Genomic DNA, 72,089 nt, shown 5'->3' on the forward strand with positions numbered 1-72,089 from the left:
ATGGATATGACTCCAGATGATCTGTCTGAGGTTTGCGGCACAAAGACCATTTGGCAGGGTAGTGGGGTGTTGACTGATAAGATTTTTGAGTCCACATTGGCGGTCGACCGGGATTTTAGTGAGCAGCTTGATGCATACTTGTGGTTAGTGCTTGGAGGTACACTGTTTGTAGACAAGAGTGGTAACCGTACGCATCCTTCCTTCCTCCACGAGCTATGTCACACGGATGTCCCTATTAACGAGTATGCTTGGGGAACAGCTGCACTAGCCTACTTGTATCGGCAACTGGGCACGGCATCACGGAAAGGTGCTGATTCGATTGCTGGTTGTCTCACGCTTCTGCAAGCGTGGATTTACGAGTACTTTCCGTGCTTTCGGCCACAGCAGGGTACCTTGACCCGGGACCTTCAAATGCCTCGTGCGTCTGCTCCGAGACAAATCACCCTTGCGTTGAACCACGTAGCAATAGGAAATAAATCTTGAATTGTAACCATCCAATGCCGCTCCCCGACAGCCCCACCATCCCATCGAATACGCTCCACGTTCATCCAAAGTCGCCCAAGCCCATAAATCCGTTCGTACAAATCAGGATGACCAGCGACCTCGTTCGCTATTGTTTCCCGAGCGTCAAACCACTTATTTTGATCGCCAAAGAAGAAGTCGGCGACACAACGAAAGCCACAGTTCCCATCACCAATCACATCCTTCCAAGACGAAATGTACGGCAACATTGGGGCTGGAAGCAAGTTCAAATACCTGCATTGACTAATGTCACTTGGATCTACAACACAAAATTAAAAGATAAATTATTAGTAAAGCTACAAGTATTAAGTTTACATATTTTTATATTAAATATAGAATTTTCGAAAATACCTGGTTCTGGGTCACCACCACGTTGAGTGTGTTGACGGTTCACATGCTCGAAATAGCTATGATCACGCCTGGTGTTATTTCTTTTAGTTGGATATGTTTTCATGCGCGACGAGTGCACGGCTAGCTATCGGTGGGTGTTGCAGAGATTAAGGGAGTTGATTGGGTTTGATAAAGAGCCATCTGTATTTATTTTAGACCGTGATCTTGGGCTATGTGCGGCTTTGAGAGAAGTCTTTCCAGGGACGTCACATTTACTCTGTCTATGGCACATCCGGAAATTCCAGGCGGATCCTCCGTGGAACTTCCGGAAATTTTGGGCGGAAGTTCCATTTTTTTTTTTTTTTTTTTTTTTTTTTTTTGGCCCGTTAATAAAATTGTTAATTTTATTTTTTTTTTCGGATTTTGTTTTTTTTTTTTGTTATTTTGAAGTGTTATGGTGATTATTGTTGATATTATTATTGTTGTTGTTGTTATTATTGTGCTTATTATATTTTGTAATGTAATTATTTTAAAAAAATATGATAATTTTTATTATTTTGTTGATATTAGGTTTTTATTATTAATGTTAAGGTTATTGTTGTTGTTGTTAATTATTGTTTTTTTTTTTTTTTTGGATTTTGTTATTTTTATTATTAATGTTAAGGTTATTATTGTTATTATTATTATTATTGTTATTATTTTTAAAAATATGATTAGTATTATTATTAAACTAATTTGATATTAGGGTTTTTATGGTTATTGTTGTTGTTTAATTTTTTGTTGTTGTTGTTATTAGTAGTACTATTATTAATATTTTGAATTATGATTAGTATTATAGTTGTTGATATTAGTGTTATTATTATTGTTATTATGGTTATTGTTGTTGTTGTTAATTTGTATTTGTTGTTGTTGTTGTTGTTAGTTATTGTTGTTAGTTATTGTTGTTTTTAGTTATTGTTTTTAGTTATTGTTGTTGTTAAGGTTATATTTGTTGTTGTTAATTTGTATTTGTTGTTGTTGTTGTTGTTGTTATTATTATTGTTGTTATTGTTATTATGGTTATTATGGTTATTGTTATTGTTATTACTAAAATCGGATTATTTTTTAATTTTATGTAGATCGAGGGTTCTGGTGCTCGACATGCAATATCACGACGTCTGAATGCATCTGTTAGGAGACAGACATCTCGATCTTCACCGGTTCAGCCGGAGCAGCAGCAATACGGGTCTACTAGTGGTTGGTCGAGAGACCAACAGTCTGGTAATAGTCGGCCCTTGTACTCTGCAAGTGGAGCACCCATATCTGACGATGAAGACGAATGTTCGGCTAGTCATGCTGGTGACCGAGATGAAGAACAGGACCCTCAGGATTTCCATATGGTATATAGGGGTCAGTTTGGGAGATTTGTTGGTAGTGGGTCGAGTCAGCCTACTTCCAGCTCTGCAGAGGCATGGTTAGTGCAGGAACCGATGCCGGGTGGGCCTGAGGATGGGTCAGTTATCCCTAGTTTTGGCGGTCACGTGGCACGGTATATCTGGATGGAGCAGGAGCGTAGTGTTTTACGCTGTTTGAGTAGGACAAAGTTATGTTCTGACTTGTTCACTTGGCGAGGCCGTCAATCTGCGGAGGACATTGCGGCGATTGATGCTAGTTGGTTGTCTCACTTGCCCGGCCTGATGTTTAAGAGACTTGATTGGCCGTTGATTTCTGCTTTTGTTGAGAGGTGGCAGCCATATACGAACACCTTTCACATGCCATTTGGGGAGATTACGATCTTGCTGCACGACGTGTACAACATACTTGGGTTACGGGTTGCAGGCAATATGGTGTCCACTACTCCTAGCACGGACGTGTTACGGGACGCGTGCTCGGTCACCATGGATATGACTCCAGATGATCTGTCTGAGGTTTGCGGCACAAAGACCATTTGGCAGGGTAGTGGGGTGTTGACTGATAAGATTTTTGAGTCCACATTGGCGGTCGACCGGGATTTTAGTGAGCAGCTTGATGCATACTTGTGGTTAGTGCTTGGAGGTACACTGTTTGTAGACAAGAGTGGTAACCGTACGCATCCTTCCTTCCTCCACGAGCTATGTCACACGGATGTCCCTATTAACGAGTATGCTTGGGGAACAGCTGCACTAGCCTACTTGTATCGGCAACTGGGCACGGCATCACGGAAAGGTGCTGATTCGATTGCTGGTTGTCTCACGCTTCTGCAAGCGTGGATTTACGAGTACTTTCCGTGCTTTCGGCCACAGCAGGGTACCTTGACCCGGGACCTTCAAATGCCTCGTGCGTCTGCTCCGAGACAAATCACCCTTGCGTTGAACCACGTAGCAATAGGAAATAAATCTTGAATTGTAACCATCCAATGCCGCTCCCCGACAGCCCCACCATCCCATCGAATACGCTCCACGTTCATCCAAAGTCGCCCAAGCCCATAAATCCGTTCGTACAAATCAGGATGACCAGCGACCTCGTTCGCTATTGTTTCCCGAGCGTCAAACCACTTATTTTGATCGCCAAAGAAGAAGTCGGCGACACAACGAAAGCCACAGTTCCCATCACCAATCACATCCTTCCAAGACGAAATGTACGGCAACATTGGGGCTGGAAGCAAGTTCAAATACCTGCATTGACTAATGTCACTTGGATCTACAACACAAAATTAAAAGATAAATTATTAGTAAAGCTACAAGTATTAAGTTTACATATTTTTATATTAAATATAGAATTTTCGAAAATACCTGGTTCTGGGTCACCACCACGTTGAGTGTGTTGACGGTTCACATGCTCGAAATAGCTATGATCACGCCTGGTGTTATTTCTTTTCGGTCGACCACGAGTGTTAAGGTTGATATGTGGTTCTTCAAGGTGTGAATGATCTGGATGTAGCTCCTCTTCAATGATTCGCGTTACATTTCGACGTACGGCCGGGTCACTTTCCATGACTTCGTCGATTAGGGACCGAAAATGTGCAGCCTCCTCGGTCGAATCATTTACCACTTCAGGAATGTTAACACCATCACCAATAACCAGTATCTTCCAGAAAGAATGAATTTGGCTGCTATACAATCCTGTCTGTGCAACTATCGAATCATGTATCTGGCAAGCACATGGAAGACCATGGGTCAGACGCATAGCACATCCACACCGTTCATGGACCTGGTAACTCAAATCTCGCATCCTTTTCGTCTCGTCATCCAGAACTTTCAAGCAATGTTGAGACACTTTGCCATTTATACGTGACAGTGGCAACTGTCTGTACATCTGACCAATTTTAGACCTTGATGCCTCCAAGTCATTACGAATTTGTATGATGCGATTACCGATATGACAATGGACTCGGGCCCATACGGTATCCAAAGCACCTGCCAATGATTCTAATTAGTAAATTCAAATACAATTACAATTAATACAATTACAATTAAGTAACAACGAGAACAACTAATAAAATAATACAACTAACCTGTGGATGATTCTAACCAAGTTTTCACTGCTGAATGTTGGCTCTCAACTCTGCAGTTGGTGGTGTTACCAAAATGAAGAACCTGGTTCGTCCAAAATTTCACAAATTTCTCCTTATGACAAAGCCAAGTTCTCTCAACATACTGAATCACTTCTGGATATTTTCCCCACCTCACTTGCATGGCAGTTAGAGCACGATCATACTCCGCCTGTGTTGTTGCATTCACGATTTTGAACCATCTCCCAGCTCTAAAACTGACACCAACCTTCTTGTTTCCAAACATCTTCGTCACCTTAGCCTCCACATCTCTGTTGATGTGCCATAGACAGAGTAAATGTGACGTCCCTGGAAAGACTTCTCTCAAAGCCGCACATAGCCCAAGATCACGGTCTAAAATAAATACAGATGGCTCTTTATCAAACCCAATCAACTCCCTTAATCTCTGCAACACCCACCGATAGCTAGCCGTGCACTCGTCGCGCATGAAAACATATCCAACTAAAAAATTCTGGTTTGTCGGTGTCACGCCTACTATCTCAAAGAAAGGCATGTTATATTGATTGGTCTTGTAAGTAGAATCCATACCTATGACATGTGGGTATGTGCGGAGTATGTTGACCATGATCGGGTGCACCATAAATGCATGTTGCAAAACGTTGTGATCATCGTTCGTGAACCAGTAAATGTATTTACTCTCTCTCGCCAGATGAAGAAATTGCTGAACAACTCCTCTTCCTTCGGACATCTCCATCCTGAAGTCATTTCGGCAATTGTAAATATGTCGGATGTTTGGATGATCATCAAGAAATTGCTCGGCAATAGTGGACATGATGTTACGGGGAGCAACCTTGGACTTTGTCATGTCCCGCACAACCTGTTTTGCACCCGGACTCAATCCGCTCACTTTACGGTGACCCTCTGGGTACACAATCATTGGGTGGTTATGTGTCCCGGTGTGATCATTTTTCGCAATGATCTTCCAATTTTCGGTGCTGACATCATAATATATCTTGATGTAGAATGGACAACCATTAGCTTTGGTTTTGGTGTCCTTCCGTATCGCGTTCTCCAAATCTCTCGGCTTGCTCCTTCGTGACCGATCACATCGCAAATACCGATACGGCCGACCATCTCTGGTTTTGTTATAAGACGATTTCACCAATATAAATCCCAAATTTATGGAAACACCATCAGCCCATGTAACAGCATCGTCAAATGTAGGAAATAACGTATCGGTGACAAAATTCCCACTATAATTCACACCGTCACCGCCTTCCTCAGATTCCATATCCTATACAAATTAAATAAAACATGCTTTATGTCAAAATAATAATAATAAAAACAATAATAATAATAATTATAATTAAAATAATAAAAAAATACTAATAATAATAATAATAATAATAGTAATAATAATAATAATAACAATACTAATAACAATACTAATAATAATAACAACAAATACAAAACAATAACAATATTAATGATAATAAAAAATTATAACAACAACTACAAAACAATTTATAAGACCATAACATTAATTAATAAATAAATAATAATAATAATAACAATAATAATAATAATAATATTAATATTAAAATTATATTTCTACTAATTAATAATAACAATATCAACAACAACAACAACAATAAAAATAACAGCAACAACAACAATAATAATATCAACTACAACAACAACAATAATATCAACATATTACTAATAATAACAATAATAATAACAATAATAATAATAATAATAATAATAATAATGAAACAAAAAATAAACATATTACTAATAATCATATTAATACAACAAAATAACATTACTTATCAAATACTAAATCACAACAATAATCACAAGATCACGAACAAAAAATACATAAAAAAAAAACTTAATAAACGTACTTAACATTTAAAAAAAAAAAAAAATTAATAGGGACATCCGCCTAAAATTTCCGGATGTCCCTTGGTACATCCGCCTAAAATTTCCGGATGTACCATGGAACATCCGGATTTTTTAGGCGGATCCTACTTCCGCTTGAAATTCCCGGATGTTCCATGGTACATCCGGAAATTTTAGGCGGATGTACCTAGGACATCCGGAAATTTTAGGCGGATGTCCTAATTACCGAAAATAAAAAAAAAAAAACTTACAGAATGATCCGACGCATTCTCCGGCGTACGTATGTTCCACTCGCCGTCCATGACCCAAGACCCGTCGGAAAATTTAACGATTTTTGAAAATAGAAAATTTAGGTGGTCGTGGGGACCGATTTGGTTGCAAGGTCGTGGGGACCGATTTTGGGAAGCTCGGGACAGTAATGTCGTGAAGTAAGGGGACCATTTCATGTATGGTGTCCAAATGGGGAACAAGGTTCTTTTTATAACCCAAATTGCATAAAGGGCATAGTGGTCCATTCAAGTAAAAAAGGGAGCGTTACCTGGTAATTTGGGAGCGACAAATAGCAGTTCAGATAAGAAAAGTGGAACAAGTATTTAAAAATGGAGGAAAGAGCATGTTGCTTTCAACTTACTTCCCCTTATTTTTTTTTTTCAGGAGAAAATTAAAAAATTAAGTTCAATTAATAACCAAACTAATAGTAATAATTTTGAAGGATTAGTTCTTATGAATGTCAATCATGACTCATGAGTATCGTCTTCTAAAACTTTACCCGATTTAATTGAATTCTAAAACCACAAAATCAAAGATAATTATGACGTAATATCGGATGAGACAGTATGTAAACCTTTTACAACAACTTTTTGGTGCATCAGGCCACACCATGCAGTAGGGGTTACCCGAGTTTTTTCGCTAGGGGTTATCTGAGTTTTTCAGTCAGGGGTTACTTGAATTACTCGATCAAGGACTTAGGGGTTACTTAAGTTACTCGGACAGGGTTACTTGAGGGTTTCGGACAGGGGTTACTCAAGGGGTTCACTCGGTTAAATTAAGGGTTACTCAGTCAGGGGTTACTCGAGGATCTAAGTCAGGGGTTACTCGAGTTTCTCGGTCAGGCCGCATACAAAAAATTGTGACTCGAGTAACCCTGACCGAGAAACTCAAGTAACCCCTGATTGAAAAACTTGGGTAACCCCTGATGGAGAAACTCAAGTAACCCCGAAAACTCGAGTAACCCCTGACCGAGAAACTCAAGTAACCTCGAAAAACTTAAGTAACCCCGAAAACTCAAGTAACCCCTGAGTGAGAAACTAAAGTAACCCCTGCGCCACACGGTACAACAAGCCGCATATAAAAATTTGTGAACCTCGCTCTCATCAATAACAAAATACCTTACTCATTTCACATACTTCAACAAATTAATTGTTAATATATAATAAATTTTATTTTTCAGCTTCTTTTGATAATTAAAATCAAATATGACCTACTTGTTTTGTTTTGTTTTGTTTTTCTTTGGTTTTTTTGGTTTTTTTTATTTATTTTTATTGATTTTTATTTTTTTTTTATTTTTTTTTACATGAGCATATTATATGGTAGGGAAGGCTAGTTGTATTACCAATTACTAATTAACTGTATATATTAGCTTTTGTATTATACTAGTCAATTCAACCTTACATTTAAAGTGGCGCGGTAACAAAATTAATAAATTATTGTTAACTGTTCAATGAATAAACAACATTTTTTAACACTATATTTTGTTTACCATCCATGGTGCAAATTACTCCGAGCGTTTTCTATGGAGATAATGCTAAAAATGGAACTATATTTCTTATATGAATTGGTTTTCAAACTAATTCCCCACATACCGTACGTCCACATAAGTGTTGAGCTTTATTTTTGTTTTCTGCAGTCCAAAATCACTAATGGTGACAGAGGCTTTAGTTAATATAAAGCTCCTAACACCAATAGAGGTTCTAGATTAGGAGTACGGTAATGGTGTTACTGATTATATTTTGGAAATAAAGTTGGAGTTTTAGGTTAAATATAGTAACTCATGACTTGATAAAATTGATCTCATATGTTAAACCACTAATATCGTGAGTGGTTTATTAGTATAACCTTTTAACACACACTAGTAAAGTTTTATTAATAGTACTCGACTAATGTTAGTGGTCTTATATTACCTAAAACCTCTATCATCACCACTAGCAATATAATTAAAACCCCTAATGATATTAAGCTTTGAATCCTCCACCAATGCCACGAGCCTATGACATGGACAATATATAGGGAATTTGCTTTGAAACAAGGAATAATTTTCAGTTTTAGTATTATCTATGAAAATCGCTTATATTATTCAATTGCAGGTAAAAACCTTATATATATATATATATATATATATATATATATATATATATATATATATATATATATATATATATATATATATATATATATATATATATATATATATATATATATATATAATCTGAATGTATGCAATAATATACTATACAATAATTCATTTATACTAGAATCATATGATGCTTATAATAGAATTCAAAACTAGCAAACTACACTCTAGAATTCATCATATTTGGCAAAATCATGACTGTTATCGGGAGTTCTCACATCGATGAATATCCTTTTACACATCGCCATTTGATATGGTTCTTTAAAATAAAGTCTTTCGCTTTATGGTAGCTTTGAAATTGCCCAAATTTTAATACAGCTAATTATTTTATCACTCTAAACTAGTGCATCAACATACATAGTGATAGACTCATTCGTAAATTTTGGTGTAAAGAGAACCAATAACTCATCAACATATAGATTTGTAGACTCATTTGTACATTTTGGCATAAAGAGAGCCGATGTAGAAATAATTCAGTTCCATATATTGTTCATCATCGTATAGAGTTATAGGCTTATGCTCATTCGTAAATTTTGGTGTAAAGAGAACCGATAGCCATCAACATATAGAGCTATAGTCTTATAGACGCATTCGTAAAGGTGCAAAGAGAACCTTGTTCATGTAAGATCAAACTCTATTTGTTTGACATTTCTCAAGCTATAAGTGTAGAGAAACTTTGAAAGACCTTGCACCTATTCTTCCGACGGCAGCGAACCATCGCACCACCTCTAACAAAACCCAAAACCACCGCAAAAACCACCCAACAACGCCGTGTTAACACCCACAAACACCGCCGCAAAAGCTAGAGTTTACGAGGAGAGAGAAAATCGATGGGGAAACAAAAGGGTGAAAGTGCTAGAACCAAAGCTCGTGCTTCTAGCAGCAGGTAAAACCCATCAATTTCTTTGTTCATTTTTTCTGATTTCTCCATAATTATTCTGAATTGGGTATATTTACTCCTAATTTGTTGATGGGTTTCTTTAATTTGGTGAATTGTAATCGAATTTTGTTGTTTTTGTTGAAAAATTATCAGTCTTGCTGCTTCGTTGGTGCCTACGGGTTCTGCCCCAATTGGGTTTGGAGGTTATGTGGGGAGTTCTCGGGTTGATTCTGTACATGGGGATGAATCCACTTCTTTCGCGGTATAATTTTTGAGTTTTTTTGGTAGTTTGTGATGATGTTATAGTTGTTTTTGATTTCATGTTATGATTATTGAATTTTTGTGGGTGTTAGTAGAATGCCTAAAATTATAGTGGGAGAGAGTTTGTGTTTGAATATGTTAATTTTGACTTAATGTAGTTGTGGTTTGTGGTATTGAGATTTTTGTGGTGTTTGAATGTAGGGTATTGATGGTGAAATGGTACAATACTTGAAAAGACTAGCTCGAAAAGATCCCGTCACAAAGGTAATTACGATCGAATTCAAATTGGATCTTGATAACTAAAATTGACTTATTACTGCTGTCATCTGAGAGCTAACATTGAAACCTACTAATGTTGCAAATTAGTCTGATTAGAGATTTGATCATGCTGATTCCCTGAGCAATTGTGAACTTTGCCAATTATAGAGTTTGGTTTAATTGTTTGGAATTTGGGCAATATGATGATTGCTTACTGTGTCAACTTATGGGGTGTAAATTTTTATGTGATGGCATGTTCAATATCGTCGACTGCAATAGTTCTTTGGATTTTCTGTTAGATTTGGAACATATGCACTTGTTTGATCCAAGTTATTGTCTACGCCTAATGACGTTATGATATCTTTTTGCAGTATTTCTTTCCCACTGCTGTGAAATAAACTGACTAACATGCAGAAGCCATAACCTAGTGCTTGCTTTATCGTGAAAACATTCATTGCTTGGTCTTGCATATCATGCTATTAAATTTAAATTAATGAATAGATTGAACACTGGTCCTCTTTGTTTTTTTTTTACTGTCCTTGACAAGTTATTATTTTTTTATTTTATTTTATTTTTATTTTTCTTTCCAAATATATTAAGCGTATGGTGATGTATAGAAATGCAGTGATCACTTTTAGGCATAATGAATTCAAAATTATAGATTTACCTGAGGTTTTCTGTTGTGCCTTTGTTAGTGCATGTTTTACATAATGCATTATGTTTATCCTTTGTATCACATGCTTAAATGGTCTTCTATGCTTTGATTGCTTTCCTAATATTATAGCTTTGTCCTAAATGGATCTATCATCCTCAGTGTTCCTATTTTTATAGGAAGCCTGGAAAATATGTGTGGTTCTCACACATACCTTCTAATTTCAAATGACGTTGCAGACCTTCATTTAAGAACTATTCCTTTTACTCTTTGATCATGGATAAGTTGCTATCTCTTAATTCCTGTTAGTTCCTTCATTCTGATTGTTTCTGCTACGAAAGAATAACCACCAGAAAATAGCTATCATGGACCTCTGCCAGTTCGTATAGTGGAGTACTTGATTCTTAAACATATATGAAAATATTTTCTGCGTTGCTCTCTTTGAAGATATCCTGTCTTTATTAACAGCTGAGACAAATTTCTTGTCATTACCCAATTATGCTTGTGTTGAAAACTACTTGATTAAAGTTTTGGGTCTTGATTTAGACTTCTATCTTCTAATTTGCCTTTGTTTATGCAGCTGAAAGCATTAAATTCTTTATCAGCCCTACTGAAGAACAAGTCTGGGAAGGATGTATTACCGATAATTCCACAATGGGTATTTGTTCTCCATTCATTTGCTTTTCTGTGTCTTAGTACTTCGCTTAGAGTCACTTCTTGAACCTGAATATCTTCCACCAGTTTAGCTTGTTCATTGTTTATCAATTTATTCCTTAATTAAGTCTATGTTGCTTACACACGTCTGTTTTTGTTTAACTAAGTTATAGTTTTGGGGAGGTATGGGCTGTGGGAGGTGGATTATATCAGCTTTGGCTCTTGTCACTTGGTTTGGCCAAAGTAGTCATTGAAATTTGGTTTTTGTTTAAATGATGAAGGTCAACCTTATGACAGTGGTGAGTTGAAGGCAATTTAGCTTTGTGATATAAAGCTGGTATATATACAATTTTGGCTTAGTTTTATTTGTAATTTTCCTGAAAGTTTGATGCCAGTCAATTTTTCTTCTTCCTGACCTGTACTTTGTTATCCAGGGTTTTGAATACAGGAGGCTTTTGATGGACTACAACAGAGAAGTTCGACGGGCAACTCATGACACAATGACGAGCCTTGTTGCTGCTGCTGGGTCAGTCCTTGTTTCTTTCAGACATGACTTGTGTATTGTTCTTTGGTTTCAACTTTTTTAGTCATTTCGAAAGAGAAGAAGGGGGGGGGGTTATGAAGGGGAACACACAGGGGAGGGCTAATAAAGAAGCACCTGCTTCAAGTTATATGATTGAAATTGCTTTATTGGTTTTTTCTATTCTTATGGAAGGAGAATGAATTGTTACCCAATGCCTGATTGTCGATGTCTAGGCATAAGAGGTTGATAAGAGGATTTAGGTAATTAGGTGACAATAACAATTTACTCCCTTTCTGCAGAAGGGATTTAGCTGTGCATCTTAAGTCTTTGATGGGACCATGGTGGTTTGCTCAGTTCGATTCTGTTTCTGAAGTTTCTCAAGCCGCTAAGCGATCACTACAGGTTTGAAGTGAATTTTTTACTAGTAGGATTCATGATTGGACTAATGACTTGCTTCTTGAGTGTCATACTTGATGATATAATGGATTTTGTTGATTGACTCCTACGTTATATTATTGTGAAATTAGCTAGCAAAAACTTTTTCTGGAAATTAACATTGTCGAGGAGACACAATAATCTTGATGCATTGATCTCCATGAATAAATTGAAACTAAGTTTGAAACCCTGGTATGTTTACTACTTTACTTATAAATATTCATTGTTCAAAGAAGTGAGCTTAACTTGGGCTTAATTGAGCTGAGCTTGACTACATACTTAAATCCGCTTGGTATGGCCATTTCCAGCTGACTTTTACTGTTGTTACATTGAGTATTTCACCATTTATTTTATGATTATTGTTGCTTCTGTTTCAAAAGGATAATGTTAAACAGCTATTCATGTTCTATGCATTGTATATATGTATTCCTTATCTTTTGCATGTATGTACGTAAGGCTCATACCAAACTTTATTTTTAGTTTTATCTAATCTTAAATATATCTACAATTTAGGTTTTATGCGTGTTACCTGGTAAGCATGACTATAATTCAGTTGGACACAGGCTAAAACCTGATCATTTTGTTATGGAAACAGGCTGCCTTTCCAACCCAGGAGAAAAGACTAGAGGCACTGATATTTTGCGCTTCTGAGGTATTTGAGTATTTGGAAGAAAATTTAAAGCTTACACAGCAGGGTATGGCTGATCTTGCTGCCGCTTCAGATGAGTTAGCAGATATGCACCAAAGGGTATGTGCTTCCCAGTTGATACTAATACTTCATAACTGTATGGACTTACGTTGTTATGAGTTTGTTTTGGATGGAAACTATTTGTTGGATGAAAAAGACAGTAGCTTAAGATGTTATATAGAATGATTGTATATGCTCTATGGCTCTATGCATTACATACATCACAGCCTTCAATTCAGTAATTGTCTGTATTGCCTGCATATTCTTCTTCGTTGTCTTTTCTTTGTATTTTTACATCATTAATAATATTGTCCATCTGCCTGGTTTCCTTGCTTCCATTGACTATCAGGTTATATCGTCATCATTACTAGCTCTTGCTACACTACTAGATGTATTGATTGGCGTTCAATCAGAGAAACCTGCTATTGAAGACTCAAACATTCAATCAACAAAGTTTTCAAAAGCTCGAGATATGGCTATTTCTTCTGCCAAGACTTTGTTCGTGTCTCATCATTATTTTCTAGACTTTCTTAAATCTGAGAGCCCTGCTGTTCGCTCTGCTACATATGCAGTACTCAGAAGTTTCGTCAAGAATATATGTGAAGTTTTTAGTGAAGAAGATGTTAAAGGTCTTGCTACTGCAATACTTGGTGCCTTCCAAGAAAAGGACCCATCTTGTCATACAGCATTGTGGGAAACGTTTTTGCTATTTACCAGAAGATTTCCTGGGAGTTGGTCATATGTTAACTTTCAAAAAATCTTTTCAAATCGCTTTTGGCAGTTCCTGAAAAATGGCTGCTTTGGATCACAGCAGGTGTCATATCCTGCTTTGGTACTTCTCCTAGATGCTTTGCCAGCTGAGGTAACTGGGGGTCATAAGTACTTTGTTGACTTCTTCCAAGACCTATGGGCAGGAAGGAATGCATCTCACCCTAGTAATGCTGATCGCTTGGCATTTTTTGTGGCCCTTAAAGAATGTCTCCTTTGGGTCTTGCATAATTGTGGAAGGTATGTATTTTTATATGATATAAAACAAATGTGTAGGAGATTTTAGCTTTTAGTTTGTCATTATTGGAATTCTGCATTTTTGGAGAGGTATAATCTATGAAGCGCAGAAGTGTGTAGCTACCACGTTTTTGGAGTACTGTTAAACTTTCAGAAAAGGAACTTTTGTATTCACAAGGCACTTGGGTTGCATCTGAGAGGTTTTGTGCTCCTGAATCGATTTAGGATATGGTCTCCTTTGGTTGGTGGTTAGGATGGTTGGAAGAAACAATGAAAAACTGTAGGGCTTGTGGAATTGAATGTATTTGGTGTCATAAAATGATTTGAAATATAAAATTGATCCAGCAGTTTTGACGTTTTGTACCTCTGGTTCTATCCAATTCATACAAATTTAAGAAGATTACAAGTGAGGATGACCAAATAAAGGATATATAGGCTATTGTTGGAGGGAGGGAGAAAAAGTGGGGGAATGGGAAACATATATGGGTGCAGGGTGCCTGGCAACAGGCACTGCTACCTCACTATCATTCTACCCAGGCTCATGACTGTAACATGATGAAGAAAACAAAGGCGTTGGGCATTTATTCATTGAGGTTTCTTTGTTTCGTGAGTTCCCAGGAGCCTACCTTTCCTTTTTCCTTCCCTTGAAATGAGCAATTCTAGATAATTTCATTCCAAAAATTAGATTATTCGTTAACTGTATTGTGTTTTCTGCTTATAATTTGCTCGTATATCTTGGAGATGAGTGTTGCAACATCAGAGAGGGTTCTGTGAAAGTATCTTATGGCAAGTGTTTGCAATTTTATATAAGTGGACAGTTTTATTCTTGCTCTGCTTAGGACTCATGGGAGAGAGATTGGGGAGAGGGATTGTGTGGGTGAAAGAATGTTTTCTGCCACCTTCTGACCTTCTGATGCAGCTCACATATAAGATGCTAGATAGATCTGTTGGCTGGGCTGACATTCATATTATACTTCTGGTCGTTTAAAACCTGGTGCCTTCATGTGGCTCCACAAGGCTAAGTTTAGGAAACTAGAAGGATGTTAGTTATATGTTACTTTTAAATATTAGCTGTTATATGACTTATATCATTATCTAATACGGAGTAATTGGCATGAAGGTTCCTTGGATATGCAATTCTTGTCCAAATTCTTTTAGCGTCTTATATTTTCTTTTCTATTCCTGCCAGATATTGTAGTGGAGACGATGCAATATACAATTTCCGTATGTCTCTTGTTGATAATGTACTTGTGAAGTTATTGTGGCACGATTTCTTGGTCTACTCTGAGGCAAGGCATGAAGATGTCAGCACTTCCAGTACTGATGGAGATGCTTTTTCAGAGACCTCAAGATTGTTAGACAAAAGTCAACTGGAGGTTAAACAAGGGCAGTTGCATGATCTGGGGTGCTGCATAATTGATATCCTTTCTGCTATCTACTCTTTGGAATGCAAACTGCTCAATCCATTTTGTGAAGCATTTCAGGGCTGCTGCTTTGAGACATTTCAGCAAACAGAGCATGTAAAGGAAGCTTCTGGGAACATAGGAAGAGCCAGAAAATTTTTGGTGTTGGTGGAGAAATATGCAGTTTTAAGAAATGAAAGTTGGCCCTTGGATTATCTGGTTGGGCCTATGCTGGAAAGGTCTCTTCCATTAATTATGTCACATGTAAGTTCCAAGTTGGCTTCTATTTCATGACTCTTTGTGTTGGATACTTGGATTTGTTACAATTATGTTTTGTTGTGGGTGTGGACTTTGGAGGGGCCAAACAAAAAAGCTTGCTATGGCGCTATGTTTTTATGGCAATGTCACGATGCATATGGTTATAGTTTAGAGTGCTTATTCCTTTGAGGCCACTGGTTAGTTGTGGGATAAAATAAACTTATTTTACATCATTCTGAGCGAGCAGGAATGGCCTTTTGCAAGATATGTAGTTGTAGTTGCAGAAATCCAAAAAAGAAAATGATTAAAAGTGTGATCTTTGCTTGTGTGGGAGGACAGCATGACCTACTTTGTACTCTACATTTGCTACTAAGCTATTACAAATATATTTTGTTTAATTAAACTAAAAAAAATGAAGTGCAACTTTGCGCCTCATCTTTCATCAGTGATAATGAATTTGAGACCCTGATGCGAAAGTCCTAATTGTTCTCTTGGCCAAATTCATTTGCCTTTTCCAATTGCGGTAGAAGTTCAAAAGGCTTATGTAATGAAATCGTGTTTTTGGGATAGTGGAGCAAAGGCTGTTCAGGTTAGTTGTAGGAATTTTCTCTAAAAGGTCTGATGCAATGAGCGCTAGACTTTTTTTTTTAATCAACTGAGAACACTTGACTATAACTGGCATCAAAGGGGTATGCATAGAATAGTTTCTATAGTTGATGTGGCATATTGTAGGGATTGGCCTGCTAGGCCTGAAAGGATCTGATGCAGGCAAGTCAATTGTTTGAATTATATTGGGTGCCGATACTTAGAATCTTCAGACAGTTGTAGAAAACTAGAAATTAAGAGGACTGCAAAAGAATTGTTTCAATATCTGATGCTGCATAGTAAATTTCTTTTCCATCTGATGCTGCATAGTAAATTTCTTTTTCCCCCCCTTGGCAACAAGTCTGCTTATTTTTTGTTCAAGTGATGACTTTATTTCACTGTGCAGCTGTGCCCCACCCAGACCCAGACCCACACACACACACACAAAAAAAAATATAGTAATGAGTAATTCTACTCATAACTTCTGGTCAATATATTCTAGATGATGGCTGAATAATTGTCACTCTGTTCTAGAGATGAAGATTGGACATTAGTTGTTTCACATTGCAAGTTATTTTATTGTAGATTGCATGCATTGATCCAGAAATTTGTCAACTCTTGATTTTGTGGTTTTATATAATTATATCTTGTCAGTCTGTACTTTTATGAAACAACTACTTTGCACTGTAATAGACTAATGAGTAATGTCATATTCATTGACCCTTTGGTGGGAGCCTTTTAGAGAAATTTGTGCATTGTATTCAATGGTTTAGTAGCTTTTTCTCATGATTTGTTTTTGTGCTTTGGAAATCAGGAATCTATTGAGGTGGTTAAATTTCTATCAGTTGTGGTTTCAATCTTTGGGCCAAGGAAAATAGTATTGAGACTTGTTCCAAGTGAAGGAATTGTTGGTGGCAGTGCCACTGGTCAGGATGATAGAGAAGCAAGCATGTTTTTGAAAGTTTTTGAGGAGATATTTGTCTCTTGGTGTTTCAGTGGAAGTGAGAGTGCCATGGATGCTCGCTTGGACCTTTTGCTTGCATTGCTGGATAATAAATGTTTTAAACAGCAGTGGAACATTATTATCACATATGCTACCAACATGTACCATTCTGCAACGTCTCACATTGGAAGGTTATCAATTCTTATTCAAAAGGCTAGGAATCTGACAAAAAGGCTGTCAAAACTTGGTGATGATCAAATTTCTCAAATCGCAAATTGGCAACATGAACTGCTGGATTCAATTGCTGTTACTATGATGCAGAATGCTCCAACCTCTACAGATTCTGATTTGCAGTTTATACGGTATGGCCCATCTCCACTTTTTTCCTCTATACACTGGTCGGTGACCAACAGTTTTTTCTCTCCCTAGTTTGGTTTTATCAAGCTATTGTTAATTTAAGAGGATAGCATTCTGTACACTGCCTTTTTTTTTAATTAACTATCTATTGAATTTGGCAAATATTCTTGATACATTACAATAATATAAACCAGTATTGTGTGTTAATACTTAATTGTTCTGGTGCTTGTTTTATGCTGTCTTTGACTACCTTTTTTTTTCTTTTCTTTTTTTGGGTATATCTCAGGGCTGTACTTGGTGGTACATCAGAGGAGAACGATTCTTCTTTTCTGTCTAAGAATGCCGTCGTTCAGATATACACCGAAGCATTTGGAAAGCTTCTAGCTTATGCTATGGAGTCTCCTTTTGCTTGCGTAAAGGAATTTGTCTCTTTAACTTGCTCTCAAATGAAGTCCACTACACCAGAGATTCAAAATTCTGCAGACGTGGTTAGGATGGCTTACACTTCTCTAGAAGTTCTCAGAAGTACCCTTTTTAGCTTGAAATCATATTGCGAGGAAAGTGAGTTGCTTGTTGGTATTGGAGGCATTATCTTTGTAATTGAGTGGGAATACGATGTGTCAAGAGCATCAGACACTAAGCACAATGGTGCTTCAGTGAAAAGTATCATGCCCAGGCAAGAGTTTGGTAAAGTGATGCATGCTTTCCGTACAAGTATGAGTAAACAATTTTGGAGAAGCCTTGTGTCACAAAGTCGGATGACACTAGGAAATCTTCTTATAAAGTTTATTAGGTCTGCCATTTTCGAGCAGGATGTATTTGATGCTGGCGTGATCACATCTCTATGCTGCAAATGGATGATTGAAGTTAGCAAGCATCTTTGTCTGAACCAATTAGAGGAGCAGAAGTTAGTAGAGCTGCTTCTTAACGTTGATAAATCATGGCCTTTGTGGATCACTCCAGATAACAGTAATAATGAGAGAAAGCATGGCTTTAAAGTCGAGGGTGTTATAACTGATATACAGGTAAGTGGAATCTCCATATTCCTTAAGTTCTGAATATTATGAGCTAATGTGTTTTATTTACTATATTTCTAGTATTATTTTCAAGTTAATGCATGTGTATTAAGTATTGACCAATGTCCTTAGATCTGTAGTTTGTTATTATTCATAATATGAAGAAGTGCAGACCATATTATTTATCTCTTATAGTATCTTAAAATTTTGGTGCCTTGGAGGGGTCTGGTAATACACATACTAAATTGAGAAGTAGGTTGGTTATGGAATAGGTTTATGCTACAGGGATTAACTTATTAGGTGTAAGCTCAGCATGTCGTTTTCCTGGGCTATTCCTGTAGCACAAATTCAAGGAACCAATTGTTACAATGTTGTTATTAGACTTGTAAGGCTTTCTTTGGTTTGCAATAAGTTGACATGCAAACTTTTGTTCCATGGAATTAGAAATAAACAATGTTTGGTTAATTTACTCCGATGAAATTGAAGCTCCATCTCCTTTTTTATGTTAAATAAATAAAAAATAAAAAGTGTGTATGTGTTTTTATTGTGTGGTGGGGTAGGAGGGTGGCTAAATCTGGATTCTTATGTTCTTTGAATTCTTTCATAAACATAAGCATCCTTTTGACTATCAAAATAGGCACATGTATCTTGAACCTTTCTTGCATTGCTTTTGTATTTTGCATGTGATTCCCTAGAAATTGTATTTGCCAACCAGAGAAAACTGTTTTTCATGGCACTTATTTTGGCAATGCTTCTAATTTATTATTCCTTCGTTCTTTAAAAATTGCTAAATGCTTGGCGGGCACATGTTAAGGAATGTGAGCACATTACCAAAAAGGCAAAAATGAGTGTGTAGCCAACTTTAAAGAGCTTAGGAAGTATGAATTTTTGACTTACATAAATTAGTTTATGATGTAAGCTCTTGATGAATCTAACAATGCTGAAATTGAAGTCCCTATTTTTTAATTATTAAGAAATATGCTTGTCATATCACTCATATATGTTTCATAGTTGTCTTAATTTTTCGTTCCTGCAGCTTATTGTACAAGCACTGTTATATCTAGGTTTGGGTATATAGCTGGGATACTCACAATATGATTTATTATTATTTTATTTTTTTCCATGCAGATTTTGCAGAGCCAGGTGTTTGTTGCTCTAGTTGACAAGCTTATCTCAGAAATGGGCATTAACAGAGTGCTTGTTGGCTCTGATCTACAAGCTTTTGCTGTAGAGGAGAGAGGAGGCAATGGACTAGTTTCTTCTCAGCATGAATTTTCCCGAGCTTGGGTAGTTGCTGAAATGCTTTGCAATTGGAAGTGGCCTAATGGCAGTGCTTTAGATACTCTTTTGCCTTCTTTAAGTTCTCACGCTAAAAGTGAAAGTGATGGTAGCCTAATTTGCTTATTTGACTCCACCGTAAATATTTTGCTGGAGGGTGCTCTTGTATGCGGAACAAAAAGTCAGTTGAGTTTTTTCAATACATGGCCACCTTCAAGTAAAGATCTCGATTATATTGAAGAGCCTTTTTTGAGAGCCCTGGTGACTTTACTTTTTACACTATTGAATGAAGGCACATGGAACCAAGAAAAAGCTGTTGGGCTCTGGGAATTGCTTCTAAACAAGCTTTATGTAGGTCAAGAAGCAAATATGAACTGTTTGAGGATTCTTCCACCCCTGGTATCTGTTCTTGCGCACTTCTTGTTCCATAATAAAGGATCCAGTGATTTAGTTAAAGACTCCTTGCCAGATTCTTTTAGAGAAACTATTGTTCGGGAATGGCTTGAAAAGACTCTGACATTCCCATCCCTGATTTCGTGGACATCTGGTGAAGGTAATTATATGACATGTATCATATGATTTTGAAAATTAAAAATGAAAAAACAGAAAACCACTATTATGCCAAATAGACCCTAATATTCTCAATTATTTTACACATAATTTTAAATTCCATCTACTTATCTTAATTTCAATGCAAAATACTATAAAAAAACAGACATATGGTTTTGACACGAACAAAACACTACCTCCGTTTCATTTTTTGCAACTTTTGAATATTTTATATCTCACAAATAATGCTCAAAGTTGCAAAAAAAACATAAAATAGAGAAAGTAGTAAATTTTTAATATTTTTTTGTAATATTAAAAAAAAAAATAGAAACAATAATTTCCTTAATAAGTGAAAATAATTAGAGGAATTGGTGTAAAATCACATGGTGTTCATCCTGTAGTCTAGACAAAGAAGGCCAAGAAACAGTCTAACCATACGATTGGAGGATTAAAAAATTAATAAATGACATCAGCAAATCCAGGTGTCAAACGACAGTACTGTTGATGGATTCTTAATCATGATATCAAATCAACACGTGTGTCCAAGATTTATCTTGCCGTACAATTTGTTAGGTTGTCTGTCTATTCAATACAAATTTAGAAACAACTACCCTACTTTATTCCCTAATTTCTTCATTTTATTTTCTATTTTTAACATTTTTCATTAATTAATTTTTTTACTGTACAATCTACAGTGTTACTCAGGTTTTTTACCACATTGATTCATGGGATTAGGGTGTGTCTTTACGCAAATGTTTCACTTTATGCTGATACAATTGGTCAATTGACTAATAACATTAGTTTTACAATTTCAATTATCAAAAGAATTTTTATAACATAATTAAATGATTAATAACATTGATCCACTTAAAAATATGTTTCAATTGTACTTTTGAAATTATACTTGACAAGTTTTTACTGTTGCTAATGATTCCACTAACATTTGACTAATTAAAACTATGGTATGCACAAGATTTTAAGGATTATTTTAACAAAATACACAGGTGTATGAATAAGAAGTTGTTAGATTAGTGTGACTCAAATTCTATAAGGGTCTGTTCTCATTGACTGAACTCAGCTGAACTAAACTTCAACATAAGAGAACAGGCCCTAAGTCTAACTAATTACATCTCAATTCTTAAAAAAAAAAAAAAAAAAAAAAAAAAAAAAAACTAATTACATCTCAAGATTTCTAGAAAATATTACCACGTTGAGAAATGGCGGAAATTTGTGGAAGATTCTAGAATGCTAATGAGATTCTAGATTTATGTTACAATTTTAAAGAGCAAATATGTAGAAGTTTCTACACACTTCATTCACCTATGTATATCATCTATAAATATAAATGTTGGACATTTAAATAAAGTATCTCTAACATTTAGTTATATAGGGTAACTTTTATTTATTATGGGATAATTTTTAATTATTTAAGAGCAACTTTATAATGGATGCACAATTTTTATTGTCTCCCTAATTTTTTAAATGTTTGTACTGTATGTGATAGTTCAGTGATTTGATCTTGCAAGTATGTTGCCATTTGAATGGCTACTCTATCTATAGAATACAATTCCATATTAAAACTAAGTTAAATCCTAGGATATGAAGCATGGTACCATTGATAAACTCACAAATTATTAAATGAAACTAGTTCACACTAATTTATTGTGGATCACTAGTATTATAGAAAATATGGTTATTTTATTAATAAAAAAAGTCACTATAATAAAAACAAGGTATATATAGGCTATAAGAGGTTAATATGAATCATAAAGGTCACTATGTTCAAATTAGGGTTATAACACTGTATTCAAATTCACAATAATATTAAACGTTATACAACTATACAAGTTTTAATAAAGGTTATTATTTATAAAATAAGGTTACTATGTTAAAAATAAGGGTCATTAGGTTCAAGGATGACTTTTGAGTGGCTACAATAAAATTGTGGCTATTATATTAAATCAAATTACAACCGTTTATTTTTATTAACTAATGTAAATCGTTGATCTAGCTTACTTTTTATTTTATTTGTAAAAAAATTAAAAAATAAAAAACTTCCACGTTTTTTTTCAGTTTCTTCTCTATAATCTTTATTCATTGGTTTCTTTGTTTTGAAGTGGATACAAGTAATTTAATCTTCATTGTTTTTTTGCAAACCAATTGTCTATTTAAATTACTTGCAGTTAAAGTATTTTTAAAGACCAAACTATCCACTGTATCCTTTCAGTACCAGTAGATCTCTAATCAAGCAAAAAATTAAAGCAATCTTGAATTCAAGCAACTCTATTTGAATGGTTGGACTTGGAGCCAATTGTTATACTACGTATAGATGGATCGCTAACAAAGATTGAAGAGAAGTAATTAAAGAAGAAACTTATAAGAACGTAAATTTTTATTTTTATTATTTTCTTAAAAAAAAAAAATTTTGTCAAAGTTTTATAAATATAAAATAAAAATAAATAATATCAAAGGTCCACATTAGTCAATAAAAATAAACGCTTGTGATTTGATATAATACAATGGCCACAATTTTGTGAGTAGCTCCCAAATCCAAGTCAGTTACGTGTGTATAAATCTCGGGTTCACAATAATATTATTGTAGAACAGGTCCACGCAAGTCTTTATGTGATAAGTTTAGACTTGGATTTGGGAGCTACTCACAAATTTACTATCAAATTAATCCCATTATATAACCATTGTATTCTTTTATTATTATTTTAAAAAGGATCTATTAATTTTATTTGACAAACAAATAGCTAAACATTATCCAATCTATCTTTTGATCAAAGGTTACGCAACTCAACCAGTAATTTAAACTAAGAGTTGAAACCCAAAATTTTGTTTTATATATTGTATTATGATATCTCATTATAAGATCTAGATTCCAATGACATTGAATATAATGAAGTGTGGATAAAGCATGAGACCCGTCATATCTAGAATTTATTATATACATCCGGTAGTACCGTACACCAAAGGTCATTTGCTCATTCTACCAACAAATGAGCAAATAATATTTGTATTCGTTTATTGGTTGAATGAGTATATGACATTGGGTATTCGGTACATCTGGTGTACATAATAGAGTCTCTGTCATACCATATCAAATGACCAAGTTAACCTTAAGTTAAAGTTGATGGTTGGATCTCATGATTAATTTATATATTCTATCAAAAGATATGATACATAGTATCAACGTGTAAGTTTATTGGGATTAATTTGATAGATCAATAGCTCTCTTTTAATGAAGAATTGAAGAAATAAAGAAAAATGAGGATTATTATATACTAGTTTTGTGCCCGTGCGATGCCCGGGTTGTTTATTGAATTTTAAGATAAATTTTTAATCTATATGTCAAATTTTAAAATATATCGTTGATACAAAATTAGTTAGCAATTGATGTGTTTTTGTGACAATTTAAACTATGTAGTAGACATGTAATGATTAATAATAATAATAATATTGGTGAAAAATATTTCTTGACCCGTAACCTGAAATAATGACCCTGTTTGAAATGACTTGTGACCAGATGCGATTGACAATAACTGGTTTACACACAGTAATAAAATTATATTAGATTGTGAAGTATATATTATTTAAATTGATTAGAATATATTATAAATAATGGATGTGGTGCATTTTGAACTAATTCATTCTCTCTAAAAAATATTATGATACAAAAAATAAATTTATAAGATATTTTATGAAATTTATAATCTAATTATTTTTTAATAAAATAATAATTCAATTTGTACATATGAAATATTGATACTTTATCGAAAATAAAAATCTAAATTAACAATTTTATCCTAAAATTCTATCAAAATTTGATTGAAAATAGAATTATAAACTAATTTTTTTATCCTACAAATTGAATTCTATATAACTCTATCCTACGTGGCGCGACACTTGGCGTAAAGTTGAAACGCCAAGTGTCACTGTCTCGTCGCTTGGCTAAAAGTTTAGCTTTATATATTAGTTATTATTAGAATATATTATAAATAATGGATGTGGTGCATTTTGAACTAATTCCTTCTCTCTAAAAAATATTATGATACAAAAATAAATTTATATGATAATTTATGAGAGTTATAATCTAATTATTTTTGAATAAAATAATAATTCAATTTGTACATATGAAATATTGGTACTTTATCGAAAATAAAACTTTAAATTAACAATTTTATCCTAAAATTCTATCAAAATTTGATTGAAAATAGAATTATAAACTAATTTTTTTTATCCTACAAATTGAATTCTATATAACTCTATCCTACGTGGCGCGACACTTGGCGAAAAGTTGAAACGCCAAGTGTCATTGTCTCGTCGCTTGACTAAAAGTTTAGCTTTATATATTAGTTATATGATTGATATTGTTCATATTTGGACTAATCTCTTGTGTATTCTAGATTTTAATGTGGGATTAAAGAGTATTCATATTGCATTGGCCTCACATTTGGTTAATTTGGGATTAAAGTCAAAACAATATTCTACTATTAGAAACAATATGGAGTAATTAAATAAGCAAAATGAAATAATTTTTGAATTGCAAGTAACCAATACAAAATTTGAGATCTTATTAAACGTTCAAATAATGATAGCCTGTTTAACCTCGTGTACATAAAAAAACAAAAATTAAAAGGATCTTGTTAACGAGCGCCCCGTGGCGTTAGATAAGGATAAATTATATTGGTTGAAATGGTATTAAGTAAGGAATTCATGACAAAATCACGCGTCGTTCGGTGTAATTAATGTTAATTTTAGTCTAATATTTGCACTTTAATTCTCCTATGTATCATCATAGTTATCAATACTAGTATTTGTCTTCCTTTTTCTCACTAATTTTAGCAATCTCAAGATGAACCAAAACTTTGGTAAATCTTGATCAATTTTCTATAAAAATAACACTACCTCTTTAGTTTGCCCATCAAGAAAGCAATGAAAGACTCAAAATATCTCGATAAGTACGTTAAATTAGCTTAGCTTGCATCATTCATGCCTTATTTAGAATCATAGGAAGAATAAATAATTTGATACTTTCCAAAATTAGAAGGTTTATCCCTCGGAAATTACCAAGTATAGAAAGTTGGTAATGTCAAAACAACTCACGCCAAATTTAGGTTAATAATTTGAAAATCCTACCGCCCATTTCATTATATTATGGGCATGCATCTCAAAAAAGGAAAGACTTTTCCAATACTATATGCTCCGTACACATAATACGTAAACATTATTCTATAATCTATACTATACCTCTTTCTTAGAAAGAGTGAACCCATTATTTTGCTTGGAACTTCAACTAATGCAAATGATAGGTTGAACTACATAAATATATATTGGAGGATATATTTTGAAGAATATATTTTGGATATATTTTGGGAAATTATTAGGATATATTTAGTTTTCATATTTTATGCTTAGTATATATTTTATGCCTAGCATAATATCTTTTTGATATCTTTGACTATTTCCTAATTCTATCGGGTTTGGGAACGATGTATTATTTATTGGCCATGGCCATCATGATTGTAATTCAAGTGATTGAGTTTATTCAATTTATCAAATTCTCTCTATATTTTAGCATGGTATCAAGAGCAGGTTAAATTTTCTTGTTTTTTTTTTTCCAAACTTATAATATGGTCGGGGATGATGAAACATCTCCTATGTCACCCCCTCTCACACGTGTGGTTTCTGGAGTCCAGGGGGGGGGGAAATATTCAGTCCATAGTGTTTCAAATGCAATTACGGGATTGCTTGGTAATGTTAATGTTCCCGATAATCGTTTGAATGGAAAATTTGATGCTACCTCTTGGATTATTGACACAGGGGCAACTCATCATGTAACCGGAGACAAATCTTGGTTGTTTGATATGCAGTGTCTAGAGTGTCCTGTTGGTCTTCCCAATGGTGACACCGTATTGGCTTCTTTAATTGGTTATGTTCGTTTGTCGGACAAGTTTATTCTAACCGGGGTTCTTTATGTTCCTAATTTGAGTTGCAATTTGCTTTCTGTGTCACAAATTATCGATGAGCTTAATTGTACTGTCCAATTTAACCCTTATATGTGTGTTGTACAGGATCAAACGAAGGAGCTGATTGGAACGGGAGTTAGGAGAGACAGATTATTCTATTTTAGCAATTCAGATTCGGTGAATCACGTTGATGTGGGTGAAGAAGCAAGGACGACCTTGGAGTTGTGGCATCGTCGAATGGGTCATCCCTCAGAAAAAGTGGTTAAGTTACTTCCTCATGTTAGTGGCAATAAACATAATCTTTCTAAAGGGTGTGAGGTATGTATGCGTGCTAAACATCCTAGAGATAAATTTCCTTTGAGTGATAGTAGAGCTTCTAGGATTTTTGAGAAAATACATTGTGATTTGTGGGGTCCGTATCGACATGTTTCTTCGTGTGGAGCTCGTTATTTTTTAACTATTGTTGATGATTATTCCCGAGCTGCTTGGATTTACTTATTGGTTGATAAAACTGAGGTTTTTCGAATGTTTTTAGCATTTGTTGCTATGGTTGATAGACAATTTTCTCAAACCATTAAGGTTGTGCAAAGTGACAATGGCACAGAATTTAATTGTTTGCATGATTATTTTAGTGCTACTGGAATTATTTTTCAAACCTCTTGTGTGGGGACACCACAACAGAATAGGAGAGTTGAGAGAAAACACAAACACATTCTTGAAGTTGGGAGAGCTTTAAGGTTTCAAGCCAATTTGCCTATTTATTTTTGGGGGGAATGTGTTCTTGCTGCTGCTCACCTAATTAATCGTACACCCACTCCCTTGTTACAAAATAAAACTCCATTTGAAATTTTGTTCCATAAACCTCCCTTATTCGATGCCCTTCGTACTTTTGGATGTTTGTGCTTTGCTCATAATCAGAAAACAAATGGGGACAAATTTGCAAGTCGAAGTAGGAAATGTATTTTTGTGGGATATCCCTTTGGGAAGAAAGGATGGAGATTGTATGACCTTGAGTCAAAAGTTTTTTTTGTGTCACGTGATGTGAAATTTGTTGAGGAAGTGTTTCCTTTTTGTAGTCCGGAAGTTGTGAATATAGAGTCCACGAATTTTGATCAAAATAATGATGTTCATACGGATTTCATGGAGTATGAGGTGTTTGATGATAACGAGGTAGTTATGGGAGACGAGAGCATTTTACAGATCAATGAACAAGCTGCCACGAGTGTCGAAAATATTGTCCAACACACGCAGCAGCCCGAGATAGACCATGCCGCAGCCTACCCGCGGCAGCAGGGGCCATCCCGCAGGCAGGTCGCGGAGTCTGCTGCCCAGCAGCCTGTCTCCCCGCAGGACGATGCCGCGGGCGCGGGAGGTGAGGTCGCGGGCGCGGGGTCGGCTTCCCAGCAACAGCCTGTTAGTTCTGCCTTCCCCGATGGATTTTCATCGGGCGATGGGTCGAGTGACCACCGATCGAGTGTAGAACCCTTAGGTAGGGGGTTCCGTGAAAAAATTCCCAATGTCCGTCATCGTGATTATGTGACTCACTCAGTTTTTGCTAAAAATCCGTCTCCGTCCACTCCGTCTCCAATCCCTCCTTTAGGTACGCCTTACCCTCTAGCACACTATATAAATTGTGACATGTTTTCTGTGAATTATCGCAAATTTCTTGCAGCCGTTGTTTTGGGAAAGGATCCAAAATCCTTTAAAGAAGCAATGAAATCCGAAGGTTGGCGACGTTCTATGAAAGAAGAAATAAGGGCATTGGAAGATAATGGAACTTGGACATTGGAGCATCTTTCTCCCGGCAAGAAAGCACTAGGTTGTCAATGGGTGTATAAGACGAAATTTTTGTCTAATGGTGATATTGAACGTCTCAAGTCACGTTTGGTTGTTTTTGGTAATCATCAAAGAGAAGGTATTGATTATGGTGAGACCTTTGCTCCGGTTGCAAAAATGACTACTGTTCGCGCTTTTCTTGCTATAGCAGTTTCAAAAAACTGGGAGATTCAACAGATGGATGTTCATAATGCTTTCTTACATGGTGATCTTGAAGAAGAGGTGTACATGAAATTACCTCCAGGTTTTGAGAGCTCGGATTCGAGTTTGGTGTGTCGTTTGAGAAAGTCTTTGTATGGGTTGAAACAAGCTCCGAGATGTTGGTTTGCAAAGCTCACTACAGCTTTGAAAGGGTACGGTTTTATTCAATCTTACTCTAATTATTCTCTTTTCACATACACTAAAGGCAATGTTCAGATTAATGTCTTAGTTTATGTTGATGATCTTATTATTTCTGGGAATGATTCCGCTGCATTAACTGTGTTCAAAGCTTATCTTGGTGACTGTTTCAAGATGAAGGACCTTGGTCCTTTGAAATATTTTTTGGGCATTGAAGTTGCTCGTAGTAAATCAGGTTTGTTTTTGTGTCAACGAAAGTACACCTTGGATATTGTTTATGAAGCAGGGCTATTGGGTGCGAAACCAAGTGGTTTTCCGATTGAGCAGAACCACAAGCTTAGTCTTGCTAGTGGTGAGTTACTTGAGGATCCTGAGTCTTATCGTAGACTAGTAGGGCGGTTGATTTATCTCTCGGTGACTAGACCAGATTTGGCATATTCGGTTCATATTCTTTCTCAGTTTATGCACGAACCTCGGATTGAGCATTGGGAAGCAGCTCTCAGGGTGGTTCGTTATTCAAAGGGTACTACAGGACATGGTATTTTGTTAAGTGCAGATAGTGACCTGACTTTGCAGGGTTGGTGTGATTCAGATTGGGCGGCGTGTCCTCTTACCCGTCGTTCGTTGACTGGTTGGCTAGTTTTTCTTGGTAAATCTCCTATTTCGTGGAAAACCAAGAAGCAACCCACGGTATCTTTCTCTTCTTCTGAGGCTGAGTATCGGTGCATGGCTTCAACCACACATGAGTTGAAATGGTTGAAGGCATTGCTTTTGAGTTTGGGTGTCCAACACCCTAAGGCGATCAAGTTGTTTTGTGATAATCAATCTGCTTTACATATAGCTCGAAATCCAGTTTTTCATGAACGTACAAAACACATTGAGATTGATTGTCACATTGTTCGTGATGCTATTACAGAGGGCTTAATTGCTCCTTCCTATGTCTCCACTAAGGAGCAACTTGCAGATATTTTCACTAAGGCGCTAGGGAAGTCTCAGTTTGATCACCTTCTTTCCAAGTTGGGCATTTACAATCCCCATGCTCCAACTTGAGGGGGGGTATTGGAGGATATATTTTGGAGGATATATTTTGGATATATTTTGGGAAATTATTAGGATATATTTAGTTTCCATATTTTATGCTTAGTATATATTTTATGCCTAGCATAATATCTTTTTGATATCTTTGACTATTTCCTAATTCTATCGGGTTTGGGAACGATGTATTATTTATTGGCCATGGCCATCATGATTGTAATTCAAGTGATTGAGTTTATTCAATTTATCAAATTCTCTCTATATTTTAGCAATATATACGAGTATATAATGTTATGGCTCACCTTTCATTGAAAAAAAAAAGTTTAATTAAATTTGCAAACATTTGGATAGTGTAGAGGTACATGTTGAATTTTTAGGTTTAGGAAGTGTGTCACAAAAGATGCGCAAATAAATTCTTTTGCAGAATTATGTATCATAAATATGATGGGCAGAAAATCAAATGGCCCACGTCCATTTGTTGGGCATGGGTCACCCACCTTGATGGGTTACATACACACTCTACTGATCTACTCCACTTCACATTAGTATGATATTGTCCGCTTTGAGCTTAGTCCATTCGGATTTGTTTTTTGAACACCTCTTCAAAATACCTCATATTATTTGGAGTATGCACTTATTGTCCTTTGTTCCATGTGGGACTTGGGATGAACTACCTTAACACCATCATGTGACAATGTGTCATGCAAACGAGCCCTACCAATTTTCATATAACTAGATAATTGGTAAAATATACTTCCTCTGCTCTTTTTTACTTGACCTGTTTCTTTTATCACGCTTGTCAATGCACAAGTTTAACCATCAATAATTTTAATACTCTATAAGTAAAAATTATACGAAGTAAATGTTATACATTGTGATAGTACTTATTTAGACGATTCTAACAAGATCATACATGAATATGTTTTTCTTTACCTATAATTCACAAAAGACGGTCAAAGATGGGTTGATGAATAGTGTAAAAGTCAAAGCGAGTCAAGTAAAAAAAAAACGGAGGAAGTAAGTAGAGTAAATTATAGTGCCAATTGTTGAAAAGGTTGCTCATGGCTCATGCACCACCCATGACCCACCGTCGAGCTGAGCCTCTTGTGCCATGACGAGCTTGTGGAACGCCCATGCCCAGTTCGGTCACTCGACCCATGCCCAACTCGTTTTACTCTCGGATAGAAGATGTGAAATAATAATGTACTTTCTCCGTTTCTTTTTAGTTGACACGTTTCTTTAGTCACGTTAGCCAATGTATAAATTCAACCGTTGTTATCTTTAATTACCGATTTTTAAAAGTTATAAAATGTTGATATTTTGAAAATATACATCGTGACGAATCTAATAAGACATCAAATGACTATATTTTTCATTATATATAAATCACAAAATATGGTCAAAGAAAAATGTATAAATAGTGTTAAAGTCAAAACGTGTAACTAAAAAACGGAGGTATATTTAGGGGGCCTAATTTGTCATATAATGGCGCAAAATGACGTGTGAGAACATAAAGGCAACCTTAAAGAGGTATATTGAAACGTGTCATGCAACGACAGCAACATATATATACGCTTCATAGTCTCTAAACTAAACAAATTAAATTTTGCCTGTTTTTCATGTTTTTGACCCAAACTTATCAGTCACTGATCGAATAAGGTTTCAGAGTTGTTTCTGAGAAGGTTATCCCAGGTTAGGAATCTCCTCTCATCATTTAATCCATGTATTTAACTCGATTCTTCGAATCTCTAATTCACGTACGTGTCTATTATACATCTGAGTGTATCTTGCGGTGCCTATGGGAATGAGAATGTAAAATTGTGTGTCATGTTACATTCAAACACTTGTAGATATTTCAATGAGGAAAATTCTATGATTTGTAGAGCACTTGGGAATAAGAATATGAAAGGATGTAAAATTATGTTCGTGTATAAATGTGCAATGAAAATTGTATTAGAGTAGATTTTTGTAATGTGGATTTGGTATGAAACCAATTTTATCTTTGATTGGTTCAATGATTTTTTAATTAGTTTGCTGCTAAACTTTTCTTGGAAAGGTTTTCGATGGGAATTTGGTCAAAAATTGGGTGCTGCTTCTTACCAATCTTCGAGGAAAGTTTAACATGATAATTTTATTTTTATTGGACTGGTAATTTGTTGATTGCTTGTAATGGTTTTATTGTTATTTTTGTTTTTCATGAGAAATTATATTTGCTATGAAAATATGTGAAAGAAATGCGTTCAATGAGGAAATTTTGTAGCATTAAAGAACTAGTTACATATGCCCCTTGTTACTTTGCAGATCTAAGGGCTGTTCTCTTACGTTGAAATTCAGTTCAGCTCAGCTCCTAATTTCCTTCTCTTATAAAATATTCAGCTCAGTTCAGCTCAAATCAATTCAGTTCAGCTGAGTTCAATCAATGAGAACAGGCCCTAAGTACCCTTGGTTAAACCGAATTTGTTATTTTTATTATACAACAGGTAGTACCTTGTGCGATGTTTTTTTTTTTCTTGTGAAATTTGCTGATTTAGGGAGCTTTGCATGGTACAAGTCTTGGTGATACTATAGTATACGAAAGTACAAAATGAAAACTTGCTAAAGGAGATTGTCTTGGTGTTTAATTTGTTGCATTGGGTTGTTAAGAAGCATCCCAATAGGCAATGGCCATACTTGTTCGATTTATCTCTTCCAATTTGGATACCATAAGACGGGCCTTGAATTTTATTTAGTAATGCAATTGGAACAAACTCGAATACGATAAATAACATATATATATTGATAATTACTTCCTTTATCAATGAGCTTTATGTTCATTAGTTAGATACTATGCTAGATTTTCAACTTTTGTTTAGACAAGTTAATTTCTTTTAAGGTTTTGTAGTGGTGAAAAGTTGGATGTGGGAGATGTTCAGCCAAGATATCCACCATTTTCTTGGTGTGCCTGTCGGTCTTGCCAGTGTAATCGAGCATGAAATGACAGAATACAAGGAAATCCGCAAACCAGCCATCATCACTGCAGGATTCTTTGCGTTGCTGGCTTCAATTCTCTCCATCGTTCTGATATTTCAACATCTAAGAGCTTATAATAATCCTGCGGTACACTCTTCAGTCTTCAATGCCTTCATGGCTTCATCTATGACTTACTTTTTTGATGTGATCATCTGTGTATATTTGTGTTGCTGGTATGATTTCTGATATAAACTTGAATGCCTTGAAACAGATAAGTGATACTCAAAATTTGATCGATATGATAATATGAATTTATCATAGCAGCATAACTAGAAATACCCGAAAAGATTACTACAAATGGTGTAAGCAATTAAAATAACTACTTTTATATCTTTTAGGCTAGTTCTTTTCATTTTCATTGACATCTGATGAAGGATAAAGTGTATAAAATGATACAAAATTAATATCAATGTAACCACAGATAATGGACAACGAGTTTCTAGAACAAGTAAAATAGGCTAAACATTGAGAGGAATCTAATACAAATATGTAGGCTGGTAAATGATAACATATGGTGTGCAATAAAGAAGCTTATATAGGAATGAATTTACTTGTTCACTAGAAGTTTGTATCATTGCACTGCGTTTACTTCAGCTCGCTTGTTATACTTCTCAGCCTTCACTGAAAATGTACTGTAATGACTTTTTTTATATGAAAATTTCTATCCAGGAGCAAAAGTGGATTGTTGCTGTGCTTCTCATAGTTCCTATCTACGCCACTGAATCAGTAAGTGTACTTCTTAGGTTCTGATTTCTGTATGCTGAGAAATTATAGAGTCAGTAACGGAGGAGGGTAAGCAGCCTAGCAGGAGGCTCTGAGGCTCTGGTCTATTATAGTGCACTTTTCCTCTTTTCTGTTGTTTTTTTGTTGTAAAATTTCAATTATTCTTCCATTCCACCAGATAAGAAGGCGAAAGGTAACTCCTGAAATGAAATTTGTATAAGTGTACTATAAGTGACTGCTACAGAAGTACAGATCATCTGATTTATTATTTTTCTCTCTCAGATTATATCCTTGTCCAATCCTAAGACCTCTCTAGCTTGTGATATTCTGAGAAATTGCTATGAGGCGTATGCATTGTACGCTTTTGGGAGCTATCTGATTTCCTGCCTCGGTAAGTTTCAAGTTTCCTCACTTTTGGGAACTGTGAAAGGACCAGTTCTTTATATTTCTGTTAGTTGTTATGTTGAGCCTTAGAGTTTCTCAGGTGAAGGTTCTGTTGTAGAAATTGCTTCTTTCTCTGTATTATCAAGTCCTTTATCATTTTGTGCAATTCACTTGTAGTTGTATTTGTAGAGGTGATCTGCCGCTGGAATTTTGTTTACATATTTTGAAATACTTGTTGTGGTTCCTTTATGAGTATTTGTAGAGGTAATCTGCCGCTGGAATTTTGTTTACATATTTTGAAATACTTGTTGTGGTTCCTTTATGAGTATTCTGGCTTTAGCATACAATAAAACTTTGGTTTCTCTAGCTGATTGCAAGAACTTTCGATATATATATATTTTTTATAATGACATTTGTGCTGCACTGAAGTATTAATTTCATCTCATGGCAGGCGGAGAAGAAAGAGTTCTAGAACTATTGAGGGATGAATCAAGAAATGTACTTAACAAGTCACTGCTTGAAGAAGGAGACACAGAACCAGCATTGTCACATTCATCCTCATTTCGTAACTTCTTTCTAAGGCCAACCGAACTTGGAGAACAATTGTTTTCTATAATCAAATTTGGTCTGGTACAATATGTAAGTATCTCTGCAGTTTCTGAAAAATGTGCTAAAGTTATTGTCAAACTAACATCTGCATAGTAACCAGATGATTTTGAAGACAGTTTGTGCGTTCCTAACTTTTGTTCTGGAGGTATGCGGTGTATATGGTGACGGTCAATTCAAGCTGTATTATGGGTAAGCTAACTATATACAGAAATGTTGACAGTATGCTTATGATACTACTCTAGTTCAGATTTATCCAACTTTAAATAATGCAGGCTTAGTTTCTTTTCTCATAAGTTGCATTTGTTACAAATCTACACTAGATAACAATGAATTTGAATTTACAATTTGGCACGTCAATGGAATAGTTATAGTTGTATGCCATATTAGTGGGCAGCATTTATAATTAGTGATGACAAATTGCTATTGTGTTCGACTCTGATATTAGTCATCAGTGCCTTTTCAGGTATCCATATATTACAATTGTAATGAACTTTAGCCAAATGTGGGCATTATATTGTTTGGTCCAGTTTTATAATGTGACTCATGAGAAACTCAAACCAATAAAACCGCTTGCAAAGTTCATTAGCTTCAAGGCTATTGTGTTTGCTACCTGGTGGCAAGGCGTTGGAATTGTACTCCTGTGTACACTTGGAGTTCTGCCTAAAGACGGGATAGTTCAAACTGGTTTGCAAGATTTTTTGATCTGTATAGAGGTAAGTATCCAGTATCCTGCTCCCCCCCCCCCCCCCCCTCCAATTTAAGGATTTTAAGCGAAACTAACCTACATCTTTCATCTTTCATCTTTTTTATGTGAACCGGGAGCAAGTTTTGGTTACATGTCTTATAAAGATCCTAGTCTTGTTTCATATATCATTATTATAGAAGTTGACTTGTTCACAGGCTACATGCACATAGTTATGGTTTGTTATCTGCACAGATGGCAGTCGCTGCTATAGCCCATGTCTATGTCTTTTCTGCAAAGGCCTATCATTTCATACCAATTTCCGAGTATGGAAAAATTAGCACCCGAACTGAGAAAACAGTCGTTGACATAGAAAAAGGAAAGGACAAAGGACCAACTATGATTGAGAAGACAGAAACTGAGGTCAAAGCTCCTGGAACAAGCATCAGTGAGAGTGTGCAAGACATTTTCCGTGAGGGTGGTCAGCAGGTATAAACATATACTGGACTACTAGTTATTGAATGGTTTCGACACCCAGAAATGGGCATTTTATAGTTAAAATGTAATGCTTCAATATTTGCACTACTGAATGAGTACATGGCAGGTGGTTGAGGATGTAAAGCTGACAATAAACCAGGCAATAGAGCCTGTCGAGAAGGGTGTAACGAAAATCCAGGAAAGCTTTCACCAGATAACAGTTGGTTCTGAGGACAAGAAAGAGTCTGATGTGGAGATCGAGGAACGTGTTGAGGATGATCAACAAGGAGTTCACAAGTCTCAAGTAACATCCGAAAAGATGAAGGTCACCAAAACTGTAAATGGAACTTCTTGATACATACTTATTTCTATTTTTTCGTCTTCCTTTTTAGGTATGGTTCACTAGGGAGCTGTAGCCGATTATTATTATTATTATTATTATTATTTTTTTTAATGTTACAGATTTTATTTGGTGCGTAAATACGTAGTAGGTAGTACATTATGTAGGTGATTTTGTGCTAGAAATTTTTAATTTATGAACATGAGCCAATGTACCAATATATTAGTCATTTTAATCAAATCATGATTAAGTTGCACACATCAGTGAGTGTATTTAATATTACGATCAATGGAGTAATGATTTTTGTTTTAAAGGACAGTGACACAATTTGAAATGATTTGATCTTACGTATGGAATATAAAACACCCAAGAATTTACGAAGTTATCTCATCCAATTAGCTAGTGCACAATTGAGAAAAGCATCACAAGTTATATTACAGTTCATTCAAGGACAAATTACAATTGATATAGGTCTCATCCATTTTAGTGCATAATCGAGAAAACTATCACAAGTTTAATTACAGTTCATTCAAGATAAATCACAAATTGATATAAGATGGTTACGTACGCTTAGCAAGGTTTATTTTAAAAATTGAGAGGGGGGGAAAACAAAAACAAAATAAAATACAGTTCTGCTGTAAACAAGGATTAAATACAGAATCAGAGGAAAATTATCAAAATTTGAATTTGAAATATTTCTATTGATCATTAACAATAGATAGCACTTCTGCTGTATACAATGTATTTGCTAATGAAAGTTGCATAAATTGAATAAGTCAGCTATTCTCATATAAGTGATACTTATTTACTCACAAAATCTCAAGTAACTAAAAATGAAAAGGTAATTTACAGTAAGAATCTAACCTATAACACAAGTCCCTAAAAAGTATAGACATAATTGAAGTGAGAATACCATGAACTGTACGGTCTGTAATATTTAGTTATTGTTTCCTGAGCAGCATATTTCTGTACAGCATGCAATGCAGCCGAAACAAGCGAGGGATGTGAAAAGCTGAGTGAAAACAATTGCACATTGGTTATTGACCTTCGAACATGCCTGTACACAGCACATACAACAGCAGTATCCACACATCGTTGTGCAGCAGTCTGAGGCTGCCCTTGCGAACACTTCAGCTGGTTCTGGCATTTTTGGTTCTTTAAAACCTGGAGGGATATTTTCAGCGGTTGCCTTCTTATTTCCGAACCCAATGCCAATATTTCTCAACACTTTTAGTCTCTTGGGCTCAGGGTCTGTCTTTTCTGCTTCACCTTTGCTCGGTGTTTTCTTCTGCTCACAAACAAACACACTACTATAAGTATAAGCTACAAACCTACAACACAAATGCTAACCCACACCCTCAACATTTAAACATTGAAAAACACCTTAATATTATTAAGATCCCAATCTATTTCAAAATCCTTGAACTGATATGTAATTTCAAGTATTATGAGGAATGCCTGAGGCCCTGAGATGTGAGATCAAAAGTCATTGGACAAACAATATGTAGATCTAACACTTTTCCTTCTTGGTTACGGGTTTTTAACCCAAAAAAAAGGTTGTGCCACATACCCCAAATCTCTGATGTTACAAGAGGTAAGGGTATTGGGTCTACAGACTAATGCAGCATTCAAAATGGTTTTCTCTTTTCTGCTAACTGCCTCAGCACTACCAGGTGCTCAGTCAAGATTCCAACAGTACTTTGGAGGGTGGACATGGAGCAGGAATTCAAGGTTCTTGAGAGTTTGAGACAATGCCATAATACCAGGATTAACAAGTTTATAAGTGATTGATATTATAGTAAGTGACTAAGTGATGTCTCAACAATACCTGCTTTGCAATTACTTCTACCTCTTTATTCAGGGTCTCGGTCATGAATATGGCCATGGATGTATATTCTGAGACAATGCCATTTTGAATGCTCAGTTTTACAACCTGCCAATCAAAGAACAATTGCAGACAATAATTAGTGTAAATTACGAACTGCTATAAAGTATGAGTAATTTAAGCATTGTAGTAATAAACTGCTGTACAGATGCTACCAAAGGACTAATATGATCTTCCAAGGCCTTCTATATAAACAGATCCAGTTCATACAGCATCAAAGAGTTCACACTCTTCACAGCATCATTGTTTGAATATCTCATCACCATGGTTTATGCAAAACTCTCTTTGCATGTGGGTTTAATTACTTATTTTAGATCATATTTAAAAAAAAATAAAAAATAAAAAATAAAATAAAAAAAAATTGATCATTCATCATATAATTTTCAATTTTTTATTGTCAAATATCTTTAAATTTGTAATTAATAAAATTACGAAAAATACGTACTTGGAAAATACAAATTTATACAGATCTAATGAAACCTCATTTAATATAGTTTTTCCTTATGGATTAGCGTGCATATAAAGGTCAAAGTTAGTCAAATCAAGCAATCATATCAAAGCAGGAAAAAATAAGTTCAGATGAGATAAACAACAATAAAGTGAACTAAAACATAGCAATGTAATACTAACAGTAAATGGCCAAATTAAAAGTTCATGTTTGATCACGTGTTGTTAAATTTTTTTGAATTCAAACCCAAATCAAGTTCTTTTATCCTCCCCATTTATCTCTCTAGAGTAGCAAACCATATTTTCCCTCTGCTTTCTTGAATTCCATCAATTACTTTCCAAGATATCTTATTACCCTCTTGAGCAAACTCACCATTTAGCCAACCTTGAGCAATTTACATAGGATTAGTTGGTTTAATATCTCCAGTGAATGTTTATAGAATTGTAACGACTCTGGTTTCTGATGATAGATCTGTTCTGATGAATAATTAAGAATTTCAACTTTTATTGTTCATAAATTACATGTAAAATTTTCATATTTGTCTTTTTTGAGTTTGAAATTTATGTTAACAGAGCAATATTTGTTACAATACTTACAAAGCATTATTTTCCTGTACTTAAAAATTATTATCTACATACTTGTCTCTCTAAAAATACAAGTCTATGCATAGCCAGAATATTTGTAAAAAAAAAAAAAGAGATCCAAAATAAATAATATTTGCATGTTCCATGATTTTACATTTCTAAAATAAATAATATTTGCAATTTCTTTTCCACAAGATTGTTAGTAGCATTTCAAATGTTCTAATCACAGTACACAAGTACATTATTTTCACTAATAAAAAGAATAAATCATACAAATAAGATTTCAACACAGACTTTCACTCAAAAAATATTTTTAAGGTCCCTGTTCTGGACTGGATTTTTCCAGGTATAGAAAACCAGAATCAAGGATTTTCAAGGACCAGAGACTGGGCCCTTGGTCCTGTCCGTGTCAGGGTCCAATCCATTCCGGTACTGACCAAACGGTGCATACCTACTAGCAGTGCACGCTTTTTTGTATGTGTTGAAAGAGCACGTTATTGGACCCAGTTTAAAGAGTACGTTAATTTTTCTGTCTTATGATATTGCAAATTACTCCCTCTGTTTGCGTTCTTGCATTTTCACAACACATGCACATCACATGACAGGGGAGGGGGTATGCATATTTATACATACATCAATACATGTATTTAGATATAAAAGTATTTATATATACGAGTGTGCGAGATAGACAAAAATGCACTTTTTTTTGACAAAACAACAAAAATGCACTTGCAATATCATAATATATATACTTAGTAGAATATACAAAGTGTCCAGGAGACGTACTTCAAAAAGCACCAAAGATAAAGTAAGGTACCTTTGTCTCAAGTTGCTTATCCTCCAGAAACCATGCTTCAGATGTGCACATGGTAATTTGCTGCAAGGCCAATATCTGTTTCATAGAACAATCAGCCAAAAAAAAAAGTTAAAAATGTATGCAATGCTAGTTCATTTTGTCAGAAGTATAAACTATAGAGACACAAAACGCGAGTGCACTTATTCTACGATTGACAATAGCTACTATACTAGTATACTTTTTTTTCATGAAATGGTTTGGTGCCTCAGAACAAAGGGGTCTTATAGTATAACTTAAATGCTTCTTACTTATCATCTGGGGAATGTCATTTAATACCAAACTAGATAAGTTGTTCTTTACGTAATTATTCTAAATTAAACATAATAGATTAATGATAAAATTGTGTTGCTTTATTTTCAAATTTAGAATAGAAATGCTATCAGCATGGAGATGAGCAGATCTCACAATGGTGGACTAACAATGATGTCAAGACTCGAGATGAAAAAGTGGAGCAATATTTCAGTTTATGAGGTTTCCATCCTTGAACTGTTTTTAGTTTTAAAGGCAGTATTTGATGAAAAATCAAAGTACCAAACAGATATAGGTGCATTAATGGTTAGCAATAAGTATTCAATGAAATATCAAACAGATATATCATCTAAGGTGCATTAATGGTTAGCCAGGTTCCAACAATCCCACAATGCTAATTGACACATATGACATGTACAAAAAATGGCAACGCAAAACCTCCAACAGACTCAAAATCCAGAGAAATAAAACAGGGATGACATCTTACTTTATCAAGAGGGATTGCCTTTGACTTGTAAACCTTCAGATCCAACTCATAGCATGTCATGTCAGCAATAATGCCTCTTGCTTTGAAAACTTCAGGAAACTTCCCACTGTATCTTCCTGATATTGTCAATGGGCTTTGTGATGAAAGATCTGGAACATTTATTGGGTGCACCTGATATTTTGATTGCAAACAAATGCAATGGCATTCAGTAGACTAATAAGCATGTTATCAACTAGGACATAAAAAACATGACATCTTACAGCTAGTCCAACAAATTTGCAGCTATCAAACTAGCTCATTTAGTGTAAATGTTAGCAGAAGAGATTAAATAAAAGAGCTTTTACCCTGATATTACAGCACCTGACCTATCAAATACAATAGTATCAAAGACATGCATAACTGGACCTTTGGGAGATATAAACAAGTCTAACACCAAATTAGTCTAACTCAGGTACATAAAGCAATGTTAAAGCTATAATGCTTATAATTTTAGAAATGAGTGTCAAACTCCGGACTGGACTCAAGAATGTGACAAAGTTTCAATTCATTGATACACCAAATGCATACTTCCCTTTGTTATACTATTCCATAGTTGAGCATGAATGAATCTGTTCAGAACATTATTGCCAAACTTATCAGTTTCATTATCCCTTTTATCTCTATATTTCAATTAAAGGAACAGAACTCCATGTTCTAGTATACTGAATGTCTGAGATATACAGTGATAAAGACGTTATTTGAGACCAAATATAACCCTTTGGCCTTTCCACAACTTGATATCAAAGCATGCATATATAGATGTAATAAGCAGGAATAAGTTAGCACATAACTAAAGAATAGAAAAAGATATGAACTCATTTTTTTTTAAGTCTCGAAGCATACCATAAAAAACAGTCTATAGTGGGGAGCCTATATAATTAGATATGAGCAATATGATGCAAACAGGTTCTGAAGTCCACAAATAAGAAGATGAGACTAACCTCGGCATTATCAAGTTCATCTAATGTATCGAAAGTTATGTTTGTGAGCACAGTAGATGAGGCTGTAGTAATTAATTTCTGCAAACGAGACTCTATCGAATCTGAATAAACCAAAAACAATAAAATAAGAATCAGAGTCAGAGTTGAAAGGCTCTTACTGCATGAACAACAATAATAAAATATAAATAAATAAAATTGTGTTGCCGATTTTTAGGCAAGTCAACGCCGGACTCCGGCGTTGACCATCACGTGCCAAGCACGTGACTCATTAATTTCACCAAAAATTAATTTTTTTTCCTTTTTCCATAATTTTTCTCTGATTTTCCAATTAACCCCAATTTAACCCTTTTCAATTTCATTCTCTCTCCTCCTTTCTTTCTCTATACTCATCTTGTTTGCCATTGTTAGTGAGGTCAAAGCATCAAGTTAAATGGTTAATGAAATTAACTTCACCACAAGCAGCAAATAAGCACAACATCAACCCACAACATGCTAACCCTCCTCCTACTTCAGCACCGGCAACAACCAGGCCACAACTCCAACACACCTCCGCACCTCCACCAAACAGCCCAAACAAATACCTAACGAACCCACAACCACCTAAACCCACAATGCTTACCTTGTGCAAATTATCCTCAATTGTAGTGTGGATGAATTCGTTTGGAAATAAATGCGAATTATGGGTAGAATATAATCAAAGGTTACAGAAATGAGGAGAGAGAATGAAGGGAAAAAGGGATAATTGGGGTTAAAGGGAAAAATGGGGGGAAATTGTGGAAAAAGGAAAAAACAAATTTGGTTTATAGTTTAGATTCATGGTTTATGCTTTGAGGAGTGAAAAAGAAGAAGAAAGGGAAAAATTGGGGGTAAAGGGGAAATTTTGGGGGAATTGGTGGAAAGAGGGAAAAAAAAAGGGAAAATAAAAATTTGGCCTCAAAATCGGCTTTGGTCCTCCTCAACAACTCAAACCGTCTTTTGTGGTCCTTTTAAACAACTTTTTCCTTAATAGGTCCTTTTGAACAAAAGAGGCCACTTCAGTGGTCCTTTTGAACAAAAGAGGCCACTTCAGTGGTCCTTTTGAACAAATTTTCCTAATTCAAAAAAAGGTGTGATTTGGAAGAAATAGAATTGAAATTTATTTTTAATCAATTCCTTATCTAACAATAGTGAAATGAATCTGCTTCATTCAGTTCCGAACCAATACACTACGGAATGCTATTATTCATTCTGATTTTTCCCCAAGTTAACCAGTAACCCACAGGGAGTCCAATATGTTCCAATATCCAGATGTTTAAATGTAACTCTTAGTTAGGCCCTTTATTTTTTTTGAAATCAATATATGATAATATCTCACATTATACTCTAAATGATCATAGAACCCAAAGGACACTCATCATAGAATAGTCCATTGGAAATTTATTTCAGTTTTTTTTAGATATGGTTTAGGATTACCAAATTCTATATCTATTTACTATTACTAAAACAAAACGTTGATGATGTCATCATAGAATAGTCCATTGGAAATTTATTTCAGTTTTTTTTAGATATGGTTTAGGATTACCAAATTCTATATCTATTTACTATTACTAAAACAAAACGTTGATGATGTCATCAATTTTTTAAAGTACTTACATGTCAAACTCTCATAAAAAATTTTCCCTCCAAATTTTACATATGATGTAATCCTTTTTTTTTTTTTTTTTTTTTTTTTTTTTTTTTTTTTTTTTTTTTGCGGCTAGAAACTAGGATCAATTAGGTGTGAAACTTGAATTTGATATCAATATTGTTAATTATACACATTTTTTTTTGAAGGAAAAATTGACAAAAATAATACAACTTTCTTCCATTCACTCAAAATAATTCCAACTGGGTCATTCACTCAAAATGATCCCAACCGGTTATTTAACCTGTTATAATAGGTTAATGTGACATGTGTCACTATTTAATTTGATGAATAAAAAGAAAAAACTTAAAAAAAAAAAAGAAAAAAACCCCAACTGCTGGAACCTCATCCACGACCACCCTCTCTGCCAACTAGCCACGACCCCTCCCACAACCAGCCATGTTCGCCGGCGCTAGACGTTCCTCCTCCACCCTAGCACCGGCGACGCCCCTCCCTTGAACCACCAAAATGCCCAAAACGCCCATACAACAACCCGATTGAAACCCCAAAAGAACCCTCTGCCACCACATTAAACCTCCAAGTCGACCCTCCCCACCCTAAGAAACCCTGGCGACTAGGGGTTCCGAGGGTAGGGGAGGGCCGATTTGGGGGTTTAATGTGGTGGCGGAGGGTTTTTTTGGGATTTCGGGTTGCCGTTTTGGGTGGTTTAGGAGAGGATTTTTAAGGGAATTCGGGTTGTCGTTTTGGGTGGTTTAGGGGAGGGTGTCGCCGTCACTAGGGGGGAGGATGTCGCCGGCGGGGTTAGGGGTGGGCGGGACTGTCGGATGGTGGTTGCCGACCGTTAAGATTGAGTGGTTGTCGGCCGTTAAGGTTGAGTGGTTGTAGGTTGTGGGATTTTTTTTTTAAAATAATTTTTAATGTGTTGACATACGTCACTTAAAAGTTAAAACTAAAAAAGAAAACCTCTTTTACAAATTACCGGTCACTTAGGACCGATATAAGCGAATGACCCTTAAAGTTCAGATTATTTAAAAATAATCCAAAGTTGAGATTATTTTGAGCGAATGGGTGAAAGTTGGGATTATTTTTGTCAATTTTTCCTTTTTTGAACAAATTAATACACATTTTTTTTAATAATAAATACACATTTCTTTAGCTTCCACTCTAAACATATAAGCTTAATGAATTATACATTTATATAACATTAATATATCTAATCTAACCATCATTTTAGGTTTTTTTTTTTTTTTTTTTTTTTGACAGCCATTTTAGTATATTTTTAATAACATAGTAAATATTACATTATGATGCAGCATTATATAATAACCATTTTTTTTTATGTACATGTTTTTTTTAAAATATATAACAAATTTATTTTAAAAAAAATAACGAGCCTAATCATATTAGAAAGTTATCAACAACAAAAGATAAAAAAAAATATAGAAAAATTGCTAATCAACCACCGTGCAACGCACGGATACTAATCTAGTTATTGTACATTAATTCACTTGCCAATTTCTATCGTCTTCAAATACACACCCCAAAAATTTACAGAAGAAAGGATTTCAAGGGGAGATAATAAAAAAAGGGTTACACAACATAAATTTGATGATTTGGACCAGCAAAAGATGGACACATAGGCTATTTTTTTGTATCATCTGACTGCAAGCAGACTCCATAACTTGGAGAAGTTTCAAATCAAAAACCATGAGAATATGAGACTAACCTGCGTTATAGGCAGCTTCATAATGACCTTGCCCAATCATTGCCAACATTCTTAAAAAGTAATGATTACAATATATACCTGCAATCAGTACCATATATGAGTTTCAGATTCACCCATTTAAGATAAAGGGCTCTTACACCAATTGGAAACAACCTTTCCGAATTTGTTCACTACCAATTTAAGTTATTTATAATTTTGTGTTTCAATCAATAACAACGAGTTGATGCTGATGCGGAGTAAAAAGAGGGGGCCAAGATTTCTTTGCAGTTTGCACCAACAAAAAACAACACTAACACATAGCATAACTGTGCAAGTCACATAAAATGCAACAAAGTGACGGAACATTTTCAACTACATCATGTATAGCATCATAGTCTAGCATTGAAATTCCAATCATAATAAAGATGGGTTCCCTTGTGAAAATCACAGATATAATCAAAGAGACCCAAGATATTGTAGTGAAAATGGGTATTACTAAGCAAGATATCATCATATGCATCAATGCAAGGAGTAAACAAGATGGCACAGCCAATCAAGTTTTCCCACCCCCTGCCATAGTTGATCCAATTGGAGAATTTAATATCTAATCTTTGATATATTTTTGAATCTAAAAGCAAGGAGTATCAAATAGAAATGACATAGAGAATGCAATATACATTTTCAACATTTATGGAACAATGCAGTTTATTTTGTACGTAAAATGTTTTATCAAAACACAATATCATTACCAAGAGCACCATCTATGCCATAAGGCAAGAAAGAACAGTATTTACCAATTCCAAAGGTGTGTATGCGTGGAGATATGGCTTTTGTATTAGAGAGACGACTCTTTACAACCTTGCATATGCGTCTCTCATCTTCAACAGCCCCATCAGTAATCAGAAAAATCAAAGGTAAGGATTTGTGCGTATCTGATAACATCTCCATCGCCTGAAAACAAAAGGGGGGACATTAATCTTTGTTCCTCAGCAAAAAGTATAAAAGGAACATGATGGATCTGGCAGCATATCTGCAGTAGCTCATATCAATCTCTTTTTATGTATATATGAAAATTATTTAATTAAAGCAGCAAGAGATGCCCTCACACAGAAATGCAAACAATTAAACAATTTACAAATTGGTCCAGTGCCTACTGATCTCCCCGATTGAAATTTTATTCAAAGCACCAGATGCCTTATCCCGTAAAGATGCTAGTAATGTTAATGCATCCCACAATAAATGACGCAGAATAGAAAATACAAAGTCCATTTCAATCAAATTCCCCACAAGATGCCACCGCCCACCGTAACATTTTTTCTGTAGCAAATTAGTCTCCTTCCCCTCTCCAACCCTACAAAGTGGCCCTGTGACCACTTCTATATTGAAGGACAAACCCAAGCCTCTTTGACTAACACCAAGAGTCTTTTCCAATGATACCATGCCATTTCACAGTAAAGAATTACATGTGAGCAAAGACTCACTAATGGTTAGGCATAGCAAGCATATGTAGGGTGTGATAGCCATCCCCAGCTGGTGTGCCTTCTCAAAGCTAAACATGTAATTTTAATGCCAATGTCCACAATCACAAGTTCACAACAATCTTGGCAATCTTAACGTCATCTATCCACAATCACATTAATGATTTGGTTTCCACTACTGCCTCAATTGACACATAGTTAAAAACACAACTAAACCTTGACAAGCAGGAACATGCAAGGCCCAAGCAGACTTGTATTGGTCACACACAATGCAGATATATGAAACTGAATGAGAGTCAAGTATACAACACCAGAGTCCAAATTTAATGACAAGATGCATAAGCAAACCCAGAGGTTTCAGTCTGTTGACAATAAATCCCTTCTAGTCGAGAGAGAAACTCATTCATGAAAGAGAAAAGAACAACCTTGTCAAGAGCAAGAGAAATCTCGGTGCCATCCCTGACCAGTAGAGTGTCATCCATCCACTGTATGGCTCTTTCAATGGTCTCCTGGCTAGCATGCTTCATAGATGATGAAAACGGAAAGGTCGTTGCATTAAAAGCTATTATGTTGAACATATCTTCAGGAGTAAGCTCAGAGAGTGCTGCACCCAATGATTTTTTGGTAGCCTCAAGTGGCCTCCCTTGCATGCTACTACTTATGTCAACAACATAAATGATATTTCTGGCAAAAACCTGGCAAAAAGGAAACATCATATTAGACAATATACATCCTAGAGAATAGTTGCAAATTTCAGTGCATATTTTCTCAAGATTAATCTAGACAGATGGAAGCCAAAATGATGCAAAGAAATTAACTGATCTTTTTTCTCTCCTCATTAGGCTTAAATGTTGTAAATTACATATACAAAGCAAATCAAACCTTTTTTCCTTGCTGGGTTCCTGGGAGAAGATGCACACAGAACATCTCTCTTTGATCTGTATCTTCAATTGATGGTGACTGCAAAAGCACACTTCCAGATATACGGCTTGTAGGAACCTAGAAAGAGAGAAAGTAGAAAGGGTATTAGAATATAAATCTTATACTAATCACAAGTTTGCATCAAAAGATGTTTCTGCTAAGTGCATCCATTTCTCGTAACTTCAAGATATACTTCTGCTATCTATGGAAGCACCCAGGCAGTACTATTATATAGAATAATAGGCACAAATTGACAATGATATATAACTCACGCTGTAGGAGAAGCTAAAATCTGTATTTGACCAAGAGAGAACATCTGACTCATACTTGAATGACAGAGAGTCCACTTGTCTTTTTCGTTCCTGAATGATACTAAAAATATTTCAGAAATACAATCTCATATATCATCAAACTCTATATAATATATAAAAAGATTACCTTTAAAGGGTGACTAATAGTCTTACACAAGACTTCACTTCCATCACCTGGATGGACATTTAGTTGCATCTTCTCTTTTCTGGGAATCTTTTTGCTTGCAGGATTCACATACTCGGGAAAGCAGAATGGTATGCTCAGAGAGAATTCACCATCATGATACAACAACTTTTGCGACCAGCTTATTGTGATATTAAGGTTGGATCCACCATCAACCTAAAGGTTAGAACGCACATGAGATCCAATTCTTCATAAACAAAAATAACTGATTACAAACATACTAGGAGATGACAACTCACCTCGGGAATTGTTAAGAAAAATATGTCAGGCCTCAAAAATCCTCCATCATCCCCACCTAATGCCTTTTCATCCTTTGTGTCTTCCCTGGAAACTAGTTGAGTATGATAAGACTTTTTAGGAGCATTAATCTCAACACCTAGAATTGAACCCTGTTAGAATGACAGATTGTTTGAGAACACATGGATGGAGAAATCACAGCAATAATAAGCAATAGAGATCACAGCTATTATATGATGTTAACTTGTTAAGGGGAAAGAGGGGGAGATTATTCACAATTTTATAGACCAACTACATTAACTTGTTAAGGACCAGGTTGGGACAGTATTGAGAATTTAAGGTTCAAAAACAACCTATGGCTAAAATGCTAAATGATAAAAAACTATTATAATGTTAAAAAGCAACAGTGTTGAATCTCAGAGGTAAGGCTATACATAAGAGTTAGTCTTCTTCGACGAATACAGATTCGAAATGGAAATTTACAAATAATCCAACTAAATTAAGTCTAAGATCTACTACATGTATAATAGTCAATGAGAGAAGTCTAGCTATTGAGCGTGTAGTACCCCCACTATTCATTTATGCATAAAAAGATTTAAATTTGTTCATATACTATAGGTGATCACACTGATCAGAAAGGATAAACAAAATCAAAAGAGAGGGGGGGGGGGGGGGTAAAAACCTTGTACACAGAGAAAAGAAAATTATTACTATTAACATAGGGATACTAGTGAAGAGATCTCATGATCCTAAAGCAAGGAAGAAAATGCTCACTTGGTTTATGACAGACAAGCATCAAACACATTCACACCTTCACATACTAAAATCATACAAAACCATTGTAAGCAATTGAGATTTAATCAGTTCAGCATTGACAAACTAGCATATACTCCTGTGTATTTTTCCTAAAGAACATTAAAACTAAATTAGTTTGAGAGGAGATGCAGCTGACATTTTAATTTTTAGCATTTGATGAAATTCGGGAAAATAGTGAAGTATATTCTAGCTGTCAGAGATTTACACCAATCAACTCAGAAAGAAAACTCACTAATGGTTTATACAAGTATAACTTAGTAATGACAGTTATTTAACTAATTCAGGAGTCAGTAGTTAGTCACAATAAGAGACCATGAATACAACTGGAAAAAATAAAATCATAAACTCATAAGTGCTCTATCTCAGCAGTGATGAATGTAGATAATAAATACTTGTGTTCATTGTCAGTTATTTGTCACCCTCAATTATAAACACAAACTTTTGGAAGAAAATTGGCTAATAGGTGGGGCCTAGAACACCAATCAGTATAATTTCTCCCTCAATAATTCTCCATTGGTTAACTATATAGATTATAGGAATGGGCCCCTTTCTCGACTCTTTGGATAGGAAAGATAAAATTGTTTAGACATTAATATCATTATATAGTATAATATGGACGATGTGGTAGAGTAAGGAATAAGACGGGATAAAAGTAATACAGCAAAAGTAGGAAGAAAAAAAACAGAGGGAGGGAGTAACACCCTTTAATAGATACTTGAATTTTCTCCTTCAAATTTTCAAACAAATTTGGCAAATGGCCAGTGTAACATTATGCTCTGGATTTCGAGGGTACGAGTAACAGCTTCTCATATTAGATTTGTATAATACATCTAGAACACTCCTATAGTTTCCCTATTATGCACTTGCCAAAAACTCTGAAACGTGAACGGAATAGAGTTGTCAAAAACTGACCCGACCTAAGATTATATCATTGTACACGACTAAAATAAATAATACCAACACTGATATAACCCGAATACTAGAATTGACAGCTCTAAATTTATATCCTCTGACAGTCAGACCAATTCATACCACTCCAAATATTTTGTTCTTTCTCAGAATCAAAAAAACATCAATCAAATTAATCAATCAAAAAAAAAAAATCGAAGAGAGAGAATAAAACAAAATCGAAGATCACCTGCTCACCCATAGGAACAGCAAGACGGCAATCAGAGACCTTACTTCCCATAACACAATGAACACGCCATTGACCAGAAACCCTAACAAAAACGGTATCCAAATAACAATCAACCTCCAATGAAACACTATTCATCTGAAGCGGAATCAACGCCGGAGGATCACATCTACCATAGACATACGGCTGATAGCTCGGAATATCAGGATTATCGACGATTCCAGGGTCGGTGATTACGGCGTACACCATTGGAGCTGTCGGAAGGTAAAAGGTCGGATTCTTCGACATCGATGGCGGAGGTTTTGGCGGTGCTACTGACCTATCTTTGCCGAAGTATAATCTCTTTGAGAGCTTCAATCCTTCTTCTACCGCCTCCATGAAAGCTTCTTCGGCTGCTGCCATTGATGAGAGTAGTGGATTTCTAGGGTTTGGTGATCGAAGAGAGAGGAGAGAGAAATTGAGAGGAGAGAGAAAGAGAGTTGTTATGGAGCTGAGAATAAGTTCTGGAAAGAGAGAGGAATGGAAGGTGTGTTAGATTGGAGAAAAAGTTAACAGAGAAATACAGTTAGGCATTCATGATTAAATGAATGGACTGTTGTAGTATAAGATAAAGTAATTATTTTTCTTTTTTGAAGAAGTAATTATTTTTCTAATAATATCATAATTAATACCTTATACTTTGTATTTAAAGTAATGATCGATTCATCTCAATATCTACTTTTCAGATATCAATAACTAATAATTTTTTATTTTCATATTCCGTAATAATCAATATTATTCATTATGTCTCTTTATTGACAGTCCCTTATGGCTTAATTTAAGTTCTAATTTTTTTTTTAAAACAAGTCCTAAAATAATATTCCCTCTGTACCTTAATACAACATCTCTTTTGAGCATTTATTCCTCACATAATAAAGAGATAGAATCACTGTATTAAGGAACGGAGGGAGTAGTTTATATTTGTTTTTTCCAACTACTATTAATATTAATTTTTTATCAAAATTTTCTCCAATTTACAACAATATTCGTGCAAATTAGCTTCCCTAGGTAAATTTTGCATTTTCATATGTTTTTATTACTTTCGCTCTACTTTTTTGTCTATCCTATATAAATTTATCTTTCTAATGTACTTTTACTACTTCTAATTTAAGTTTCTTAATTCCCGTGAAATTTCACCATAAAAGACTATCAATAAGAGACAAAGGAAATAGTCGTTAAAATAATACATTGATAAGTGTGAAATCACCGTGTTATTAAAAAAGGAGAAACATTTATTTGGGGGTTATTTTACATTTATTTATTAATTTTGGGGGTAAATTTGTTGAGTTGGTCTACCATATGGGGCTAATAAGCTTTAACTTTTAGGTTAGATACAATAAAATTGTACTCGATGTTAGTTAGAATGTGTGTTAATGGTTTTGATGATGATTATAATAATTAATGATGTGTTAACCAGAGTAAAAAGGAGAGAGAGATTAGGTAAGATAATGATAATGACATTATACACTATCTAAGAATAATAATATTCTACTCCGTAACTTTTTCTTCTACCTTTATTTGTGATTGAATTGATTGCTATTAAAAAACTCTTTGTAGGAATTAAACTAATTGAATTATTAGAGATTACTTGGTATGGAGTACTTGCTATTAATCATTCGTCCATGACAACAATTAAATAGATTGATTAATAATATTAGTATTAATATACGAGTAAATATACAATACTTAATTTATGTTAATATGTTAGATATTTTCTTTTTTAAAAAAATAAAGACATCAGTTTAATGTTGTTTTTTCTGAGTGATATAATAATAAAATTTTTAGTTTTCCTTTCTCTATGCCATTAATTTTCAAAATAAGATTTTGTTCATTTTACCTTATTTCTGTTGAAGTAAAATTAATTTCACTTAATCAAAATTATTTTACTGATTTTTTATTGTAATTTTGTCAAATAAAAAAATAAAAATTACATGAAATTAATTAATAAAAATTTTAATGGTCAAAGTTAGAAAAACAAATCTAAAAATCAAAATAGTTTAACGGTAGAGTAGAAGTATTGGTTAAACATTTACCCCAAAGCAAAATCAAGTATCTTCCAATCTTAGAAAGGCCACTAATCTTAATTTAATTGCAGGTCCAATTTCCAAAATGAACACATATACTTTGTCAAAATGAAGATAGAAAAGCAAAGAATGAGCAAAACAAAGAGGTGACCGTTGGAAAAGAGTAACGTTATGGTCACGTGAGAAGAGGTGAGGTATCTTTTTCAAAATGACGTTAACGCATAACGGTAACTTGATCAATGGAACAGTCATGTGAAAACGCGGGGATTGTGAATACCGGTAAATTTATTAAACTAATGGCGCGCTGCCCACATGTGTATGTTATCGTTGATTAACACGTCGCCAAATTATATTTGTATTTATACTCGTGTCCAATAATAATACCGAGTATTATGCTATTTCCAACCATCAAATTAACAATGAGTCTTTATTAATTTCTCTTTTTTTTTTAGTTGAGATAATTTCACTTTTACATATTTATAAACTATACTTTAATTGACTTTGTAATTTATAGCTATGATAAATCATAGTTTAATGGGATCTTATTTGAATCGTCTCAATTTATATACGTAGTATTTTATTAATATTTAGATTTTATAATTTTACATGTCAAATTAGAGATATTAATTGTTAAAATAGTGCGTTGGCAAGCGTGATGAAAAAAAATGTCAACTAAAGAAACGGAGATAGTATATAGTATACTAGGGAGTCTTATATTATACAAAGTATATTCATTGGATAAAAATAAATTAAAGTTAATGCATAATGTACTCTCTCCATTAGATATTATTTATGAGACATAATTTTTTTTTTTTTTTTTTTTTTTTTTTTTTGTAATTAATAGTTAACACTTAATAGTAGGGATGGAAACGGGTCGAACTCGAAACGGATTATGCTAAATCCGACTCCGACCCGCCAGGAAATCGGAGGCTAAATCCGACTCCGAGACTCCGACTTCATTGGCAACGGGTCAGACTCGAAGCGGATTATGCTAAATCCGACTCCGATCCGCCAGGAAGTCGGAGGCTAAATCCGACTCCGAGACTCCGACTTCATTATCCGACCCATGACCTCCGACTCCGATCCAACTCGACTTCGAGTTTTTTTTTCGTTATTCAATATACTTTGAGAAATTGGGATATTTGGGCCTTTACAACCCACACTCAATGCCACCATGACCCACACAAAAATCCACTATTCATTGGAGTTGGAGTCGGATAATCCGTTAGAGTCGGACATTTGTCAGAGTCGGATTTTTTGTAGGATCCGACTCGGAGACGGATTATTTTAACGCAGTTGAACTCGAATTACTTATTTTAACGCAGTTGAACTCGAATTACTTTTTTCTCGGAGTCGAAGTGGATTTTTTTACCTCAGATCGGGGAGGAGTAGGGTCGGATCCGGACTGAATTGCCATCCCTACTTAGAGGAAGTAATAGGAACAAAAGGGTTATTTTACCTCGGGTCTAATAACCCTTTTGTTTGAGGCAATGCTGTTTTTGTCGTTAATTGACATTTTAGTGGGGCACTAACTTCTTTGTTTTAGAATAAGATATTTTTTCATTAATTTGGATGTTGATTGAACTTAAATGGCCTACTATTGGATGATTTGGTTGTCCTCACTCTAATTGTATAAATGGAAGTTGGTGGTGTTTGTACATCATGGGCCAATGACACAGATCATACAATCCATCATTCCAATGTCAATCTCTATATTATACGGAGTATTTAAAATTGTCTCATGCTGTTTATACGTAGTATGTTACTTCGTGTATTAAGGAATTGTATTGATCGAATGAATATGTAACTTTTTTTTTTTTTTCCTTTTGTAAGTAAGGTTAGAAATGAAATAGAAAGAACAGGATTCAATTATTGGGGAAGTTGTTTTATTGTTCCAATTTCCATTATCAAACATTTCATTTAATTTTTTTAAAAATGCAATACTTATCTTTTAAGAGTCAAGTTTCACAACTTATGACCGTGGCTTTAATGTTTAATCCATGAAAATTCACAAAAGCCATGTAGATATCTTGTTATGTGTTAAGAGTTAATTAATTTAGTCAAGGTGTGAATGTCCACACTCCAATTTCTTCATTACATTTAATGTAGTAGCCAACCCTAATTGCCACCCTCTAAGGTTATAGCCCACAATGTAATAGTGGTTTTTACTACTATAAATAGCCATGTAATTTCACTTGTATGACGCACAAAATATTACCAAGAGTAATACATAAAAGAAGTAATACTTCTCTTATTACCTCCTTCTCATAATCCTCTAATTTCTATATATTTCATAACACGTTATCAGCACCATCTTCAATCAGGTATACTTATACCGATTATCCAATTTTTACAAAGATTCAATTTCCTTCACAAAATATATTTTGAGGAGTATGCTCTATAGTTGCCCATATGGGATCCTCTATACCAGAAACTCACAATATATTTCTCCACAAAATTACTCTATTTAATTAGCCATGTTGATTAAAAATGAGGATATCAATACATACCTTATTTATGATACTTAGTTTGGTAACTCTCATGCATGGTTATAGAAAGTAATATATAATTACTTTTGCATGTGGAAATATTTGTTGTATGCATGTTAATAGAGTAAATTTCATGGTCACACAAATCATGTTTATACTTACTTACTTGTGCATAATTACTAAAATGAAAAAAAAAAATGATGCAGCCTTTATATTTATTTAATTTTTAGATTACACACTTTTATGTTTCTTTCAGTTTTCGAACCCTTGACCTCACGAATAGATTAGGGTTCTCGGACCACTACGGCTTGCATCCCAGTGTGATACTTATTTACGTTTGTAAATATTAATAGTTTGATTACGATTATTTTACCAGTCTACTAGAACATTGTATGATATTTTTACAGTAGTGTAAAGCTGAAACGGATAATTTACCCCCCTATAAAAGGCGGATTACACCCCCTTATTTCACCATACAAACCTTATCCCCCCCTTAAACTTTACCCAAATTATCTCCTCTTCTTCTTCCTCCATCTACACCGGTCACACACCATGTTCCCCGTCGACAACCAACAACCACCACACCCCTTTACCTTTGAAGAAGATTTAAGGAAATTAAAACTATATTTAGTTTTAATTATGGCCCTAGTAGTTTTATTAATGGCAATGATGATTTTCATCATTTTACATAAGTAGCGCTCGGTTTTTCGACAAAGGGAATTCATGCATGTAATCTCCGTAGTACTTCAAGTTTTTTTTTGTCTTCTAGGTAGATTATAAGTGCATTTTGTTATAATAAATGTTTCTTTTGTCTTATCATTAATGTATGTCATTAATATTATTATTATTATTATTGTTGTTGTCGTTGTCGGTGATGTAGTAATAGTAGTAGTATTTATTGTTATTGTTATTATTATCATTGTTATTGTTATTATTGTTGTTGTCGTTACTAACGTAATTATCATGTTTAATTTTAGCTTAACTTTATGTACATCATAATAATAACCCAAGGGGGAGAAGCAAATATGTTTTAAATGGATTATTATTATGATTACAATTTGATTACTTTAATTATCACTTGCTTAATTGGCTTAATAATAATTACCTATTTGATTGTAGTTAAAATGGGAGACTTGATGAAAAGACAATTTGACGTATTAGACTTGTCTGGACATAATTATCTTGAATGGACAGTTGATGCCCAAATGAATTTGAAGGCTCAGGGATTGGAACATACAATCAAAGAAATTACCATCCCAGGAAACGAAAAAGATGCCCCTGCTCAAGTTAAAGTTCCAACTGATCAAGAGAAAGCAAAAGCTATAGTTCTCTTAAGGCATCATTTACATAACAGTTTGAAAACTGAGTATTTAATGGTGGAAAATCCCAGAGAACTATGGGATAGCCTGAAAGGAAGATATGACCACCATAAAAGGGTACTCCTTCCTTCAGCACAATTTGAGTGGACAAACCTGAGATTTCAGGACTTTAAATCTGTCAGTGATTATAATTCATCACTATATAAAATCGTATCAATATTGAGATATTGTGATCAACCAGTCACTGAAGTGCAAATGATAGAGAAAACACTCTCTACATTCCATGCTAACAACATTGTATTGCAACAGCAATACCGTGAAAGAGGCTTTGCAAAATATTCTGAGCTTATTTCTACATTATTGGTTGCTGAAAAGAATAATGATCTTCTGTTGAAGAATCACAACCTAAGACCAACTGGGTCTCAAGCATTCAATGAAACAAATGCTGTAGAAAGCTCAAATCCACCCGAGACAAATGTTGCTCATAGAGGTGGACGTGGAAAATATAATAATCGTGGCAGAGGTCGTGGAAATTTCCGCGGACGTGGCCGTGGACGTGGTTATGGCCGTGGTAGAGGCCAATTTCCCCCTAGAAACAACACTCAAAGGGGGCATCAACAAGGAAACAAAAATCAAGCCACCACAAAAGGAAAAGACACATGTTATAGATGTGGCATGACTGGACATTGGGGACGTACTTGTCGTACGGCCAAACATCTGGTAGAACTATACCAGGCTTCCATTAAAGGGAAAGAAAAACATGCCGAAACAAATTATGTTAATGAAGAAAATGTCCCTGGAATTAGCCTTGATGTGTCTGATTTCCACATAGACAATGGTGAAGCTAGTGGTGAATTTATCTTTGGAGAGAATAATCATGTTTAGATAATTCATCAATTACTATGATATGTATTATGTTTTCATTATGTACTTTTCTTGTATGTTTTTTTTTTTCATGTTCAAGTTATGTACTCTTAATTATTCATTATTAATAAAGTACGTCCAGTTTAATTATCTTAAACTAATCTTATACTTATTATTTTATGAAGATATGGATCTGCCCGAAGTTGGTTCCAAATTTCAATGCCTTTTGGACAGTGGAACAACACACACTATTCTGAAGGATAGAAAATATTTTTTAAAGTTAAAATTATTTCAAGCAAATGTTAATACCATTTCTGGGTCAGCCAAGCTAATAGAAGGTTCTGGAAAAGCTTGCATAATACTCCCAAATGGAACAAAATTAATCATTATTGACGCTTTATATTCGAGTAAATCTCGAAGAAATCTTATAAGTTTTAAAGATGTGCGTCAAAATGGTTTTCATTTAGAAACAATGATAGTGGATCAAAAGGAATATTTATGCCTCACGGCAGAAAAACATGGCAAGAAACATGTGTATGAGAAATTGCCAGCATATTCTTCAGGGTTATATCATATAGATATACGACCAGTTGAAATAAATTCGATATCTAACCAGAAGTTAGATAATAAGAATCTGCTAAATTTATGGCATGATCGTTTGGGTCATCCTGGTACAGGAATGATGCACAAGATTATAGCAAATTCAGTAGGACATTCAATTAGGAATGTTAAAATCCCTCGATCAGATGAATTAACATGCTCTGCATGTTCACTTGGCAAATTAATAATAAGACCATCTATGAACAAAATTGCTACTGAATCTCCAACATTTTTAGAGAGGATTCAAGGAGACATTTGTGGACCAATTAATCCTGCATGTGGACCATTCCGATATTTTATGGTATTAATTGATGCCTCAACTCGATGGTCACATGTAAGTCTCTTATCCAGTAGAAATGTTGCTTTTGCAAAACTCCTTGCTCAAATTATTAAACTAAGAGCACAATTTCTAGACCATACAATAAAAAGAATAAGGCTTGACAATGCTGGGGAATTTACATCCCAAACATTTAATGATTATTGTATGTCGATTGGAATTGTTGTAGAACATCCAGTAGCTCATGTTCATACACAAAATGGACTTGCTGAGTCATTAATTAAGAGACTACAATTGATTGCAAGGCCATTATTGATGAGATCAAAATTGCCTTCATCTGCTTGGGGTCATGCCATAATATATGCGGCAACTCTAATTAGGTTGAGACCAACTGCATATCATAAGTTCTCACCACTACAATTAGTTTTTGGTCGAGAACCTAATGTCTCACATCTAAAAATTTTTGGTTGTGCGGTGTATGTTCCTATTGCTCCACCCCAACGAACAAAGATGGGTCCACAAAGAAGGCTGGGAATTTATGTTGGGTTTGAATCACCCTTCATAATTAAATATCTTGAACCAATGACCGGTGATTTATTTACGGCCAGATTTGCCGACTGTCATTTCAATGAGACAGTATTCCCAGCCTTAGGGGGAGAGAAAGTGGACCCACGAAAGAAAGAAATAGAAATCATTTGGAATGCAACACAATTGTCAATGTTTGATCCACGAACAAATATGTGTGAACAAGAAGTTCAGAAAATTGTTCATTTACAAAGCATTGCAAATCAGCTGCCTGATGCATTTATAGATGCAAAGAAAGTGACAAAATCACATATACCAGCTGAAAATGCCCCTGCACGAATTGAAATTCCTTCTGGTGATAAGATCATTGAAAATGAATCTCTAGCACGCCGAAAGCGTGGAAGACCACTTGGTTCAAAAGACTCTAAACCAAGAAAATTAAAAAGACCTGATGAGATCGACAATATTCCCCTTACAGAAGGTCAAGAAAGACAAAGTACAGATAAGAATAGAGAAAAAGATGATAATCCGAAAGGGGATGAACAAGATGACCATAACATCGATAACAATGAAACTTCAATAAATTTTGTTTCTACCAGGAATTATTGGAATAGAAATGATGTTATCGTAAATGAAATATTTGCATATTCCATTGCAATTGAAATGGCATCTGACGAAAATGATAGTGAACCAAGAACAGTGGAAGAATGTCGTTGCAGGCATGATTGGCCAAAATGGAAAGAGGCAATGCAGACAGAGTTAAAGTCACTCGAAAAACGAGAAGTGTTTGGAAAAATAACCCTTACACCAGAAGGTGTAAAGCCAGTTGGATACAAGTGGGTATTTGTGAGAAAACGAAATGAGAAAAATGAAATTGTAAGATACAAGGCAAGACTTGTAGCCCAAGGTTTTTCTCAAATTCCAGGGATTGATTATGAGGAGACATATTCTCCCATAGTTGATGCAACTACGTTAAGATTTCTGGTAAGCTTGACAGTCTCAGAAGGACTAAAGATGCGATTAATGGATGTAGTAACCGCATATTTATATGGGTCACTCGATACAGATATTTATATGAAAGTCCCAGATGGACTAAAATTACCAGAAAACCACAAGCCTAGATATTTACTTTCCATAAAATTAAAAAGGTCACTTTATGGATTGAAACAGTCTGGGAGGATGTGGTATAATCGTCTTAGTGAATACCTTATGAAAGAAGGGTTCAAGAATAATCAAATCAGTCCTTGTGTTTTCATTAAGAGATCACAATCAGGGTTTGCAATTGTTGCAGTTTATGTTGATGACTTGAATATCATTGGAACCCCAAATGAACTTGAAAGAACTGCAAAATACTTGATGAAAGAATTTGAGATGAAAGACCTTGGACAAACTAAATTTTGCCTTGGATTGCAAATTGAGCACTTAAATAATGGTATTTTCGTCCATCAGTCTAACTACACCGAAAGAGTGTTAAAACGTTTTTTCATGGACAAAGCGACCCCAACAAACACCCCGATGATTGTTCGGTCTTTGACTATGAAATATGATCCATTTAGACCTCGAGAGGAAAACGAGGATGACCTTGGTCCTGAAGTACCATATCTAGGTGCAATTGGGGCTCTAATGTATCTAGCTAACAATACTAGACCAGACATAGCTTTTTCTGTGAATTTGTTAGCCAGGTTTAGCAACGCACCAACGAAGAGACACTGGAAAGGAGTAAGACACTTACTACGATATCTACGAGGAACAAAAGATCTTGGTTTGTTTTATCAATCAAGGCAAGATGCCACCCTCATCGGATATGCAGATGCTGGATATCTATCAGACCCACAAAACGCCAAGTCACAAACTGGATATCTGTTCACCTATGGTGGAACTGCAATTTCTTGGAAATCAACAAAGCAAACCTTAACTGCGACATCATCAAATCATGCTGAGTTGATTGCCCTTTATGAAGCAGGACGTGAGTGTGTATGGCTAAGGTCAATGATCGGCAATATCCAAGAAGAATGTGGGATGAAAGAAGTAACTGAAAGTCCAACCATCATTTATGAAGATAATACTGCATGTATCGCACAAGTAACTGAAGGATATATTAAAGGTGATAGGACTAAACATATATCCCCAAAACTGTTCTTTACACACGATTTGCAGAAGGAAGGGAAGATAAATGTCCAACAGATCCAATCATCTGATAATCTTGCAGACTTGTTTACAAAGTCCCTACCTTCGAAGAGTGTTGAGCGGTTGGTCCACAAGATTGGGATGCGTCGTCTTCATAAACTATGTTAAAATCAGGGGGAGCATTATATGCACTGCACTCTTTTTCCCTTCGATCAGGTTTTTATCCCAATGGGTTTTTCCTGACAAGGTTTTTAATGAGGCAGTACACTAAAGCATATAGTAATGTATTGTTGTACTCTTTTCCCTTAGCTATGGCTTTTATCCTAAAGGGTTTTACCTAGCAAGGTTTTAACGAGGCAACATATACCCTATTCTGTATGGACATTCAAGGGGGAGTGTTAAGAGTTAATTAATTTAGTCAAGGTGTGAATGTCCACACTCCAATTTCTTCATTACATTTAATGTAGTAGCCAACCCTAATTGCCACCCTCTAAGGTTATAGCCCACAATGTAATAGTGGTTTTTACTACTATAAATAGCCATGTAATTTCACTTGTATGACGCACAAAATATTACCAAGAGTAATACATAAAAGAAGTAATACTTCTCTTATTACCTCCTTCTCATAATCCTCTAATTTCTATATATTTCATAACATTATGTTAATTTATATGAAATATTTTTTATGAATCTGGCAACTAATTTTTTTACTCAGTCTGATTTAATCATGGCTTTAATTTTTAATTCATGAAAATTCACAAAAGCCTTTCTAAAGCGTATCCCAAAAAAAAAGATAGACCAAAATACCTTATTAAAAAAAGGTTCAGCATCCATAAATCCATAATAGATTATTCGAAATAAAATAAAATAGATTATTCGAAAAGCCAAGTGTAAAGTTTAAAACTTAAAAGTCCACGCAATTATTTTACTTTACTTTCCAAAAGTGGGATCATCACTCATCACCCTCCTGAAGACATTCCTTTGGCTATAAATAAAACAAAGGTGGCATAAACTGATCAGCTAGAAAAAAATATTGAATACTCTAATAAATTTAAAATATCCGTAAGATAATTGCAGGAAAAATGGCTATCATGGCGATTTTTTTCAATTAACCAAAGAATAAGAACATAAATCAAGATCTATGTGTTAGTATACAAGTCGAAACTGAAATGAGGGGAAGAGAAGAGCTGGAGCAAATGAGCAATAGATGCCACTAAAAAGAATCTGCAAATCACATTTATCCAGCACAAACTAGCATTATCAAGTATACAGCAGCATCTTCCACCATATTGCTGTTACTTCATTCCTAGTCACCCAAATACTGCCTTATCCGAACATTTAAAGTGCAAACTCGAGCTGCTTCTCTCCATGCAATGCTTCATCCTCGGGTACTCACGGATCCACCAAACATTCATTGAAGATGAGAGTGACACAGAAGTACAAAGAGCCTCAGAGGAAACCACTTTGGCTGTGTGGGCGTATACTCATGCATGCCTTATGTTAAAACCCAGAAGCTCTCATAAAGCTGAAGGACGTATTTCCGGTACTGACCTCTGTTAGGGTAGTTATGTCAAATAGAATTATGTGTCAGAATGTCACTCGACTATCTTGTGAAAAAGTTCCATGTATTTGGTCCAAAATGAAGTGTGAATTCAAGTGTTGAGGGTTCAACACGAGTATTTGAGGTCAATTGAAGAATCTGTGTAACCCATCATACTCTAAAATCTGCCTAATGCTGAAAGCTGGCCAAAAAGGATTTCATTCCACGCATCAGGAATCCCAGGCAAACACCAATGCAAGCAATCTTGTCCAGATGCCTGCCTAGGTTTGATAGTATACCTAGATATATGACCTTCGTCTCTAAGCTCGGAAAGAGCTGTAATATCTAAATATCTCACATTTGTCCCCTTCACTGCCGAAGCAGCTATTGGATCACCACTCTCCTCTTTTAGAACCTCTTTACCCTTAGAAAGCGGATTAATATTATCACAAGTCCCACCCGAATTCCAATCTCCATTGAAGAAATGTCGTGGGGACAGAGAACGATAAAACACCCTCAATTTTGGACGCTGCGGGAGCTGAGAGTCCACCCACTTGACTATACTGTGGACAGTGAAATTTTTCGCCTCTGCCACATTCTTGTTCGGGTTGGGTACACCTCCCACATGCATGACCCAGTGATTTCCATCAAACTTGCCCTTATTCCAGTGGTGTCCAGTATTAAGAACTATAACATCGAATTTATCAAGGTAGCGGCTAAGAAAAGATGGAGGGCGATCAAGGTGCATGGCAACTTCAGAATTTTTGTCAGATGGGTTCACAGGCTGCAAGTCACAAAGACATGCTGACCAGTAAAAAAGGATAGTTGTATTCGTGCGTGTGAAACGATGAGCCCATCCATCAGGCCGTATGGCACCCCGGGCTTTCACTAGACCATATTCCTTACCCACATCAACGACATCATGCCTTAACCTACCACCTGATACCATGCACATTAAAGACTGATATTGCTGTCGGCCAAGCGAATCCCCAATAAAAGCCAAGGTTTTATTCCGCATCCTGGAGTACAGAATAAAACAGGTTCAAGATAAGATGGTAAAACCATAGTATTCTAGTAATATCAATTGGGCATTTAGTCCACAGCCAAAGGAACAAACCATGAGAAAGAACGAACAAGGAACGCACTGAGATGACTTTAAAATATAGACATGGATATTTAATGAAATGACTAAAACCAATTCCTGGGATTGGGAATGATGGTATTGGGGGTATTCAGGAAAGGGAAATGGAATCAACAAGGACGATTACCTTAGTTGATATTTGTTAGGTCAATATGATCATTCCCATTCCCCACTCAATCACCCCAAAGTCATCTACTCTCATTCCCCCTGCCCCATGGTATTTGGATTCCCTTTCCCTAAGTCACCAACACCTACGCCCCACCAGCCACCTTTCTCACCACCACAACACCCAACCCACGCCCGAAACCACCATCACCTATCCCAAAACCACCAAATCCGCTCAAAACCGCACCCGCCCTCCCGAAGCCACCCTACCAACGCCTAAACCACCATCATCTAGCCCAAAACTACCCCCACCCACCCAAAATAGCCTTACCACCTTGAATTCAGCCCTCACCTACTCAACAACCACCACTGACCATCCAAAAGCACAACCCTAAATATTTGGGGGAAAGTCCAAGAGAAAAAAAAAAACCTCATTTATCATCAATTTTATGGCTTTAGATGATCAAATTCGACCATGAAAGCTTCAGACTGGGAGCTTTTATATTCGAATTTGACCTTTAATACCTTATAAATTACCATCAATGGTGGTTAATATATAAAAGGAGAGAATGTGATGACAAAGACATGAAAGAGGGTGCTAGTGGTGGAGGTGTAGCAAGAAACATCAAGGGCGGGAAACTGACGATGGAGGAAGTGGTGGAGCATGGATGAGAAGTGGAAGAAAATAATAATGTCATCCAAACAACATGTTATATTAAAGGGCGTTGCTTTCTTTTTCCACTCTATCCCTTTCTTGATTCCATTCCCTTTACCTTATGTTAACCAAACGCCCCCTAAATGTCTAAATGCTGGATTACATTTTGTCATTTCTACACTTAATCAAAACACTTGTTGAGAAAGAATATCCATATTTTAATCTATTATTATAAGCTTACGAGAAGACATTGAGGAGAAAAATCCTAATCCATAATTTACAAGTATTATCACACATCATCAAAAAACTTCAGTTACCTATTTTTTCAAAAAGAGGACAATACAAAAATAAATATTAAGTAACTTTCACGTTCAGAGGGCAAAGTCATACTATGGTGATTGAAACCGCATTAAATACCACCTTTTACCCAAAATTAAACGAAAAATTATACAAGCACCTTAGTATTTATACTAGTTGTTCAAAAAGTAGTAAAAGTAGCACCAAAATAATTTGGTCTCAAAACGTTTCATACTAGAGAGAAGAGACATGTGAATGGAGAAAGCTTCCAATTGATGACAAATAAAGAATTACACGATGACAAGATTGCCAACCTTCCACAGACATTCCCACCCCAACCTTCAATAGAGATAATAAAAGATATTTTTAAAAAAATAAAAAGAAAAATCAGACTACTTAACTTTTTATTGAGAGAGTATTGCATTACAGGAAAAATATGAAGAGGATGATACCTTCTCAAAAACTTTTTTCCATTAAATTCTTCCATTTCACAATCTTTTGGTTGCCAGCGGAACTTTTCAAATGAAAAATCTGTTCGATCTGTCAGCCTACATGCCCACATCTCTGACAGCCATTGCAGACAACGACCTCCAGAATAGAAAGGGCGATTATCATCTGCAATCCAATTCCCTTTGGAAAAATCGCAGGCTGAAATTTGAATACACAAACGCTCAAGAAATAATTGATTTGGAGATACTACTGGAAGCAAATGGTAACATCAGAGGACACAGAAGCAAATTTTCCTAATCATTTTCTTCCTGAAAGCTTCTTTTATTTAATGTATAGTTCTCTTTCAGTTGTTCGCAAGAGAAGGAAAATCAGAAAGCTGAAGGGTAACCCATCTGGACGCTCAAGATCAGAACTCTTTTTCTTATAAAAAAACTAAATAATTAAATTTTTAAAAAAAATAATATTAAAAAAAAATGAAAATTTGAAACTTCTTCTTGCCCAAAAGGGTATAGCAGTTAGCCTTGTGGGTCAAATCATAAACAAGTCCCACAAGCAAATGAGCATTTCACGAAGTCAATTTCAAAATTGACCAGTTAAACTTAATAGACTGGACTGTTGAAATTACAAAAATTGTAGCTTTAAACTAGGTGACAGCCCAATAAGCTTTACATACGCATGGTATGAATGAAATATCTCAAAAATCAAATATCAAATGCTATCTTTAGCAGTCTAAAATCTAAACCAGGTATACAACACCAAGTCACCAACTAAGAAATAAATATAATTTTGGATACCTTTTTCAATGTTAATTATTAGGTAACTATTCAATTCTAGTGAGAACTTGCACAAATATAAAATGAAATAAATGATATGACTAGAAGATTTGCATCCAGAAAAAAAAAAAAAAAAAAGATTTGCATCATACTTTGGTTTTTAACTTGATATGATACATTGCCTTTCTTCTTGCCGGTAACCACAGAACTAGTATTCACAGAGTCCACTGGCACTGATGCGTCCCTGAGTTTTTCTTTAAAATTTTCTCCATCCTCTGTACAAGTGTATACAATTATAAAGATTAATTCCTTTGAAATATTATCTAAATAAAGAGAAACATCCAATGTGTCAGTCCCAAAACAAATACGAAGTATAAAACACCAACAAAAAGAGCTCATGTACATCCAAAAGAAAAATATACTAACCATAATTTTTTTATTTGTTCTTATTACCTCCTATTTTTTTCTACTCACTGTAATCCTTTCCGTGTTGGAATAACCCCTTTACCATCTTACCCCTCTCACCCCACAATATGTAAACCTTTACCCACAACCTTTCTTTATTCACCTTTGCCTTACACTCACTTATCTTTTTATTTACACTCACACACTCTATATTTTTTTACAGTCTTCATCCTTTAATATGGAAGGTGCACATTGATGTAAACATATAAGATATAAGTAGAAACTAGAAAAATAGTCAATTTTATGCTTTACTAACAAAACCAAAAGAAGATGTATTCTTACCACATTAATTTCTCAACAGAAATCCTAAACAAAGTGTTCTACCAACTATAAATATGTGATATCTAAGCAACTCCTTGATTACATTACCTCTTCTGCTTCTTTTGTCATATTCTTCATGCTTATTTGATGTCTCATTTTTTGCAGGAAAGGGCAATTTGTCGGCATCCTTCTTCTTTGGCTCCGAAGAAATGTTTTTCATAGGGAAACCAATTAATATATCTGTGCAACAAGGGCCAAAAAGAAATAATAAGTCAACCAAAGACAATAAAAAGAAGATCAATCAGTCTAAATCAAGCGATAGGTCTAAGCTAAGGAGGTAGAAATGTATTGTAACATTGATATAAATAAGATTAGCAGACAGGAGTTTCCAGAAGTTACAAAAAGAAACAAAACAGAAAATGGATGGGTGTAAAGAAGTAACACGAAGTGTTAATCATACCAAAATTAGTAAGTGGACATATTTTAAAACTAATACTGAGGAGTTGTAGCAGAGAATTAAAAATATCATTATGAAAATTACATAAAATATTGCAATATGACTTATAAGATAAATAAAAACATAAGCAATTACGCAGAAAAAAGAAAAGAAAAAAGAAAAGAAAAGAAAGTATTAACAATAAGATATAAATGATATGCAAGAGTTAAAGCAATGTAAAAAGATTAATGCGAGTTTATAGGTAGAATGGTGCATGAAGGAAAAGGCCAATAACCAAGCTAATGATTAAGCTATTAGCTTTGAAATAAGAAAGATAATAAAAAAAAATAAAAAAAAAAATTTGAGGAAAGAAAAAAATATAACACTCATGACTCATTCCACAAAGTTCCATTAATCACTAACAATCTAACATATACTTGTATCAATCTCACTTGTGTAAAATTTCAATCAAATAATATGTAAAATATGACCTTATAGGACATCTAATGTTAGAAAAGTTCACAACCTTTTGGGAATCAAGGAGTATATGGGACCTTTCTCATAAGAAGGGTATCACAGTAAACTAGAAAAGAAATGACTAATCCCATTTTTCATAGTCCTTCCAATTTTTACAAATGTAACAACCTCTTCTCATCCCATTTTTAGTTGATTTAAATTCAGCAAATAACTTGTTTTATTCCATACTCTCTGCAATTACCTTTATCTTCAATTATAAATGACTAAAAAATATCACGTTTGGCTCATTAACAGTAATGCAGTGTTGTCGCCTAAACAATCAATCACATACGCCGTACAGATCCACCAATCCCAGTGGAGTTACCCCTGTTTAAAAAGGAAGACTGTTGGAAGGTGGCTTATGAACAAGAGATAGAAAAGGACGAGGCAATCAGCTGATTCAGCTCCATGCTGCTGCTGGGTGTTGCTGCAGCAGTGCAACATACAAGCCAACAGTTGATGCCTCATCTGGGAAGTCACAGTTAATATGTAACATATGATAGATAATCATATTTTGAGGGAGATAAGGAGACAGGTACTGCTCCTACACAAGAAGCACCTAGTAGCTAAAGCAATCTGTATACTGAATATGTATTTGTTTCACCCTCTCATTGAAGCATTTGAATAGTAGCTCTAAATGGCTCGCATACCCTGAGATTGCTAAGCACATAGCCACATACTAACCAAATAAGGTGTTCATACAGTAAGACAATTAGGTCCCAGATTTTATAGGCCTACATATATAGCCCTACAATTTCTCCTTAATCTTATATTGGCAACTACATGTTAACACCAGCATGACACGCTGATGAGATATATAGTATCAATGTTTGCTGATGTTTAACAAAATACAGAGTAATTTTGTAATTTTCATGTAGTTTTGGACCTACATGCCATGTAAGTTGAGCTTTATCGTCCTTATATCATGAAACCCGACAAGCTAGTGCACATGAAGTCGATAATAATATTGCTATATGAGATTTTGTAAGAGAAACCCAAATACATAGCATAAAAATAGCAATGAACAAATGAAGTTAACTGATTTAAAAATGCATTTAGAGAATCTTAACAGTCCACTCAAGCAGTCAAAGATAGCTTGCATTCCACAACTTTCATAGTGATATACTGATATAAACAGAGTGAGAACATAAAAATGAAAGAATGTGTCATAAAGAAACGCCAATTAATATAAAAGTAGCAGAATCAAACCTGGAGAGAGTTTGAGGCTTTGGCTCTTGGGAAGTAATGAAACAAGGAAAGGAGTTTTGTCCCATCCCCACAAAAGAAACGTTGTGCAAACTACAGTAATGAGGATGAGAGAGAGTTTTGTAGCCCTCAGCCTCAAAATACTCCCCTTCATCCTTGTGTCACTTAACCTTTTTGCCAAGATCAAAATTGACCCATCAACTAACTAGGATCACCCAGATGAAATCTGAAACAACAAATGTATCCCTAATCATTATTATTGTTATCATACACAATGACACCATTACCATTCAATTTGACCATTTTGACATATTCAATTGGAAAAGAAATTTGAAAATGCACAACACACCTAAGTAACTAAACCTTACAAAATTAAGATCCCAATCCATTAGTTAGGAAATGTTCATTATCATTGCGAGTGTTCAGTACTTATCTTGAAAACAAATTCATGGTTTCTAGTTTATGTTGCCGGTATTCAAGATTAACATGATCAGTATGAATAGTATGACTAGTTTCAACTTCATAATACACCTTACATCATTATATAATCTAAGCAAGTAAGCAAGTTCTAAAACCTCAAAACTTGAAAACGCGCAGAAATACCGAACAAACCCTAAACACCGAATTCTTGTTACAACATTTTACTAATTCTGTATTCAAGTAATGTATGGCATTGTATGCAGTATGCTTTCATGAATTGCATCATATAGCATAGAATACTTCCAAGTGTACAACAACAAATTTAAAAGCTTATGATCAACTAATTATAATGATAAACTCAACATTTGCATAGTAAACACCAAATTAATCTTCACTCAATTTTTTTTCTAACTTAGCACCTTGATTAGTGAACTAATCAAAAACCACCTTAACTTCCATGATTCAAAAAACGAAAAAAAACAAGGGTCTATTAAAAAAACCCCAAATCACCAGAAAATTAACAAAGAAGTTAAAAAAAAAAACATACAAATCAAAGAAAAATTAAAACTAATGAAGTAAATCAATTTAGGATCTACTGATTCAAAAGGAAATCAAATTAAACTGAAAAAATCAATACAAATCGTTACAATTAGCATGTAAAACAACTACATTCATCATCTAGATATAATCGGCAAAATCAAAGTAAAAGCAATACAAACTAACTAAGATTAAGAGAGTGAAATACCTAAAAGCGAGGAATTCTGGGAGATCGAAAATAAAGAAGTAAGGAGCAAAGAGAATTGAAGGAGGAGAGAGAAAATGCGGGATGTCAGAAATTGAAAGTTTCCTTTGAGTTTCGACCATAGAAGATTAGAAAGCAACAGAAAGATTCAAATAAAGATCATTTTTCTTCTCATTTTTATTGTTCTTTATCTTTGTCATCGTACTAGTACTTAATTAGGATTAAAATCTGAGTATTTAATTAGTGGATTGCTAAACACCGCCAACAAAAGTGATCACCACCGCCAACATTTGGTGTGAATGGACAATCATACCCTTACTACTTCACCATCCCTTCATCCTTCCGGCAACCCACAACCCCTTCCAACCGGCGATCACAACCCCTTTTGACCGACGACCCACCACACCCCCCTCTATGACAACCCACCACCTTCCCTGGTCGGCGTGAAGGTGGTGGTTTTTTTTTATTTTAGGCAACCGTGGTAACCGGAGCCCAAAACCGGTTACCGTGCGTGGTAACCGGAGCCCAAAATCGGTTACTGTGGATGGTAACCGGCTTTGGGCTCCGGTTACCACGCACGGTAACCGGTTTTGGGCTCCGGTTACCGTGCACCTTAATCGATTCTATGGTAACCGGAGCCCAATACAAATTGGGCTCCGGTTACCATGCACGGTAACCGATTTTGGGCTCCGTTTACCATACACGGTAATTGATTTTAGGCTTTGGTTACCGCGATTGCCTGAAAATCTGAAATTTAAAAAATAAATAAATAAATAAATAAAAAAGAGGGAAGGTGGTGGGTCACTAGTGCGGTGGTGATCGTCGCCGGTCAGTGTGGTGGGGGTGGTGGTGGTGTTAGTCGTCAATTAGGGTGGTGGTGTCAAGGTGTTATTAGTGATTGATGGCAAGTGGGAACCTTAGCCGTCAAGGGTTCTGTTAACACACGCCATCCCAATTTTGTGAGAAAAGCTGCGTTTGCTTGTTTAGCCGAATTGATGCCTACGCCTCCTATCTCCTTTGGTCGTTGGATGGTTTCCCAAGCTAACAGGTGAATCCTTCTCTTTTCATCATTACCGCCCCAAATAAATCGCCTTGTTTTCTTATCAATGTCCTCACAAATCGACTTAGGAATCTTAGCCGTTTGCATAGAATACAAAGACATTGTAGAAAGAGTTGATTTAGCCAATGTGATTCTCCCAGCCAGAGATAAATACTTCGACTTCCAACCCGAGAGTCGACGGTCAATTTTCTCACAAAGATGGCTGTAAGTATCCTTAGTGACCCTACTTGACAATGTAGGCATCCCTAAATACAATCCAAGATCAGCTGTTGCTTCCATCCCAAGGGCCGAACTGATTTCCTCTTGTGTGCTCACACTGACATTGTTCGAGAAGAAAACTCGGGATTTAGCAAGACTAACTTTTTGCCCTGATGCTTCACAGAATCTGTGCAAACAAGTGTGAATGAGGTGTGCTTGGTCACTGGTGGCTTCCGCAAACAGAACAATATCATCAGCAAAGAATAAATTCGACAGTTCGGGACCATCGCGACTAGTGCGGATAGTTTTCCAATATCCATTGATGATGGCTTGCTCAATGACTTGGTAAAATCTTTCCATACACATGACAAATAAGTAGGGAGAGAGTGGATCCCCTTGTCGAATACCTCTGCTCGGCTTGAAAGGGCGAGATGGTTCCCCATTCCAAAGAATCTGAAGAGATGCGTTAGTCACACAATCCATAATTAAATCCACCATCAAAATTGGCAAATTCATTTGCACTAGAGTATCTCTAATAAAGGACCAGCGAAGGCGGTCGTAAGCCTTCTCGAAATCAATTTTGATGGCCATATACCCCTTAGCTCCTTGTTTTCTTTTCATGGTATGAAGAACCTCTTGCATAATCACAATATTATCAGTGATTTGTCTTCCCGGGACAAAACTCGCTTGAGTATTTGAGATAAGAGTAGTAAAAACAGGTTTTAGCCTATTAATGATTATCTTAGTCACAATCTTATAATAAACATTGCACAAACCAATTGGTCTAAATTGTGAAGCTAGTTCCGGGTTCTCAATCTTGGGAATTAATGCAATAAAGGTGTCATTGAAATTATCTGGGATTCCCTTCCCTTCAAGAATTGGCAGGATGGTCTTGTAAACATTTGGAGCGACGATATCCCAATTTTTCTTGTAAAAAAGAACTTGGAACCCATCGGGTCCAGGAGCCTTTAGGGGCACCATTTATTTTACCACCATATCTATTTCAAATTTCGAGTAAGGCTTAACAAGATTGCACCAATCTTGATGAAGGAGGATAGGAAACATGTCTTGGGGTACATCGAACCTAGGTGGCTCCCCCTCTTCTGTGAAAAGGTTCTCAAAGAACATAACAATGTGCTCTTTAATTTCGGATTTATCATTAATCCATTCACCATCCTGTCCTTTTAGCGCAAGAATTTTATTCTTCCACCTTCTGACTATTGTGCTCAATTGGAAGAACGTTGTGTTACGGTCTCCATCTTTAAGCCATTCAACTCGAGATTTTTGGTACCAAAGGGTCTCCTCTCTATCAATGATTTCATCCAACTCTCTTCGAAGCCGGGCTTCAAGTTTCATAAGTCCTTTGTCTACTTTCATTGCAAGGATTTTTTGAATGCCACCAATCCTTGCAATAAGTGATCTCTTTTGCTGAAAGATATTGCTGAATACGTTTCTATTCCAATGCTGCAAATCAGAGGATAGCTTGCGCAGGGCAGGCATTAAGGGGCTATTCACATCCCACTTTTCAGAAATAAAATCTCGGAAATTCTCATGAGAAAGCCAGGTAGCTTGAAATCTGAAGGGGCGGTGGACTGCTTGCAAAGGAACAAAACCATTAGGAGAAATAAATAATGGGCAATGATCACTGTGAGTTGCCGTAAGATGTTTCATTGCCGCATTTTCGAACCTCAAAGCCCAATTCTCATTACAGAGAGCTCTGTCAAGACGACCACTTCTTCGAGTTTCTGGTGTTAAGCCTCGAGCCCAAGTGTGCGCTGAACCCGAGAATTCCACCTCAAGTAAATCCATTTCCTCCACCCATTCGTTAAATAGAACCGAACGTCTAGTCGTTTCTGGACATGAGCTATTTCTT

At 35.2% G+C, this 72,089-nt stretch overlaps 6 protein-coding genes across 9 annotated transcripts in view; 3 read left to right on the top strand and 3 right to left on the bottom strand.

Annotated features, from left to right (window-relative positions):
- Positions 1 to 9,197: 9,197 nt before the first annotated feature.
- Positions 9,198 to 20,490, top strand: LOC145634481 (E3 ubiquitin-protein ligase listerin-like). The gene is made up of 12 exons (XM_081685904.1): positions 9,198 to 9,522; positions 9,670 to 9,778; positions 9,979 to 10,041; positions 11,268 to 11,345; positions 11,776 to 11,867; positions 12,164 to 12,266; positions 12,895 to 13,047; positions 13,337 to 13,995; positions 15,182 to 15,659; positions 17,053 to 17,543; positions 17,825 to 18,563; positions 19,683 to 20,490. The coding sequence occupies exons 1-12, from the start codon at positions 9,467 to 9,469 to the stop codon at positions 20,409 to 20,411; spliced, it is 3,750 nt and encodes a 1,249-aa protein (XP_081542030.1). The 5' UTR covers positions 9,198 to 9,466; the 3' UTR covers positions 20,412 to 20,490.
- Positions 20,491 to 26,017: 5,527 nt separating this feature from the next.
- LOC145636614 (uncharacterized) lies at positions 26,018 to 29,453 on the top strand. The gene is made up of 4 exons (XM_081688183.1): positions 26,018 to 26,671; positions 27,272 to 28,211; positions 28,815 to 29,290; positions 29,445 to 29,453. Exons 1-4 carry the CDS (start codon positions 26,018 to 26,020, stop codon positions 29,451 to 29,453), a joined length of 2,079 nt encoding a protein of 692 aa, XP_081544309.1.
- Positions 29,454 to 31,184: 1,731 nt separating this feature from the next.
- Positions 31,185 to 36,045, top strand: LOC145634482 (protein LAZ1 homolog 2-like). Of its 4 annotated transcripts, none has more exons than XM_081685907.1 (9): positions 31,185 to 31,255; positions 32,445 to 32,659; positions 33,242 to 33,298; positions 33,578 to 33,686; positions 34,131 to 34,318; positions 34,389 to 34,477; positions 34,752 to 35,001; positions 35,226 to 35,459; positions 35,575 to 36,045. In XM_081685907.1, exons 2-9 carry the CDS (start codon positions 32,459 to 32,461, stop codon positions 35,800 to 35,802), a joined length of 1,356 nt encoding a protein of 451 aa, XP_081542033.1. In that variant the 5' UTR covers positions 31,185 to 31,255; positions 32,445 to 32,458; the 3' UTR covers positions 35,803 to 36,045. The 4 variants fall into 4 exon arrangements, with proteins under 4 accessions (XP_081542033.1, XP_081542034.1, XP_081542032.1 ...); XM_081685908.1 differs by having other exon boundaries at positions 31,222 to 31,255; positions 32,436 to 32,659; XM_081685906.1 differs by lacking the exon at positions 31,185 to 31,255 and adding an exon at positions 31,941 to 32,043.
- A 419-nt stretch (positions 36,046 to 36,464) lies between these two features.
- On the bottom strand, positions 36,465 to 50,244 carry LOC145635801 (uncharacterized). The gene is made up of 13 exons (XM_081687160.1): positions 49,691 to 50,244; positions 47,739 to 47,888; positions 47,443 to 47,655; positions 47,277 to 47,366; positions 46,966 to 47,082; positions 46,509 to 46,778; positions 45,400 to 45,556; positions 44,627 to 44,704; positions 41,277 to 41,377; positions 40,297 to 40,467; positions 39,522 to 39,596; positions 37,616 to 37,720; positions 36,465 to 37,075 (listed from the first exon to the last, which is right to left on the bottom strand). The coding sequence occupies exons 1-13, from the start codon at positions 50,087 to 50,089 to the stop codon at positions 36,725 to 36,727; spliced, it is 2,277 nt and encodes a 758-aa protein (XP_081543286.1). The 5' UTR covers positions 50,090 to 50,244; the 3' UTR covers positions 36,465 to 36,724.
- A 10,615-nt stretch (positions 50,245 to 60,859) lies between these two features.
- On the bottom strand, positions 60,860 to 69,133 carry LOC145635803 (protein trichome birefringence-like 14). Its single transcript, XM_081687161.1, has 6 exons — positions 68,962 to 69,133; positions 67,800 to 68,022; positions 65,747 to 65,878; positions 65,065 to 65,187; positions 64,142 to 64,337; positions 60,860 to 62,510 (listed from the first exon to the last, which is right to left on the bottom strand). The coding sequence occupies exons 2-6, from the start codon at positions 67,948 to 67,950 to the stop codon at positions 61,670 to 61,672; spliced, it is 1,443 nt and encodes a 480-aa protein (XP_081543287.1). The 5' UTR covers positions 67,951 to 68,022; positions 68,962 to 69,133; the 3' UTR covers positions 60,860 to 61,669.
- Positions 69,134 to 71,197: 2,064 nt separating this feature from the next.
- LOC145636615 (uncharacterized) overlaps positions 71,198 to 72,089 on the bottom strand; it is a 1,635-nt gene continuing 743 nt past the window's right edge. The window contains exon 1 of the mRNA XM_081688184.1: positions 71,198 to 72,089. This exon is cut by the window's right edge and continues 743 nt beyond it. Within this exon, the coding sequence (XP_081544310.1) occupies positions 71,198 to 72,089 (892 nt within the window).

The sequence above is a fragment of the Chenopodium album genome, chromosome 6, assembly GCF_948465745.1.
Source record: "Chenopodium album chromosome 6, dcCheAlbu1.1, whole genome shotgun sequence".
Taxonomy (NCBI): Eukaryota; Viridiplantae; Streptophyta; class Magnoliopsida; order Caryophyllales; family Amaranthaceae; genus Chenopodium; species Chenopodium album.

Coding starts and splice junctions, on each gene's coding strand:
- LOC145634481 (XM_081685904.1), top strand. CDS start 9,467: ATGGGGAAACAAAAGGGTGAAAGTGCTAGAACCAAAGCTCGTGCTTCT. Junction 9,523..9,669: donor GCTCGTGCTTCTAGCAGCAG/GTAAAACCCATC, acceptor AAAAATTATCAG/TCTTGCTGCTTCGTTGGTGC. Junction 15,660..17,052: donor TTCCATTAATTATGTCACAT/GTAAGTTCCAAG, acceptor TTTGGAAATCAG/GAATCTATTGAGGTGGTTAA.
- LOC145636614 (XM_081688183.1), top strand. CDS start 26,018: ATGGTCGGGGATGATGAAACATCTCCTATGTCACCCCCTCTCACACGT. Junction 26,672..27,271: donor ATCTTTCTAAAGGGTGTGAG/GTATGTATGCGT, acceptor GCTCATAATCAG/AAAACAAATGGGGACAAATT. Junction 28,212..28,814: donor GACGAAATTTTTGTCTAATG/GTGATATTGAAC, acceptor TTTATGAAGCAG/GGCTATTGGGTGCGAAACCA.
- LOC145634482 (XM_081685905.1), top strand. CDS start 31,983: ATGAGAACAGGCCCTAAGTACCCTTGGTTAAACCGAATTTGTTATTTT. Junction 33,687..34,130: donor CTATCTGATTTCCTGCCTCG/GTAAGTTTCAAG, acceptor ATCTCATGGCAG/GCGGAGAAGAAAGAGTTCTA. Junction 34,319..34,388: donor AATTTGGTCTGGTACAATAT/GTAAGTATCTCT, acceptor CATAGTAACCAG/ATGATTTTGAAGACAGTTTG.
- LOC145635801 (XM_081687160.1), bottom strand. CDS start 50,089: ATGGCAGCAGCCGAAGAAGCTTTCATGGAGGCGGTAGAAGAAGGATTG. Junction 47,656..47,738: donor TTTTCTTAACAATTCCCGAG/GTGAGTTGTCAT, acceptor TCTAACCTTTAG/GTTGATGGTGGATCCAACCT. Junction 46,779..46,965: donor GAACCCAGCAAGGAAAAAAG/GTTTGATTTGCT, acceptor CCTTTTTGCCAG/GTTTTTGCCAGAAATATCAT.
- LOC145635803 (XM_081687161.1), bottom strand. CDS start 67,950: ATGAAGGGGAGTATTTTGAGGCTGAGGGCTACAAAACTCTCTCTCATC. Junction 65,879..67,799: donor AAGCCTCAAACTCTCTCCAG/GTTTGATTCTGC, acceptor CTTGTTGCACAG/ATATATTAATTGGTTTCCCT. Junction 62,511..64,141: donor GGAAAAAAGTTTTTGAGAAG/GTATCATCCTCT, acceptor TCTGTACTCCAG/GATGCGGAATAAAACCTTGG.